Source organism: Acomys minous (genome assembly GCF_964271855.1).
Source record: "Acomys minous genome assembly, chromosome: 5".
NCBI classification, from domain to species: Eukaryota; Metazoa; Chordata; class Mammalia; order Rodentia; family Muridae; genus Acomys; species Acomys minous.
Window position 1 is genome coordinate 17,309,309 of NC_140494.1, and position 58,264 is coordinate 17,367,572.

Sequence of the window (58,264 nt, forward strand, 5' to 3'; positions counted from 1 at the left end):
CAGACCAAGGAGCACACAGAGGACATTGAGGTCCCCTCAACTGTCATCACACCTAGGCCAGCTGATAGCAGCATAGGGCTTCTGGAGAGCTGGGCATGAGGAAAGACAGACTGAGAATTGTAGCAGGTACAGCAAGCAGGACAGAGATAGAGAATAAACATCCAACACATCTTTTTGCCCTCTGACCTCCTGTCAACTCTAAGCTTGTTGGCTGACCCCAGCTGCCACACGGAATGACAGGAGCATTCCAGGAGTAAGAAGGCAACTGGAGATGAAGGAGCATGTTAGGGCCATGCTTGGATGGTAGCATGCAATGGCATTCAGTGACATTTGATTTGGCACCTGCAAAAAATACTAAATTTTCCCTCTGGCAAGTATATTAACATGCACATACTGTGAAAAGCCAAGCATGTTGAAGGTATTTTCCAGTGAATCACTTAATATGGTCATTGCCAGAATCTACTTAAAACACTGATTTTGCATTATCAGTAGGTGGTGCTGCTGAGATTTAAATGCAAAGACTGTCAAGTGGGCGTTAAGCTGAGCATTACCTAGGCCGTGGACAGGCTGTCAAGAAGCACTTTATTCATAGGTCAGTTCATTTCTAATGCATTGTTTTACAGGGTGGCATCTGAAAAGCATTGGCTTTTAGAATTTTGATTTACTTAATATGTAGATTATTCTGGATTCACCCAACAATCTGAAGAATGGTGACTTAGATGTGTCTCTGCAGAAACAGAAGGGGCATGTTATTGAGCATGGGTAGTTTTCTGACACACTGTAATGCGTGAAGAAGTCTTGTCTTCTTGACTTACTGACAGAGTGCTAATCAATGTATATGAAGATTCTTATTTAAAAAAAAAAACCCTTCAGCTTGTGTTTCCTAGAAGAGAATTACATGCACACAACTTTAGAGCTTCGCCTTCTGCCTTCTGGCAACATCACAGGTGACCCTCTGAAGTACCATTTCCTCAGCAAGTCTCAAGACAGAGAAAATACCGCCCCCCTCCCCCGCCCTTGAATCAAAGTATGTCTATAAAAATTACAGTTTTACAAAATGTTGATCTGGTAGAGATTTCATGATGCTGGACTTCAGATTTTAATAGTATATTACAGAGAGTCTAGTTTGTGTGAAGAGTCTGGTTTGGTTGACCTTGGATGGGGCTGGAAAGCTGGGTTAGCAAGTGTCCCAGTAATCCATAGAGGAGACTAGTCTTGGACGCCCTACCCCTCCTCGGCCTCCTCTCTTTGAGCTGTCTCCTTATCCACCCTGCATGAGCCTTATAAGGAAAGCCATGGATCCCTGGGAAATCCCTTAGCTCCTGCCTATGTAGCTTATCTTATGAATCAATTTAGAACTCCAGCCTAGATCTCAGGGCGTCCCCTGTTCCACCAACAGAGCCTTGCCTTTCATTGTCTCCATTCGAGACAGAGGCAGTGGAAACTCAATACAGATGATATTCCTGAACAATGAGAAAATAAGAACCAAAATAACCTATATGGCTTCCTTTATGTGTGTATATTCTTCAAGGTAGCTAGTAGTCTATTAAGTAAATACTCAAATCAGGAGTTCATGACAGTACAGTCACTAGAAGTTTCCAGGAATGAGAGATGATAAAATAGGCTGGTAGTCTGTCTAGGCATAGCTCTTTCATCCCCAAGACATGGCCTCCTGTTTTTAAGGCATAATTTAGAACCAGCAGGTATTGTTCTTATAACCTGGTTATGATTTATAAGGACTCACCTCAAAAGTTGCTAAAATGTGCATTAGCAGCACCAGGCCTGGATCCTACAAGAAACTGGATTTGTTCAGTCACTCAAAACTAGTTTTAATTTTATCTTTTTAAAATGTGTGTGTGTGTGTGTGTGTGTGTGTGTGTGTGTGTGTGTGTACATGTGCATGCATGTGTAGATGTTCTTGCCTAAGCAATGTATAAATGGAGGCCAAAGGTTGATATCCGATATCTCCTTTCATTGCTATAGGAACCTAGAACTTGAAGCCGTTTTAGCTGGACTGACTAGATAGCGAGCTCCTAACATTTTCATGTAATGATCTCCCTCTTTTTAGCTTTCGCATGATTGCTAGGGATCAAAACTCAGCTCCTAATGGTTGTACAGCAAGTATTTTACCCACTGAACCATTTCTCCAGCTAGCTCCTCAAGATTTTTAATTATGGAGACTGGTAGATTAGTTACTCTTTTTGAGCTAGTATATTGGCTCTCTCAACATTGGCTCTTTTGATTTGAAAATCTGAAATATTATCATTACAAGAGAGAATAAGTTTAGATTCTTTAGATCCTAGAAAAACACTTGCGTAATTAGCTTCTGCTGTCAACTTGACAAACCTAGAGTCAGCGGGAAAGAGGGAATCTCAACTGAAGAACAGTGTACTTATGAGCAGTACTTCTGGGCATCTGCAATTTGGTTGCCTTCCACGGAGAGAATGCTTATATAATTAGCCCTCCACTCCCAGGAATATCTTTGGTCACTGACTGAAAAGTGTTTCCTGGTTGACAGCATTTCTTTTTTCTGTTTAAGAAGATCAACTTGCATGAACCTGCAGTAATGGGGCTCTATTATCACCAAAGGCCAGATGGATGTCCCTTGTCTGGGCTGCCATCTGGGACCATTTTGATGTCTGAGGGCTGTACAGAGCTGGCCTCACCCCTTGCCTGGGCATCATGAGAAAGCTGGCCTCAAAGGCATGAGAACAGAAGAGCTGGTTCTGCCCCTCAACCAGCTGCAGCACTTAAGGGAGCACTGCACACCTTGCCCAGGAAGCACAGTAGTGCTGGCCCTGGTTTGGGGGTTTATGGGTGAGCTGGCCTGAGGTTCTGAGCACAGGAGAGCTGGCCTCGTCACTTGTCTACTTTGCGGTAGCATGGGCAAGAGAGAGATGCCCTCCTCCCTTCCTTTGCCACCTGCAGCAGGTGGGAGAGCTGGTCCTGGGGTCATGAGAGTAGGAGAGGTGGTCCTGCACCTCACAAGCTGCTGTACTTGGGAGAGTAGGCCCTGCACCTTGCCTGATAAGCATAACAGAGCTAGTCCTGCTGGGCTTGGGCATGGTTGAGCAGGCTCCAAGGGCATGAAAGTGGGAGAGCTAGCTCTACCCCTTGCCAGCTGTGGCACTAGGTGAGCTAGCCAGGGCAGTGCTGGAGAGCTTGTCCTGGTGGTGTGGATGCAGGAGATCTACCACCCAGGCCCAGTTACAAGGCTTTGAGTTGGCCACCCAAACATCTACCCCATTTATGAACTGCTGAAATGTCTGAATGGGTCAGTCTTACAGATCCAAAGCTGCAGGACCTCCACTACACAGGGCAATATCAGGATAGCCAAGATGAGTCCTGGTGAGGATCCAGTATTGATACAGTAGTAGAAGCCAGAGGCCTTGAACCAGATCAATGACTCATTGCAATGAACATTTGCATGGACCAAACCCTGGTCCTCTGCAAGAGCAGCATGTGCTTTTAGCCACAGACCTATTGCTCTGGCCCCTGGCAATATTTCTTATTGTTGTAACAACTTGATGCTTGCAGAGTAATTGTGACCTGTTGGATAAAATGGAACAAAAGGCCTTTGGACATTTGTTTCTCTTCAGGGACCTTCTTCTCTTTGTCTGAGTTTGCCTCCTGTCTCTTCTGTAAAATAAACTGTCGGCACAAATATGGCCACCTTCTGCCTGCTGTGACTCCTCTAAGTAAATTATCGAAATTGAGGATATATGACATCTGGTTCTTCTGTTTGTGGGGACCCTGAACCAACACCAAATTGAAATAATCACACAAGGTTAGAAATTAGTCATAAAAATGAAATCCAAAGGAACAGAGACTAACTCCAGTGGTTCTCAACCTGTAGGTCACGACCCCTTTGTCAGCCCTTAGCTGCAAAAATGTGCACATGATGGTTCAAAAAAGTAGCAAAATCAAAGTTATGAAGTATTAACAAAAATAATTTTATGTTTAGGGTCACCACAACATGAGGAACTGTATGTAATAGCATTAGGAAGGTTGAGAACCACTGGTTTAGATAGCAGCTTTGGCCATTTTACATTGACAAATTCAACAACATTTTCTTCTGTGATTTTGAAAGAAATACACCTAGATAAGGGTTAAGTGAGATTTATGGGGGTCATTTGAAAGAGGCTTCCATGTTAGGGTCTAGCAGACCAGACCAAACTAGAGTGCAATAATCTGTGGTAGTGTCTTACCATCTAATTAAACCACGGTAATGAGCCAGTCTAAAACAACAACAACAAAAGCTTCACAAAAACCAATGAAGGGGCTCATAGCCATCCTGAGCCAGGTTGATGATGCCATCTCTGCCTTGGCCCTCTAAGGAAAGGGATTCAAATGATGCATCTGTCTGTAATGCCCATCTGCTCTGCTCAGCTCACCGGGGCTCTTACTTTATTCTGTTCAGTGGGATGCTGTCCTGATTCATGAATCACAAATAAAAGCCAGTTAGATCACTGGCTCTGTTGTATATTTGTTTGTGTGAGTGAAGAAAACACATCTGTTTTCCTTTGGGAAAATGAGTTTTTAAAAAAATTCTTAACATACCAAATAATAAGTACCATTATGGCATTTTCAGACATGTGCACAATGTGCTTTGTCCATATTTACCCCCACTTCTCTCTTCATGTAATTGCCCATTACTTTCAACACACACACACACACACACACACACACACACACACTAAATGATTGATCTGCATATAAAAGAAAACATGGTAATAGTTGTTTATGGGTCTGGCTTAGATCAGTTAGTAAGATGATCTCTAGTTCCACATGTGTTCCTGCAGATGGCATAGTATCAGTCTGTAAACCTGTTCGGTTTTGAGACAGGAGCTGACTCTGTAGCCCAGTGAGGCTCATTATAGAGCACACACGGGCCTCCAACTAGTGGCAGGCCTCTTGCCTCAGCCTCCCAACTACACGGGTTACAGATGTGCGCCATCTCACCCAGCTCTCATTCTTTATGGCAGAAGAAACCCCTATTGTGTATATGTACCCCATTTTCTCTATGCGATCACTTACTGATGGGGACCTAGGCTGATTCCATATGGCTATTGTGGGTAGTGTGACAGTAAGCAGGGGTGTGCAAGTGTCTTAGTAGCACATTGGCCAGGACTGCTGCTTTATCTGGGTCATGGTGGTAGCTCTATTTTTAGTGCTCTGAGCAGGCTGCATAGCGAGTTCCACTGTGGCTTCGCTAATTTCCGTCCCCTCTGGCAGTGTGCTAGGGTTCCTTTTTCATTTGCGAGACTTTTCTTCTTCTCCTGCTTCTGCTTCTTGAGTGATTGGATTAAAAGCATGCCCCACTACACCTGGATTGTTTGTGAATCTTTCACCTGAACCTCCAGGCTGCTCAGTGTCTTCTCTTCTTTGCTCCCATAGTACCTCAGGCCTATGTGAGAGGACTCCTTTTGGAATTTCCGTGTGTGTGTGTGTGTGTGTGTGTGTGTGTGTGTGTGTGTGTGTGTGTGTGTGTGCCTATGTCTCCCACCAGAGGTAACGCCCGCAGGCAGCATAGAGAAATTGCAATTCTGTTCTCTTGGGAAATCAGTCCCTCATTCAGCAAAGACTTGCTGTGATTTTAATGCACATAGCAGCAATATAGGTTTGGTTATAAACAGAGCTAAAAACTGGTAAAGATGAACAAATAAACCAAAAAAAAAAACCCACATTTTCCTCCAAGAAACATACTCTAATTAGGAAACAGACAACTGACATAATAAGTAAGTAGAATTAACAGAGTGTTGTTATTTTCAAAAATGAGGCAGAGAAAGTGGTAGGAAATTTCAGAGGGATGCTGGCATTTAAGTAAGTGGGTGTCTTTGAGGTGGAAGGTGGCTGACTTTCTTGGGTGTTTGGGGGACAACTTTTCAAGCTGTTCAAAAGAAATTGCTGGGACTGAAGCCTTTATCCCCAAAGTGTTGAAGGATGCTAAAGAGAGCAGAGAGAGGGGGAGTGATAGAATAGTGAGCTGCAGAGGATAGGGCTGGAGGTGAGGAAGATGGCGGACTTGTCTGAATACAGTGAAGAGGCGTGGTCTCTGGAGACTGGCTCTGGCTTATCTGATCCGATGTCCACTGATACCAATGAACCAGTTTACATAGATAGGTGAAACTATATTATCTCTACAAGACTCACACTTTTAGACTAACTTGTGCTTATTATATATTTCTAAGCTTTATTTTATATATTTTCAGTGTTGAAGTGTAAACTCAGGGACATTATGTGCCTAGCATGTGTTTTAAGCCCCGAGTTAGACTCCTGTTTCTTTCATTTTAAAAAAAGGGTGAGGATCAACTGCAAAATGCGACTGAAACAAAACCAAACGTGCACACCACCCAGTGGTGTTGAGGAGCACTGCTTTCTAGGCACACTGCTTTGAAATGGTTTCAAATACACTGGTCATGTTGTTTTAGTCTGTGAGCCAGCAATCCTACTGAGTACTTTCAAGACTTTTGATTTCAGAAATTAGATAAAGCCGGGTGTGGTGGCGCATGCCTGTAATCCCAGCACTTGAGATCACTGTGAGTTCGAGGCCAGCCTAGTCTACAAAGGAGTTCAGGATAGCCAAAGCTACACAGAGAAACCCTGCCTTGAAAAACCAAACCGAACAAACAAAAAAAGCCCAAGCAAACAAACAAGCAAAACCCCCAAAAGTTAGATCAATTAAGTCCTCGTCAGTGGGGATTTGAGGCTTAAACATCCTTATGAATTTGGGAGTAAATTCACGCTAATTGATTAGGGGTGCATGCACATTTAGATAAGTTTTAATTGAGTAAATTAATTACTCTGAAGTCCTAAAAGGCTGTTGTCATCTTGTGAAAAATCAAAATTTAAGAATCATTATACAGAGTGATTTCTTTTTTCCTTTGCTGTCATCTTTCATGACTTCTCTGTGGTGGTGGTGGCGGTGGTGTGTGTGTGTCAGATGGCAACATTGTTTTAGTTTTCTCATTTCAGATCAGTGCAGCATGAAAGAGCATTTAAAAAACCAGGGCCATAATCCCAGCACTTGGAAGGCAGAGGCAGGTGGATCACTGTGAGTTCAAGGCCAGCCTGGTCTACAAAGTGGGTTCAGGACAGCCAAGGCTACACAGAGAAACCCTTTATCAAAAAACCAAAAAAACAAACAAACAAACAAAAACAAAAAACAAAAAAGTCAGGGCCTTCTTTGCATTTGTTGACTTCAGGGAGAGCCACTATGAGAGGCCTTCCAACGTGAACTTGGTACCGCTCTGGTTCTTACACAGTGTCTTACATTATTTACTACCTGGACCGATGAAGTTATTCCTGCTCACATACTAAATTTAGTATAGTGTAAACTATGAGAGTGTAAACGTCAGTGGCGAGGCAGAGAGCATGTGGAGTCATAAGCTGATTAAGGTGACTTTCATTGATTTATTTGCTCACACCTGCTTATGAGGCTCAGCAAGCTTTAGAAACTGTAAATTAGGCCCAGAAACGTGTTTCCACCTCCTCCCTGGCCTCTCTGCAGATCCAGCTTGATCCCAAGAGCAGTGACCCTGTTACCAGCTCCCGACTTTATACACTTCAACACCACGTGATCACAGGAAACAAACCTCAGACAGGCCAGAACATTCTTGGCAGTTTGTACATTTTGTTTCACGGACCTTCTGCCGAAAACAATGAATGAACCTTGAGATAGCAAATGCTCTCGCTAACAATTTTAGAGACTTTCGGTTTTTGACTTCCTGCCTGCGGGAAGGAAATGACAGTTGGCAGTGTGGACAACAGGTGTTCCTCTGGACGGAGTGATATCTTCTGCTTACTAAAATAAAAACCACTGCATCAACACTCCTACATGGAAGTGGATTCAAACCACAGGGGCCAGTCCTTCCACCACAGATCCAGCTTCAGAAACCAAATGTGTTTTCTGTCAGGAAGTTCTGACACTCGGCCTGGCTGGCGAGTGCAGGCTAAGGCACAGGCCTCTCAGATTAGTGTTGGACTCTCTTAAGAAAAGCATGTGGGGTGTGTGTGAAAATGGCCCTGAGGGGACCTCGGAGGGACGGCATCAGGACTAAAGCACACAGCTCTCCACTGGAGGGGAGATGACTTTTGAAGCCTTCTTGCGTCTCCTCATGTCTTTGTCTCCAAAATCTGGCCCTGGCATTTCTTTCTTCCTCACAGCTTCATACTAGCTCAATGGTATTCTTTTCTTGTGACAACCCAGCTGGTTGCTCTACCACCTGTTCGGATATCTTCCCCGCCTGCCAGTCTGTTAGTTCTAATTTGAGCAGAAGATACAATGGAAGGTAAGGACTGAAGTCTCCGAAGGTTTGCCTTGGACCGGATGAACGAACGCCAGGCAGTTCTCTCCTAGTCACCTTTGTGCTCAGATCTGTCAGGGATTATGATTTTGAGGGGACACGTGTTGGAAAAATGTGAGACGCCCTGCAGTCCTGGCATCTATAAAGTTTTTGTCAGTGTCTGGAGAGGACCAGAATCATTCCCTAATGCCAGTCATGACATTAGTTGTGTAGCCCCCCTAGGCTTTGTCTTCCCTCTCTGACTTTGGGACTCCAAAGAACCACGTGATGAAGGAAGGAGACATAGCAGGTCTAAGTATGACCAAGCAAGTACAGGGAGTGCCGAGTGGGTAGATGACACGGGGACAGAGGGCTCTCACTTGATTTCTCCTCAAGTGCAGTGTGGGGAACAGCATTCTCTTGGGATAAAAGAGCAGTCAGCCACAACCGAAGGCTGCGCCTTCTGTGTTTCCCTTTATGGCTTCATTCCTCCCTTCCATGACTATGTGCTAAGGGCCCTGTACTGCACTGGGTGCTGTGCTGACAAACCATGACACAAAGATGAGGGCAGATGTTTCCTGCTTTCAAGAAGTGCATTGGGCTTTCTGGAACTCCAGCACGCAAACTGTGTGCTGCATATAACTGTGAACTGAGGAGGCTTCCAAATGCATTTGGTTAAAAGGAGGAAATGCCTCCTTCTCCTTGGAGAAAGTGACTAGAGAAAGGTTGGACAGGAGACCGTACTGAAGGTGAGTGCTGAAGGATGGAGGCCAGGTTTCTCAACTCTTCTGCCAAAGCAGGAGATGGCAACCCAGCTCAGTCCAGGAAGCAGGTTGCCATGCCTTTCTCCTGCTCGATGCTGGCTGTGTGGCTGTTTGTTGCTGGTTAGTTTTTCCATTCAGTGGTTAAGTGGAAGTGAAATTTGTTCATCTGGCTTCTGCCCAAGGAAAAATGAGGGAAGTACATTGGCAATAATTGTTATTGCATACTTTTCATTCAGTAGCAATAATTATTTAAAGTTCTTTTTATGTTTATGAGTGTTTGGCTGAGTGTATGCATGTGTATCCCATGTATACTTCTTCCCGTGGAGACAGAAGAAGGTGTCAAATCCCTTGGAATTAGAGTTACTATGAGTGGATGCTAAGGATTAAACCTGAGTTCTCTAAAAGAGCTGCAAGTGTTCCTGATTGTTGGGCCATCTCTCCAGCCTAATTGCAATTTTTTTTTCTATTTTTAAATTTTTATTTCTTCTTTTTAAAATTTTAATTTTATTAATTTATTCAGATTACAACTCAATTGTTATCCCATCACTTGTATCCTCCTGCTCCTCCCTCCTTCCTGCTTTCATCCTATTCCCCTCCCTTAGGTCTAAGACCGAGGGGGACCTCCCTCCCATCCCCCCCTACACTATATGGTCATAAGCTATCAAGTCTCATCTTGGTAGCCTGCTTATTCTTTCTTTGAGTGCCATCAGGCCTCCCCACCAAGGGAAAGTGGTCAAATATGGGGCACCAGAGTTCATGTCAGAGTCAATGATTTTAAAATATACTTTCTTAGCCCAAAATTTTCTCCTAATCCCTTAGGCTCATTAAATATTTAGATGACAGCAGTGCTGGCGAGATATTTTCTTACATCTCCCATGCATACCATGATCCCCCACTAGCCAGGCGCGAACACTGCCAGTTTGATCTTTCTGAATTTTAAATGTATGCAAATATCTAAAGCTACAATATTTTAGAGCAAAAATAAGGTTGTGTCCCTGAGAGTGTCAGTCCCCGTCTCTGCGCCCCACTTCTTCCATCTCCTCCGGCTCTTCCTGTAGACCACAAGCACTCTTACAAGAATTCTCAAAGGAGACACTTCTCCATTCCCTCATGCGGAGAAAATGCTGCAGCAATAAGTAGACACTACTTTGAGTCAGGAGAAAGAGCAGTAGAGGGCCTGGCTCAGCTCAGAGAATCACCCGCTGCTTCCTATGTTTTCTCCAATGTTGTATTTTCTTCTGAATCACCAGCTTTTGCTCATGTCAGTCCTGAATGTTATTTATCCCTTGCACCTAAACCTTACTTCTTTTTTCTTAGTGATCACAGTAAGCTTTGTGTTTGTTTGTGCATGCTTGTACGTGTGAAAAAAACATGCAAAGAACAGTGACTCCCTTTTGTAAGGACTCATAGCAACAGCTGAGGCATCACCAGGGTGGGCATTTCTTGGTCTGCTTACTTCTGCCCTAGTCATTTTACTCTCTGGATTAACATCATCCTTTTCCTGAATTTTCTCCTCCCTTTGCATCTGGCTGCTGCTCATTTAGTCACTCATCACTGTCTATCGTTGTTGTGATAAAAACACATTGGCCAAAGCAACTTATAGGAGAAAGGGCTTATTTTGGCTTGTGCTGTGTGGATATGGTCCATCCTAGAGGGGGAGTTGTGACAGCGAAGCTTGAGACAGCTATCACATTCTACTCACAACCAGGAAGCAGAAAGAGATGATTGCCTGTGGCCAGCTGGCTTCTTCCTCTGTGGTCAGCGTGGGACCCTGGATGGCATTGTGCATAACAGGCAGGCCTTCCTACCTCATTTAGACTAATTGAGATTATCCATTTATCTTAGTTGGGTTTCTATTGCTGTGAAGAGACACTATGACCAAAGCAAACTTTTATAAGTGAGTTGGGTCTGGCTTATGGGTTGGAGGTTTAGTCCATTATCATCATGGCCAGAAGCATGGCGGCATGCAGGCAGACATGGTTCTAGAGAAGGAGCTGAGAGTTCTACATCTGGATTGGCAGGCAGCAGGTAGAGAGAGCCACCAGGCCTGGCTTGGGCATTGGAAAACCCAAAGCCCACCCTTCCCTTAGTGATACACTTCCTCCAACAAGGCCACGCCTCCTAACGCCACTCCCTAAGCATTCAAATATGAGTCTATGGGGACTACCACATCATTATAGGCATGGCCAGAGGCTAACCTCATCTGGACAATCTCACATAGCTACTCCCAGAGGTTTACCTCCTCAGTTATTTTAGATCCTGTCAAACTGATAATCAAATTAACCATCACAGTTATTAAAGATTGACAACACCTTAGGGGTAGTTGGAGTAGATACAAGTCAGTGAAGCTTGTTCTGTTTCTGACTAAAAACCATGGCCCTTCCAGCTTACTCAATTCTTCCCGTGCTGGTTTTCTTTTCGTCAACTTGAGACAAACTGGGTCATCTGGGGAGAGGGATCTTCAGCTGAGGAAAATGCTCTCATCAGATCAGCCTCAAGGAGATGAGTGATCATGTCGCTTCCAAGGATTGACCTGACCAGGCCAGCAAGGGAATGAAAAAAATGACAGACATGCGGACTCAAGGACATAGAAGATCTTGAATCAGGTGGACTGAGGTCTCTGAAAGAGAAAGCACAGCATCCAGGGAGCTTAGCATGGATAGTGTATACAGTTGAACAGGAAGGCAGAGTTACTGCATACGGCTGAATAAAGGTGGGAGCAGTTCCTGTAAGGGCGCAGTCTCCAGGCTGTAAGCATCTGGGGAGGGTTGTGGGGAAAGAACTATGTGGACACTCCCTGCACATACTATCAGCATCCACATGTGGACCAGATGCACTTAGCCGTCCCTCTGAGCCCCACCCTGGGGGGAGGCTTTGCCATTTCCTCATGGCCATGTCAATAACACATTCACTCAGGTCTTTACATACTTAGAGCTTCCTCTACTCACAGGTAGGCAAGTCCACAGGGGCTTTTTTTTTTTTTTTGAGTAATGATTGATATGGGAAGGCCTGGCCCACTGTGGGTGGCGTCACCCCTGGGCAAGTGGTCTTGAGAAGTAGAAGGGTAGCTCAGCATGAGCCTGGAGCCCAAGCCAATAAGTGGCGTTTCTCTATGGCTTCTGTTTCAGTCCCATCCTCGGGTTCCTTGCCTTGAGTTTCGGCCCCATCTTCCTTTCATGGCAGACTATAAGCTGTAAGGTGAGAGACCCTCCCCACAAGTTAGTTTCGTTAATGTGTTATCGCAGCAACAGAAAGAAGCTAGGGGACTCTTCATGTTTCTTAGTTCACACTCCCAGAGGCAAGGGTCAGATGGGCTTAGAGTCTTAGTAGACTGCTGGATGTCCCACAACCCAGTGCCCTCTGTTCACATGGGTGTGGATAAAGAAGGATGGAGGAATTGGGCACAGTGGCGGTTCCCAGCCTGGATCTGTCCAGCACATTCTATAAAACTTTCCAGCTTTTGTGCTGGGTGGTGGAGGTACACGCCTAATCCCAGCATTTGGGAGGCAAAGGTAGGTGGATCTCTGTGGGATTGAGGCCAGCCCCTGGTCTACAAAGTGAATCTACGATAGTCATGGCTACACAGAGAAGCCCTGTCTCGAAAAACAAAAAAACAAAAACAACAACAACAACAAAATTCCAGCTTTTACTATGCATTTGTATCATTTCCCACAGGGACTACCTTGGTTGCATACATTAAATAGTCAGTGGATATCAATAAATCAACATTTATTGCCATAATATTGGGATCTCTGTGGACCAAGAGCAAGAATCACAGCTGGAGAGATGGCTCAGTGGTTAAGAATACTGCTCTTGCAGAGAACCCAAGTTCAGTTCCCAGCAACCACGTCAGACGGCCTAAAATTTCTGTACTCCTGTGTGTGTGCGCGCGCATGTGCGCACACACGCACACACATACATACACACACACACACACAGAGACACAGACACAGAGAGACTGAGAGAGAGACAGAGAGAGACACAGAGACAGAAAGACAGACACATAAACACACACACAGAGACAGAGACAGACAGACACACAAACACCCCCCCCACACCCAAACACCCCCCCCCCACACACACACACAGAGAGAGAGAGAGAGAGAGAGAGAGAGAGAGAGAGAGAGAGAGAGAGAGAGATTAGAAAAATAAATTTAAAAAGAAAACATCAAGCCCAGGCCTTTAACTCCAGCATTCAGAAGCAGACGCAAGCATATGTCTGTGAGGTCAAGACCAATCTGGTTTACAGAGCTAGTTCCTGGACAGCCAAGGCTACACAAAGAAACCTGGTCTCAAAAAGAAAGAAAGAAACAAAGAAACAAAGAAAGAAAGAAAAGAAGGAAGGGGAAAAAAGCATTGTTTTTTTTTTAATGCTTTCCACGTCACTGCTCTACATATAAGGGGACATTTACTTTGAGGGGATTCAGTGGAGTATCCTAATGCCACCTTCTCTTAGCCCCTGCTATGCCCTACTGCCTCTTGCTGACCATTGCCTCTTCCTCACCTCTGTAGTTTTCTACCTGCAGTGCCACCAACATCCTTCACTCACTGTAGTCATTCTTTATCTTTCCTTCACTTTCTCATGGCCCAAAGACAAAGTCCCGCACACGCTAGCCTTACTGTAACTTATACCTTTGGCCTTTGGTCTCTGTTGTTGTTTACAGGTCTATTCTCTCTATTAGACTATGAACATTTTGGAAGCAGGCATCCCTGTTGTTCAGCATCACACCATAATACCTAGTAAAAGGATCACCTTGCGACCCCAAATATGTTTTATGAAGGAAATACCCTTCATAAATGGACACATGCATTTCCCATATTTCATGTGGTTCACAGAGAAGATAAAGATCCCTGAGTGTGCAAATCCTGGTAACAGGCTTCCTGTACCGGCTTCCTGATCAGTGAATGAAGAACAGTGCAAATGTGAGCTGCACAGCACTCAACGTCCAACAGCGAATGAGGACCTGTGTCAGGAGGGATCCTGGCTAAGAAGGTGATAAAATGAACCCAAACTCCCCTTCTCAGGACTTTGGAGAATTAAAAACAGTAGTTTTGAAGATCAAGACTTGTACTTTGAGCGCCTCTCTTCCTGAGTTTACTTCTGTGTAAAAGCCGGGCACTGGAAGCACGGATGTATTCTAGAAAACAAAATCTATTCTTTTTAGCTCTAGAATTACATTCTTCTAGTGGTTCTGTCTAATAAGGGTTATCTATTATATAAATGACTTTTATGTCAAAATTATCCATAAACATGACATTAAAAACAAAAAACAAAAACAACACAGCAACAATACAACAGACCCTGTTTTTCCCCCCAGTGTTTCCATGCTTGTGAGCTCATCTGACTTCTAGTAGGGCATGTGTAAATGCACTTAGTGCTCACTTCCACAGTGGTTCTGTTTCTTTAAGAGAACTATGGCTGTTAACTCAGATCATTGAACCATATGAGGGTCAATAAAAGAATAAAACCACTGGTTCGCGATCTGAGGACAAGGAACTTGACCCTGGTGTGTGTTCATTCACATGCTATGCACAGTCAACAGGGGAGTGCCAGGCCCTCGGCTGCTGCTCCCTGCTTCTCAGGATGGCTTCCGGCAAAATAATTAAGCTGGTGGTGTTTGAGCTCCTTGAGTTTGCTGCCTTCTCCATTCCTACCCTGGTGATAATGGAACAGTTTGCGAACGCCTATCACGAGACAAAGTTTGCAGGTGACAGGACACATTACTGGCTCATTGTTTCCTGTTCCATTGCCTACGTGGCTCTAGTGAGCCTCTTGATCTGGGTTCCGATAAAAATTGTCTTATACAAGAAACGGCATCTTTACAAAAAAATCATAGGATGGTAAGTAAAAGAGCTCATTAGCAGGGAGTTCCTGCTGTGCTTTTATCTTTGAATGTGATGTGTATATGTGTGCCAAGCAAGGGAACTTAGCACAAGCATTTGCAAGATTAATAGTGGCATTGCACATAAGTTCTGTAAATGTATTGACGTTGTGGTATCTTTTATATCTTCCATGTCAATGTATTGCTGCTATGGTTTCATCTACATTTTTTATGATCATTTTTTCTGAATGACGAAGTACATATGTTAACATGGTATGTTGGTTTGAATATTGCCAGTAATTTCTCAGTACATGAAACTGTTGCTGTACATACACCACAATCAGAGGATTAGCACACAGAATTTTCCTTTGGTGCCAAACTGAAAGTCACATCTTTTAAGTGTTTACACTGCAGTTTGTTGGTCTAAGGCACGATTTGACCATTCATCAACTGAGATGTTTTAGGCAGATTGATTACTAGGATTTTTAAAAAAGAATGCTTTAGGTGGTGGTAAGTCCTACTAATCGTTGCAGGGAGAAAATACATCCATGATCAACCAGAAGTACCTTAGATAAAGATTTGATGTGGCTGCGTTCAGTGATATATGCCTGCAACCCCAGCAATCAGGAGGCTGAAGTAGAGGTTCAGGGTCAGCCTGGGCTACATAGCGAGATCCTAGCGCTCAAAAGAGGAAAAAAAAAAAAAAGAAAAGAAAGAAAGAAAGAAGAAAAAAAGAAACAAACACAGCAGCAACATCAAAATCCCCTTACTTTGGCCTTAACTGTCAGTTTTGACTGGTGACTCAGAGAACAACACCTCTTACTATTGCAGTGGATCTTCAGATCTGGTTCTTACTTGTCTGGGATTTCTTTATTTTTCCCTGATAAGTTAGATTCTCCTTGATGCTGATCTTTTACTTCATCGGAGAGCATCATAGAGTGAATTTGAAAAGGGAAGAGCTGAGTATTGTAATAGAATTTGGGAGCAGCAATGTAAACTCCATGCATAGAGAAATGTAGTACTCTTTGGAAGGATGCTGACACAGAGAGCTACAGTATGGGCGGAGTTTACCAAGGGCTCCATAGTACTGACTCTGGAGGTGGCTCCCCGAATCTTGCCAGGCCATTTTCTGTTCCCTAATGGCAAGGCTTCTAAGAAGTAAATCATTCTGTGGTTGATGCGAATCATAGACTTTCCAACCTTGGCTTGAACCTCAGTGTCAACACTGGGGTGACTTGGAGGTAGAGCAAACATATACTCTGAATTCCTTTGACTATCTAAGACTGTTAGATGAGCAAAGGATTTTGAAGAGATGATGGCTGTTTCAAATGACAATGAAAGTAAAGCTGTGGGCCAATAGCCCACTGTAGCCCACTGTAGTGACCCACCCAAGGGAAAATAGCTCATGGTAGTTCCCCTGCACAAGGCTCTTGGATTTGCTGGTTTGTTTGTTTGTTTTTTTAAACATTGGCTTATTTCTCTAGCACTTTATGTTCCAAATGTTATTCAGATGGCAAACTTTCCCATGTAATTTATTATCAATATGATAAGTATTAAGCTATAGTGGCCTTTTCACATGTGTTATACATGGATTTTTATTTTTTAGTTCTTTACCACCTCATACAAGTACTTTATCTCAAAAAGTAGATATTTTCGTGAGTGTGCTATTAGTATTCAAAAGGAAACTGATACTCAGAAAAACTTAGCAACTTTCCCAAAATCAGTCTAGCAAGTGATAGAAGTGGACTTTGGACTTCAGCCTGTCTCAATCCACACCTGATACTCTGCAACCTCTGTTCTAGACTCTCTTTGATGAGCAAGACCTTGGTTCTGTAGGGCAGTTAAGGTTGAGGAGAAGGCCACTGTTCCTAATCTTGAGGACAGGGGCCCTTTCTCCTCTTCTGGTATCTGCTGGAACTTCATCAGTCCCAAGTAGTCCCTGCATCGAAGGGTTCTGGTTTGCTGCTACAACTTCATCTCTTAGTGTTTTCTTCTGGAGAAGCCTCTTCCACACCCTAGTTTCTGTTTGTGGGCGAGGCTGGCCACAGGTGCTGTCAAGGGTTTTCCATAGATGTCAGTTTATCTGTAATTTCACTGACCTCTGCCACTGTTTCCTCATAGCCACAGGCATGAACACTATCTTGTAGGTGCCTTCTACCGTCATAAAAGAGAAGACACACTCATGGAAACAACTTGCAGGCATTTTATGCATTCAGCAAAGCTAAATTTAGACTTTATGGCAACTCAGTGAAGTTAGGTGTTGCTTCCCTTGTGTTATATCTCAAGAAATAGAAACTGAAAATGCTAACTTTGTCAAGAGATATGGCTAGCTTGGGGTGGGTCTGTAGTTTCAGAGCTGCCCATTTCTGTGCAATTTCTTCTGTCTTCTAAAATGTTTCTTCTTCTTCTTTTGACTTTAAAGACCAAGCATAGTTTACTTTAATGGCATATTTCTCCCAAAGATGTACATTTCAATAATGCTCATATATGATTGCCAATGGTATTTTGTAGGATCTCTTTTGTCATTTGAACATATGCAAGGCAGCTTAGTGATACATTACAACCTCAAAGTTATGTTTTGCATTTACACGAGTACAATTAGGTATAGGTTATTAAACCTTAATTACAAAATAAAGATATCTAAAAAATAACAATATACATAGTAGGGATCACAAACACTATTATTTTAATTTACTATTTATTGTTGAGTAGCTAGGTAGATAGTTGTTCATATGAAGTTTCACAGACCCTTAAGTTCATAGGTTTGATATTGATGAGACTATCTGAGAGCATCCTGGAAAGCCCTCATGAACCCTATGAAATTAGTCTCCAGAGAGAATGATACCAGAGAGCTAAGAATCTGTCCAAAGAACAGAAGTAGGAGAGAGCAGATGTGGCTTGACACTGGCTTATGTGAGTTATTTATATCCCTGAGCTTTAGTTTTATCAAGAACCAAGCAGGGATAATCTAGTTTCCATTCAGGTGCTTTTGTTTAAAAAAAAAAAGCATAAGGTTGTGCATCTAAAGTTGCTAGCACAGTGCGCTGAGGCACTGAGTGGATATCAGTGTGCGTGAGTGCCAGCAGAACTGATTATCTCATTTAAGACATGAGCTTGTGTAATCCTTGGAGTGATCTTGAGAAACGGAGAAAGTCATGATAAAAGTGATGAAAGGTAGATGCTGACAGCGGTACTCCTAGAATGTGAAGAGTTTTGAAGGATCATTTTTGTCCTTTGAACACGAGAACCCATTCAACCTCAGATGTTAGGGGTTTCGGGTTTCCTTTGCTCTGTGACTTACAGGACAGTGCTGTGACTTGACCAGGTGGCTATAATTCTCCTTTTATAAGGAGGAAGAATGTCATGGAGCTGGAGGCAAACACTAAGTCAACAGCAGAGACCGAACTTTCACTTGTCCTGGACACTTCCTCGTTCTTTTAGAATTGTTGTTCCTCCGGATTGCCTGTTATCATTCATATGGCTTAGGGAGAGGCTAGGTGTAATAAAGCAAAGCTATGTAAGTGAATAACTAAGTGTATTGTCTACACCACTCCATAAGAGAGATCCTCTCTGGAAGGTCAGAAGGCTCATTGGGAACAGAACAATGCTGTGGCATTCCCAGATCACCTCAGAGCCCAGAGCTGTGTTGCAGGAATCCTCCCTAGACTTTCTCATCGTACAGCTATTTCAAACTTTGATGTGTCAGAAATCTGTGGTAGCGTGAAGTTTGAAAGACCATATTTTGAGTAACATTTTAGTTTGTCGAGATTTTGCTGTTGTCTTTGTATTAGGCAATGGTAGTGGCAGTGCTAAGTATCATCATTGCAAAACACAAACAACTATTTGTTGATCACTTCCTATGTGCCATGCATACTTCTGAACATGTTAACTCTGTGTAGCCATAGCTGTCCTGGACTTGCTCTGTAGACCAGGCTGGCTTTGAACTCATAGAGATCTGCCTGCCTCTGCCTCTCAAGTGCTGGGATTAAAGTAGTGAGCCACCACTCAGTACCTAGTGGCTGCATCCTTCTTGAATAAACAGTTCTGAACATTAGCTTTGTCCCTTAAAAATCAGCTCAGTGTCTAAACTATCTCCTACAAGATAGACTGCCTTCCTCTTTTTTTTTTCTTCCTTTCTTTAAAACAGGGAGCTTAGTATCTTCTGTGGTTTAATTACCAGAATGGTCTTCCTTATTTATCTGACAAAACCTGCCACTGTGAAGCTTCCTTCCAACACTCTTGAGACTGACTTTGCGTCCCTTTGCATATTAGTGAACTTGGCAATGGCCAGGATTTCTGCCCATGATTCCCCGGCAACCCCTCGCTATTATTCCTTAAGCACACCGACCATTGCAGAAAACATAAGCTGCTGTTTCTGTGATGTGTCTCCAGGGTGACTTCTCTGAGCACATTTTATCTGTCCCAAAGCCTTTCAGACGCATGAAGGTGGTCATGTCACCGTGCTGGGCTCAGACATGGCCCTAGCCATTCTGTTTTGGTTTTGTTTTTATTTTCTTCAGTTTTCAGATTCTCACCAGTCCTCCTTGCCCCGTAATTCCTGGGATTTATACAGTTTTGGAAGTCTCCTTGGGATGTTGGCTGGCTTTCTAATGTCTGGATATTATACTTTAATGCCCATTTGATGTAAATACTGACTCCAACCATCAATTCAACACCACTGACTTCATTTCCAGTCATGTCACCAACTTTATAACTAAGGATCCAGTTGACTGAGACTTCCAGAAGACTTACTTCAAAATGGGTTTCCTCATTCTGAACTTAGGCAACACACACAAGCCTATAAACGCATTAATTTCAGAGGTCTTTATCTTTCAGTCTTTAGAACATTTTGCTAGATGTGTGCTTGACACAGATGAGGTGAACAGGCAAGTGAATGAGTAGTTGCGGTATTTTTAAACCTGAGTTCAGTAGTTTACTCTTTTCTCCTCTTTTCCTTTTATTTAGAATTCTCTCACACAATACATCCTAACCTCAGCCTCCCCACCCACCACTTTTCCCTTCCCCCCCTCCCCTACCACCCTCTCCTCTCATTCGGATCCACTGCTCCTCCGTTTCCCTCCAGAAAGGAGCTGATCTCCCAGGGATACCAACTGAACATGGCATAAGAAGATGCAATGAGACTAGGCTCAAACCCTGATATCAAAGCTGGATGAGGCAACCTAGTAGGCGGAAAAGGGTCCCAAGAGCAGGCAAAAGACTCAGAGACACCCAAACTCCCACTGTTAGGACTCCCACAAAATCTCCAAGCTAAACAACCATAACAAATATGTAGAAGAACTAGCACAGACTCATGCAGGCTGTCATTCATTCATGTTTGTGATTCAGTCTCTGTGAATCCTCAGGAGTCCTGCTTAAGTGACTCAGTGGGCCGTTTTCTGGTATCCTCAGCCTCTCTGGCTCCTAAAATCTTTCCTACTTTTCTTCTTCAGGATCCCCTGAGCTCTGCCTAATATTTGGCTGTGGGTCTCTGTATCTGATCCCATAAGCTCTGGGAGCAAGGCTCTCTGAAGACAACTGGGCTAGTCACTAATCTATGAGTGTAGCAGAATATTATTAGGAATCATTTCATTGACTTTCTTTTTTCTTTTCTTTCTTTTGCTCTCCTTCCTTCCTCCTTCTCTTTTCTTTCTTTCTTTGTTTTTTTTGTTGTTGTTTCTTTGTTTGTTTGTTTGTTTGTTTCTTTCTTTCTCTTTTTGCTAGTCACATTTGGCTCTACCCTAGGTCTCTGGGTATCCAGCTTCCAATTCCTGGCCATGCAGACAGTGTTGGACATGGGCTTCTCTCATGGCTTGGGACTCAAGTTTGACCAGTCCCTGGTTGGCCACTCCCACAAGTTCTGCAACACATTTACCTGACTACATCTTGCAGCCAGGATAGGTTGTAGCTTGAAGGTTTCGTGGCTGTATTGGTTTCTCAGTCCCACCACTGGAAGCCTTGTCTGGATGTAGAAGATAGCCAGTTAAGGCTCCATATCCTCCATTACTAGGAGTCCTCACTAGGGTCACCCTCATAGGTTCTAGGAAGTTTCCACTGCACTAGGTGGATGCAATGACCCCTCCCCCAATCCCAACAATCTCTCCCTATACTCTCTCCCTCAGTCCCTCCTTCTCTCACCTGATCCTGCCTGTTTCCGTTTCTACCTGTCCTCAATCCACCTGCAGAACCCATTTTGTTCCTCCTTCCCTGGGAGATCTATTCATCTCCCCTAGAGCACTCTTTGTGGCTTCACCTGTTTGGGTCTGTCAATTCTAGTACGATTATCCTTTATATAACAGGTCATATTGTAGGCTCAATTTTCTTAACCAATATATTTTATTAACAACTTAGTGACTGAGTGTACGTCACTTATAACCTGACTAACCAAAACAATAGGAAATGAGGATTAATGGACACAATAACAAAACCTTAAGGATATCAGTTCCGAGGAAGGATTCTCCGGGCATGAACCGCAGGATTTCTTCTGCTGGAACCTGGGGTAACCATGACCCAGAACCTCAGCAGGAGCCGGAGCCCCGCAGTCTTCCCTCAAGCGTTTCTCTGTAGGAGTGTCTTGAAGTGCAGAGATGAGCAGCCAAATCTATCCCAAGTCTCCAAAAAGCCCCTGCCTCCAGTTCTGGCTCATTTATATATCTCCTCCCAAAGTCTGTTCACGGGATCTTTTCAGCTGGCAACAATTAAGCTCCTGCATGAGGTGGTTGCTCTTCTAGTGGATTAACCTCACCTGTTCTCTCATAAGACTGTTCCTATCCCGCACTTGAGATCCTAAAAAACAGGTTTATCTCTCCTTCACATACCTACTTATAAAAGAGTCCATATCATATTTGTCTTTCCTGGTCTGGGTTACCCTGCTCAGGATGATTTTTTTTTCTAGTTCTATCCATTTGCCTGAACATTCTATATTAGTTTTTTAAAATCAATGAGTAATACTTCATTGTGTAAATGCACTGCATTTTCTTTATCCATTTTTCAGTTGAAAGACATTTAGGCTGTTTCCAGTTTCTGGCTATTATGAATAAAACAGCTATGAACATAGTTGAGCAAGTGTTCTTATGGTATGGTGGAGCATCATTTGGGTATATGCCCAGGGTCTTGAGATAGATTTGTTCCCAATTTTCTGAGAAACTGCCATATTGATTTCCATAGTGGCTGTACAAGTTTGCACTCCCACCAGCAGTGAAGGAGTGTTCCCCTTCCTCCACACCCTTCCTGGCATGAGCTGTCATTTGAGGGTTTTTTATTTCATCTTAGCCATTTTTATGGATATAAGATGGATATACTATGGATAAAGTAGTTTTGATTTGCATTTCCCTGATAGCTAAGAATGTTGAACATTTCTTTAAGTGATTCTCAGCTGTTTAAAATTCCTCTATTGAGAATTTTGTTTAGATCTATACCTTATCTCACTTTAATTAGATTATTCGGTTTGTTGATGCCTAGTTTCTTGACTACTTTATGTATTTTGGGTATTATCCCTTTATTAGATGTGGAGTGGCTAAAAATATTTTTCCATTCTATAGGTTGCCATTTTGTTTCCTATTGACAGTGTCCTCTGCCTCACAGGAACTTTTCAGTTTCATGAGGCCCCATTTATTGATTGTTGATCTTAGTGCCAGCACTATGTCATCTGTTCAGGAAGTTGGTTCCTGCGCCCATGCATTCAGAGCTATTCCCCACTTCCTTCTTTATCAGGTTCAGTGTATCTGGTTTTATTTTTGTGGTCTTTGATCCATTTGGACTTGAGTTTTGTGAAGGGTGATAGATATAGATCTATTTGCATTTTTTCTACATGCTGACATCCAGTTAAAGCAGCACCATTTTTGGAATATGCTTTCTTTTTTCCATTGTGTGTTTCTGGCTTCTTTTTTAAAAATATTTAAAAATTATTATTATTATTATTATTATTATTATTATTATTATTATTATTATTGTTACTTATTCACATTACATCAGAATTGTAATCACTTCGCTCTTATCTTCCTGTTCCTGTGCTCCCTCCCTCTCTCTTCCTCCCTTTTGCCCTCCCCTAGACTTTTGACTGGTGGGGTCCTCCTCCCCCACCCCCCCACCTGACCACAGCCTATCAGGTTTCATCTAGATAGCCTGCATCCCCCTTTCTTTGTGTTTCCACAGGGCCTCTCCGCTAAGGGGCAGTGATCAAATTGCTGGCCCCAGAGGTATTGTCAGAGGCAGCTCCCCACTCTCCCCCCCTCACTTCCCCATGTGCTGTCCATTGGCTACACCTGAACAGGAGGTCTAGGTCCTCTGCTTGCATTGTCCTCAGTTGGTGCTATTTCTGGCTTCTTTATTTAAAAAAAAAAAAAGCAAGTATCCATAGGTCTGTGGGTTTACTTCTGAGTCTTTATTTAAATTCCATTGATCAAACTGTCTGTTTCTATTCCAATATCATGTGGCTTTTATTACTATTGCTCTGTAGGACAGCTTGAAATCAGGGATGGTGATACCTCCAGAAGTTCTTTTGTTGTTCAGGTTTGTTTTTAGCTATCTTGTGTTTCTTTGTTCTTCCCATATGGAATTGAGTATTGTTTTTTCAATGTCTGTAAAGAATTGTGGTGAGATTTTGATATGGATTGCATTGAATCTGTAGATTGCTTTTGGTAAGATGGCCATTTTTACTACATGAATCATACCATGCACGATCATGGAAGATCTTTCCATCTTCTGATATCTTATTCAGTTTCTTTCTTCAAAGACTTGAAGTTTTTGTCATACAAGTCTTTCACTTGCTTGATTAGGGTTACCCCATATAAACGATATTTTATATCGTTTGTGGCTATTGTGAAGGGTGTTGTTACCCTGATTTGTTTCTCAGTCCATTAGTCATTTTTATATAGGAGAACTGATTTAAAAAAAAATTAATCTTGTATCCAGCCACTTCACTGAAGGTGTTTATTAGCTGGAACAATTCCTTGGTAGGATTATTGTGGTTGCTTATGATACTGTCATATCATATGCAAATAATTATACTTTGACTTCTTAACAATTTGTTTCTCTTTGATCTCCTTTAGTTGTCTTATTGCTCTAACTAGAAATTCAAGTACTATATCAAATAGATAGGGGGAGAGTGGGCAGCATTGTCTTGTTCATGATTTTAATGAAATTTCTTTGCGTTTTTCTCCATTTATTTGATGTTGTTAATAGGCTTGCTGTAAATTGCCTTTATTGTGTTTAGGTGTTTCCCTTGTATCCCTAATCTCCCTAAGACCTTTATCATGAAGGGGTGTTTGTTGGTGTATTTTTAAATGTATTTATATTTTGGGTTCCTTAAATCTCTTTCTTCCTTCCTCATCTCAATCCCTTCTAACACCCCAACATCAGGTAGAAGAAAAAGAAGTAAGTGGGGAGAGGGGGTGTAGTTTTTCCTTACCTACTTCCTGATGTTTGGGGTTGTTGGGTTCCTTGGGGCAAGGCCAATCCTCATTTCAGGGTATCTTCTTCTCATCTAACTGCATCAAGAGCAACCAGGAGTAGCAGGGGGGGTGGCGGGGAACACCAGCAGGCTTCTTCTTCCTCGCAGCCCCCAGTCTCTCTCTGGGTCTAGCTTTTCCCCTCTTGTCAAAGACCAAGCCCTGGCATGAAGCACTTCACATCTGACAAACATCATGTGCCCTTTCATGAGGCAGTTATTAGCTGTTGACAAACTGGAACAGCCCCCATATTCCACACCTGGAATTAAAACAAAAACATGTTTACATATAAACCAAAACTTACACAAGTATTGGATTTTGTCAAATGTTTTTTTTTGGCACCTGGTGAGAAGATCATATAGGTTTTTTCTTTCAGTTTCTTTAGATGGCAGATTACAATATAAACTGTTTTGGTGTTTTTTGTGTGTGTGTGTGTGTGTGTGTGTGTGTGTGTGTGTGTGTGTGTGTGTGTGTGTTGAACCATCCCTGCATCTCTGGGATGAAGCTTACTTGATCAGGGTAGATGATGTTTTTTTGATGTGTTTTTGGATTCAGTTTGTGAGCATTTTATGAATATCTTTGCATTTATATTTATAAAAGAAATTGGTCTGTAATTCTCTTTGTTGAGTATTTGTATGGTTCAGGTATCAGTGTGACAGTGAAATCTGATGCTTTCTCCATCTATGGTGATTGTTGGTTATAATAGTCTGGGATGGTATTTGTGGTCTTCTAGAGTCTGAAGGACATCTGCTTAGGCCCTTATAACTTTTAGAGTCTCTGTTGAGAAGTCGGGTGTAATTCTAAGAGGGCTACCTTTATATCTTACTTGCTGTTTTCCCCTTGAAGGTTTTAATATTTTTTTTGTTCTGTATGTTTAATGCTTTTATTATTATATGGCAAAGAGAGTTTCTTTTCCGGTTTAATTTATTTGGTGTTCTGTATGCTTCTTTTACCTCTAGAGGCATCTCCTTCCTTAGGTTAGAAAATTTTTCTTGTATGGTTTTGTTGAAAATATTTTCTGTGCCTTTGAGCTGGAACTCTTATTTTTCTATTCTTATTATTCTTAGATTTGGTCTTTTCATAGTGTCCCAGATTTCCTGGATGTTTTGTGTCAGGAATTATTTAGTTTTAACATTTTCTTTGTATCTGTTTCTTCTATCATATTTGTATGCCTGAGATTCTCTCTTCCATCTCCTGTGTTCTGTCAGTGATGCTTTCATCTGTAGGTCCTGTTCACTTACCGGGATCTTTCCATTTCTAGAATTCCCTCAGCCTGTGTTTTCTTTATTGTTTCTATTTTTGTTTTTAGGTCTTCAATGGTTTTAACTGTTTCCTTTGATTATTTGTTTGCTTGTTTGTTTTTCTTTCTTTCTTGGCTTTTTAAAGGGTTTTATTAATTAATTTCTTCCAATTTTTGGTTTGTTTTTTCCTTGATTTCTTTAAGTGATTTATTTACTTCTTCTTGAAGGACCTCTATTATCTTCATAAAGTTAGTTTTAAGGTCTTTTTCTTATGTTTCAGCTGTATTGGAATATTTACAGTTTGTTTATTGTGTTCTTATGATGGTGTCTAGGTTTCTGGATTTGGGGTGATTATAGGTCTAGGTGCTGATTTTTGGGCTCTTTGTTGGATGGGTGTTTTGCTCCTTGGTTTCTGTTTCTTGTTGGTCTTCTGGACTGTATGGCCTGTTGTTGATCAGGGAGCTCTCTGACCAGTTTTGAGGCTGGTAGACAGCAGTGGAGGTCAGGGAGTTTGGGGATAGTGTTGGGGGGTACTGGAAGGGTGGAGGAGGTCTGCAGGGAGACATTCTACCTGAAGTTCTGGTGTCCACTGTGGCCTCTAGTGCATCAGGCAGTCTCTGTCAGAGTTGGAGGCCAGGATATGGAGGTTCAGAGGTGTGCATCTTATTTGATCTTCTGGCAGGTGTGGCCTGTGGTTGTGCAGAGGGTGTTTGCCTGAGGTAGCTGATAGAGTAGGGGAGGTCTTTGGGCAGATGACCTACTTGGTCTCCTGGAAAGCAAGGCCTGTGGTTAGGTAAGGTATATTTACTTGAGAGAACTGAGAGTGTTAGGAGAAGTCTGAGGGTGCCAGTAGTTTAGTCTTATTCCTACCAGTTTAACCACCCCTCTGCTCAGCTGAAACCTTTAAAATTTTGATAGCCTCACTCTGCAAGTTGATAGCCTGACTTGATTTTGTGTTGTCTGCAAGTAAGCTGAAGTAACTTCCTTACTTCCTGTCAAGTCACACAAAATGTCTTAGCCTAAATGATCTTACCAGGACTCTTCACGTTCACAATAATCTACCAGTCCATTTTAATGATTTAAGCAAACTATTGCATAAATAGCTATAAATGTAGCTACTTGGACTTCTTTGCAATTCCCGTTTCTCATTAACACAGTCCTCTTCTAAATAAACATTTATGTATTAGCCATCCACTGTCCAGAAGGCTTGTCCCCAAACTGACACCTGGGGTTCTAATTACCATTTCCCAAGTCTTTTAGCCTGGCATTTAAGACTGTCTACCCTCTAACCTTCATATACCTCTCCAAACTATCTCATTACAAAAATTCTTTATTTAGTTGATGCTATTTCCAAACAATTCTAGGGAAATCTATCACCACAGTAGGCACTGTGTCCTGCTTCAAAGATTTGTGGTCTACTGTAGGAATTACATGGTTTTATATGGAAACTAGTGATGTCATACTGACAGTAAGATTGTTATTGTATGTCTGAATGTGTGGTATATATGTTCATGTATGTGCACATATGTATGGGTACATGTGTGAAACCTAGAGGTTGATACCAGGTATCTTACTTTATTGTTGTCCAACTTTTTTTCTTAATAGAATCTTTCATTAAATTAGGATTTGCTATTTTGGCTAGATGATCCCTAGGGTCCTTCTCCCTCTGCCTTCCTGGTACTGAGACTGTAGGAACACACTCCAGTGCCTGATTTTTGTGTGGTTCCTCACATTTGGCCAGCAAGTACTAGCTTCTATCCCACCCCTTTAAAAATAATTCTTAATGCCTCACCATGCCTCACTCCATCAGCCCAGCATGGTGCCTTGAATGCAACAGGTTTTCAGGCTTGTGTGTGTGGCCACAGGTTTTAGAATAGAGAAAAAGCTCACAGTGTAAACTTAGTTTGAGCTGAGCTTGAAAAAGATGAGGGTGGAAGACATCCCTATGGGTGAGAGTGGATGGGGGGAAAGCATATATGTTTTAATGTGTGGAAGAAGACCAATGTGTTTTTGAAAGGAGCTAGCAGAAAGAAAAAAGCCGTGTAGCCTCACAGCCATTGGGAACTTGAGATTTGCACTCAGAACATCCTGTATTAGACCTCAGGTTTTGCATCCTATTTGAGGGCCTGGAGTGAATTAACTAAACCTTCAGCAACAGCCTCAGCATCAGTGAGAGGCTTGGGGGGGGTTTGACTGAGGGAAACACCATGTTTCACTGCAGTGCACGCCATTCAATAGCAACTTAGAAGAGAGTACGGTAGGAGTGCTCTTGTCTGGGGAGTGAGGACCGGATTCAAGGGAGCCTTCTGGCAGGAAACATTGATCTAATGACTTAGGGAAAATGGAATCTTACAAGTTTCTTAGCAAAGAGTAATTTCCCAAGTGATTATCTGACCCTTTGGCCCACCAAGCTTCCTCTATGAGTAATCTCAGGGCCAAACTTGCTGCACAAACAGGATGTTTTAACGTGCTGTGATTGAGCTTTGGTCTTCTCGTGCTGGGCTCAGATTTTGGGAAAGCCTTTCGATTGCCCATTCAACAACCATGGCATTAAAGTCATGGGACTTGCACTTTTTCAATGTTCACCTGCCACCATGCCCACGTTTCCCCCCCCCCCCCCAGTGTGCTGTATATATACAGTGATATCCTGTTTAAACACAAGCGGATATTCAGAGATACTACTAATATCTCTAGCTGAAAGTCTCTTACTCTAGAATTATTATGCAATATTCTAGACTTGCTAGAACAAAGTATATAAGCTTGCTGACATAACAGAAATTGTCACCTCAACATTTTAGACACGTAGGAGTCTGACATCGAACAGTTAGCCATGTTGCTTCCTTCTGAGGAGACGTAAGGGAGAAAGTGTTCCATGTTCATTTGGAAGGACACGGTGGTGGCCAGCCATCTCTCTAGCCCTGTTCTTGATTTCCACGGTCACGTGACGTTCTTCCTATTTTTCCTCTCCGAGTAGTCCTTTTGTGCTTCCAAGCAGGTTCCTGTCATGCTGACTTAAAATTTAATCCCGATATCCTATTTTAACTGAATTACTTTACCTTTTACTTTTGTAAGAACACTGTTTTCAAATAGTTTCTATTCTGAGAAATAGGGACTCAGCCATAATGGGAGCAAATTCAGTCCCATAGCACCCCATCCTGAGAAACCTCAAACTTCACACTTTTTTCCCTGCATAAAGTACATTCATGCTAGCATCTCAAAAAAGTTGTATTCATCCCACTATCAGTTCTCCTCTACACATCACCCCAAAGGGCCCCAAATATCCATCTTAAGAGCAAAAATTGAGGAAGGACTTTCCTGAGTCAAAATTCCCCACACTCAGTGACCCTGTGAAACAACCAGACAAAAGTAGGTCACAGGGCCAAAAGACATGGTTTAAGAAAGCTTGCAGCTCTTGCAGAAAACTCAAGTTCAATTTCCAGCACCCAGCCGAAGAGGATCTGATAGCCTTTTCTGGCTTTCTCAGGCATCTGGAAACACCACACACACACACACACACACACACACACACACACACACGCACGCACGCACGCACATGCACGCATGCGCAAAGTCATAAATAAACAATATGAATCTTTTAAAAACTATGTTGCTTCCAAACAGAATAACCAGTAAATGGGAAAGGGGAAAGCAATGGGTTCAAAGAAAGATCAAACTTAGGAAGGAAAATTCCATTCAATTTTGTGGCTAGATGCTCTGTTCTCTGGACCACCTTCCAGGCCCACCAGGATACTGGCTTCTGGTTGGTGGCCTCTGCTCTGAATTCACAGAGGAAACCTTAGCTTGTTCAGCCTCTGAAGCAGTCAGAGTCTCTCTTTCCTCTTTTGGGATAACACGTCTGTAGACAAATAGCTCTATCAGCTCATTTCCTCCCCCAGAGTCCCAGAAGCTGAAGAGCCTTCCTTCATCTTATCCCTTGTTTAGCATCTTCCGCCCAAGGCTTTCTGCTGATGTAGTCAATTGAATTTACGAGTAACAATCTTGATGTTCTCCTCGAACATGTTTTTGTCATCCCCTCCCCCTAATATGGACGGGGTAAGAATTTAATAAAGTTCTAGTTTCTTTTTTTTTTTTTGCCACACATTTTAAGAAAGTTTATTGTTCTTCAGTTAATGTTTACTACAAATAACAAGGAGAAAACAGGTCAAGCAGTAAGGAGTCCCAACACTAATTAAAGAAAATGTAAGTAGCCCCTTGGTGGTGGCACATGCCTTTAATCCAAGCACTAAGGAGGCAGATGCAGAACTTACTCTGTGGGTTTGAGGCCAGGCTGGTCCACAGAGTGAATTATAGGACAGTCAGGCCTACACAGAGGAATCCATAGCACTATGATCAGGAATTATAATTTATCACATAATTACTCATGTCACACACACAAGAGATATTTCATAATCTGGTATAAAATAGTAACTACATTGTTGTTACTAGCGATTACAATTTCTATCAAGTTTTTTTTTGTTTGTTCTGTTTTCCAAGACAGGGTCTCTCTGTGTAGCTTTGGCTGTCCTAGACTCGCTTTGTAGACCAGCTGACCTCGGTCTCACAGCGATCCACTTGCCTCTGCCTCCATAGTGCTGAGATTAAAGGCATGCACCGCCACACCCAACTCTATCAAGTTTTAAACACACCACAACTGGGGAAACACATCAGTAGACAGGCACAAATTACTGTGTTTAAAAATCCCAAAGAACAGGCTAGAGAGATGGCTTAGAGGTTAAGAGCTCTGACTATTCTTCAGAAGTCCTGAGTTCAATTCCCAGCACCCACACGGTGGCTTATAACCATCTGCAATGAGATCTGGTGCCCTTTTCTGGCCTGCATGCAGGCAGAACATTGTATACAAAATAAATAAATAAATATTTTAAAAAATCCAAAAGAACTTGAATAATAATTGTAATTCTGTATGAAGGTTGGAGACATAAAGAATGACCATATTTTAGAAGAGTTATAGGTAACTTTGGTTTAATTTGATGTGAAAGTTTGCACTTTATTTTAGTCATTTAGGTTTTATCCTGAGAGGATTTCTCAGGATTCACTAGATTCCCAGCTGTTTTTTAATACATAAAAAGATTTAGAAAGCGTATTCTAGAGTCTGGAAACAAAGAATAAGCCACTCAAGGTCAGTTTTGTGAGATGAAGAAAGGGGAAGAGGACAAGCAGTAAAAAGAGAAGAAGCTCAGGATTTCAAGTCATTGTAAGGACCAAGGGCACAAATCCTGCAGACTAGGAATGCAGGAAATGACCAAAGTGGGAGACATAGGTGACAAAGTGTCAGAGAGCCTCTAGCAAGAGGAACAGATAGTGTGATCCTGAGGAGAACTCAGTGCTGAGGGATCATGAGATACCCAGACAGCTGGAATGGGCAAAGTTAAGTAAGGCTGAACAACAGATCATTTTAAATGAAGAAAAACAGGAAAAAGGATTTCTTGAGGAAGGTGTGGCCTATGGTAAGAAGGATCTGTTGTATTCCAACTGCAATGCACATCCATTAGATATATCTGTGATTGTAGTGAAATATACTTAACAAAATGTATGACCTTAACCATATTGGGTAGTGCTCAGAGTAGTATCAAATGCACTTGAGTTGCTGGCCTACCATCACTGACAACCATCTGTCGATAAGCCCTTCTCATCTTTCAAGACCGAATCTTCATGCCCATTGAACACAAATCCCTCATCCTCTGCCCCCTGCCTCCTATCTTTGGACGTATAGTGATAAAACATGTTTTACACTTGAAAATGTGACTCTGAGGGTGATGGCAAGATGGATCAGGGTGCCGGCATGAGACACTAAGTTTGAATCCCCAACACTCATGTAAAAGACTTGGCATGGGTGGATGTGTGTACTGTAATTCCGGCACTGTGGGACCAGAGGCAGGAGGATACAGAGAAATCAGTGGGCACAATGTCTACCTGACATTGCGAGCTTCATGATCATCGAGAGACCATGTCTCAAAGTATAAGGCAGAGGTCAATAAAGGAAGATCCGAGACAGGGTTTCTCCATGTAGCCTTGGCTGTCCTGGACTCACTTTGGAGCCTAGGCTGGCCTTGAATTCACAGAGATCCGCCTGCCTCTGCCTCCCTGAGTTGATGGGATTACAGGAGTGCACCACCAAGTCCGGCTCCCAACTTTCTTCTTTATGTTTTACTTTATTAAAATAACAAAAATAATTAGTTCTGGGATACTTATTTTAAAATCCATCTTACCTAGTGTTAGCCGATTGTAATGAATGTGGTTTACAGAGGGGCTGCTGTCTCCCTGTTAATTATGCCTCTATCTAAGATGGAGCTGGGATAGGAGAGGCATGCAGAAGTGGGAAGAAATTGTTAATGCTTTGAAACTATTCAATACTTCTCATGCTGAGGAGCACTTTATATGAATGTAATTCATGTAAGGTGTTCAGGGAAAGGGGAGATAAATGTTTTACTGTAACAAAAAAAAAAAGTGTTGATAGGCTGGTGACATGGCTCAGTGGGTAGGGCTTATCCCATAAGCATAAGGACTTGAGTTCAGTTTTCCAGAACCATCACAAAGGTCCAAACTCAGTCAGTGCTTTTATGGGGAGTTAGAAGGCAGGAATAGGAGACTCTCCAGACACTCAGGGGATAGCCTACCACACCCCGTAATAAAGTGACAGGAAGACCTACCCCAAACAAGGTGGAGGTGATGACCAATACCCAAGTTATTCTCCAATCTCCACACATGTGCTGCCCTGAATATGTGTTTCTGCACTTACACATACCTCCACCCAAAAGCTCTGAATATCTTTTTGTCTTATTAATTCAGGAAGCTAAGCACCCCCTTTGAATTTCCCCTGTTATAAAATACAGCATGCTATTTATTGTTCATCTGTCACTAGTTTAATAAGTACTTGCCCTATTTGGGAGGCTCTCATCCCTTTGTTGGAGAAACTAATTCTGTTTCTTTCCCCCCTGCACATGTTACTTTTTTGCCATACTCAAACATTTGGGAAATAGAAATAGGGAAGCAGTGAGATTCTTAGAAAAAAAAAACTGTAGTTGAATGAAAGAGGAACTACCGAATTAGCAAAGTGTAGCTGGCACTGTTGCTGTGCTGTGATATTGCTGTTGCTTATTTTTTTCTCTCCATTGCTAGGCGACCTGCTCTGATGATGTGTGTGATGCTCACTACGCTTCCCAGCTTTGCCTTCTCCATAGCAGTGACTGAGGTACGCAATTTTGGTTTCTTCCGCTGCAGGCGTTGGAGAGCGCCGCAGAATGCTGTGGTTTTGAGTTTCAAGAGAGTAGTATGCCCAGGACACTTCTAAAGTTTATTTTACTCCAATCTTCTTCCAGATTCACACACACACACACACACACACACACACACACACACACACGTATGGTCCTTATTGTAAGATAATTATTTCTTTTATGATTTGAGAGGTAGTCTGACATTCAGTTATTAAAACACATTGCTTCTGTACTTGTGTATGTGGTACAAGAGTATACCTCAAAGTCATAATGAGTAAAGAGTCTCAGTCAAGCTACATTCTTACACAATTATCTTTGCTATGTTATACATTTTGCATAAAATGTGGTAAATAATTTGTACATGTTAATCATGTTGATAGCCTTTAACGAGATCATAGGACAGGACAATTATAGGCAAAATTCAGAGGCTGGAAGAACTTCACTTTCCACAGAAGTCAGGGTAGGCCTTATCAATGACATTATTAACTTCCGAGGTATTAGGAAAGGGGACGTCATTGGCTTGAGGGGCAGGCCTGGAAGAGGCATTCCCAGCACTGCTCACCTCAGTTTATAAAATGATGGCATATCCAGGGTATGATAGCTTCTTCGATTGTTATTTCCTAAGATGTCTCACCCATTGTATAATTATATTTTCTGTTTTTATGGGATTTCCACTGACGTATCACACGTAAACAGAAACATGCTTGAAGCATCAACGGAATGTCACAACATAGACCCCAACACAAGCTCTACTCAAATCAAGGTGTGCAGCCTTAATGGCTGTACCCCCAGTGGGCCTGCAATGGCTCCCTTTCCTTCCACTCTTGATGGAGCCATTTGCCTAGTTTTGAATTTTCTATTAGGGGAAGTCAAATTATAACTATATTTATTGATTACATAATGTACGTCTTCTATTGTATTCACATGTATAATGTGAGGGTCCGTCATGTTTTTATGTCTACCTGTAGTTCACTTTTTCTTTCTTTTTTTTTTTTTTATTTTTGCATTTTATTTATATATTTTCATTTTCAATTTAATTTTATTTTTTGGGAATTTCATACATAAATGGCTATATTTACATAATTTACAATTTCTCACCTCTCCTCCCATGTCCCCTTATTCCCTCTCAAACTCATGACTTCTTTTTTTCCTTTAAATAATGTTTTTTTTCATTTATTTATTAATTTAATCTCTTTACAGCCTGATCCCAGCCCCCCTCCCTCTTCTCCTCCTAGTCCCACTCACACATCCCCTACCCTGCTCACCCCTCTCCTTTTTCTCAGAGAAGGGGAAACCTCAAAAGGTGTCAGCCCACCCACCTCAAGTTGCAGCAGGAATAAGCACACCATCTTCCACTGGGGTCTAATAACGCAGCCCAGCTAGGGGGAAGGGATCCAGTGGCAGGCAACAGAGTCAGAGACAGCTCCTACTCCCATTGTTAGGGGACCCACATGTTGACCACGCTACACATCTGCTACATATATGTAGGGGGCCTAGGTCTGGTCCATGCATGCTCTTTGGTTGGTGATTCAGTATCTGTGAACCCCATGGACCCGGGTTAGTTTACTCTGTAGGTCTTCTCGTGATGTGCTTGACCTCTCTGGCTTCCTTTGTCCTTCCTCCGACTCTACAACTGAACTTCCCAAGCTCAGCCTATTGTTTGGCTGTGGGTCTCTGCATCTGTTTCTATCAGTGGCTGGATGAAGCCTCTCATAAGACAGTTATACTTGGCTCCTGTCTGCAAGCATAGCAGAGTATCATTAATAGTGACAGGGGTTGTCTTTCTGCCATGGGGTGAGTCTCAAATTGGGCCAGTCATTGGTTTGTTATTCCCTCAATCTATGCTCCATCTTTACCCTTGCACTTCTTGTAGGCAAGGTAAATTTTGGGTCTAAGGTTTCATGGGTGGGTTGGTGTCTCCCTCCCGCAGCTGGAAGTCCCATGAGGAGGTGGCCAGTTCAGGCTTCTTAGCCCCTGATGCTAGGGGCCTCCATAGACTCCTAGGAGCCTCCTCTGTCTCAGAGACGACCCTCAACCAATTTCCATGCTTTTTCCTGGTCCTTTATCCTCTACCTTCTGCACACCTGACCCCTACACCTGTTACTCTCTCTACTCCCCTTTCCCACCTAATTCCCTTCCTCCAACTCCCTCAGATTTTCTATTTTATTTCCTGTTCCCAGTGAGATTCAGATCTTCCCTTGGGCCCTCCTTGGCCTCTTTGGTCTATGGATTGTAGCATGGTTATCCCATACTGTATGGCTAATATCCACTTGTAAGTGAATACATACCATGCGTGTTTTTCTGGGCCTGGGTTACTTCACTCAGCATGATCTTTTCTAGTAACACCCATTTGCCTGCAAGTTTCATGATGTCTTTGTTTTTAATAGCTGGGTAGCGTTGTATCATGTAAACATACAGTTCAATTCATTTTGTTGCTTCACACTCAGGCATTTCATCTTAGAGGCCATTATAATTTATTTATTTATTTTGTGGTATTGTAATTGAGTCTTTGTGGGGGCTAAGCATATGCTGTACCTCTGAGGTACACTTGCCCAGCCCAATGCTGCAGCTTACATTTTAGTTGTACAGCTCCAGTCTGCTGCTGCTGCTACGCTGAGGCTGGTACGAACTGGGGTCCTTGAACACAGAAGGCAAGCACTCTACCACTGAGCTGGGTTCTCAGTGCTACCACTTCCATTCTTGATAACGATTTCAGTTGTTTCCATTTCAAGCAAAAGTTGCTCTGAACTTGGTGAAGTTTTTTTTTATAGATGCACATACATCAGTTGATTGGATGCAGAGGAGCAGAATGGATGGTTATATCATTATACGATATCCAATCATCTGATGTAACGGATCATGTCAAGCAAGTTGCAAGAGAGACTGTGCTGACGTCTGCCTGGAAAACTCCAGTAGCAGAGAATGAATGCTCCCTCGTTTTCATGTTCTTTACTAGAACTTGCATTTTGGTTTGTTTATCTTTAGTTTTTTTGTTCTCTTTTGTTTGTTTTAGCTAATCAGAGGTATACATTTTTGAAACTCGTTGCACTTTAAATTTTCATTTTTCCAAATGAAAAATGTGAGGCTGAACATTTTTCATCTTTGCTCATTCATTTTTGCTTATCTTTTAAAATTGATTTGATTTATGGCATGAGCAGGTTGTATTTGTGTATTTCAGAACACACACATTACTCTCTGTCTCTGTCTCTGTCTCTGTCTCTGTGTCTCTGTGTCTCTGTCTCTGTCTCTGTCTCTGTCTCTCTGTCTCTCTGTCTCTCTGTCTCTCTGTCTCTCTCTCTCTCTCTCTCTCTCTCTCTCTCTCTCTCTCACACACACACACACACACACACACACACACCAACACTGAAAGAAAAATGGGCCATTGAGAGAGAGCAAGGTGCAGGTTAACATGGAAGACTTTGGAGGAAGGAAAGGGACAAAAAAAGTATACAGTTACATTGTACTCTCAAAAAATAAAAGAATCATCTGAAAACATTAATTTGAAAGTGCTGTTTACATGTTTAAATTACAACCTTTCTTAAATGTGTGTACTATAATAAATATGCTCACCCCAGAACTTACCATCATAATTTTACTGGGGTCTTTGGATGAGAAGAGTTTCTTTTTGTTTTGTTTTCTTTTAAAATAGTCTGAACAACTCTTTTATTTGTTCAAAATGCTTCTAGGGAGTGAATTGAGGAGACTTTTGAATCTAAACTGCAAAGTCCTAAAGATCTCATCACATCTTTTGGAAAATGTATTTTTTTTCTTCTTCCTTTAGATTCAGCGTCCAGCTGTAACAGTGTCTTACTATGTTGTATAGCGGTGGATCAACTTCTGTTTTTTCTAATAAGCAGTGCGCCATTTTGTAAAAACTCAATCCTTTGTCTTTTTCCACAGAGTCCTCTTTCAGTCAGGTGGCCGTGTGTGTGGCCTGTCTCCAAGCTCTCTGTCTGTCACTTTGCTTGTCTATCCTGTGTTAACCCACACTTCCCAGCTTATTCTTGTACTTTACAAGTAATCTACAGAACAAATCACTCTATTTTCTTTTTCTTCTAGATTTTTTGCCCCTTTTATTTTCATATACATTTTAGAATAAACTTTATAATTGACATGCTGACTGAAATTGCAGCTAAATGGTGTTATCTTTTTTTGTTTGTTTTTATTTTGTTTTGTTTTGTTTGGTGTCATCTTTTTTAAAAATCTTAATTTTATGTTTTTGTTGTCATTAGTAATTAAAAAGAATACATCCATTTGGGAGCACTTCCTCCACACATAGTCATACAGTCTATGAAAAATTATATTTAATTTTTCTGTTTTTAATATAGCTTATTGCTTTCTCTTGGCTTCTTAGGAGCTCTAAGATATCCAGGACATGCTGGTTAGAACTGGTCATGAATGCAGCTTTTTCTTACATCTGAGCGAAAACTTCCAACATTTTACCATGAATATGATACAGCTGTAGCTTGTTTTGTTTGTTCTTTACAGGTGCCATAAGCACATGAAGAAGAAAACTGAGTCCAGCTTACCTGGGGCTGTCAGAGCTCTGCTTAGCAGGGGAGTTGAAAGAAATGGCCTGTTACACTTTTACTGGGAGCAAACACATACACTTACCTACACATACTTACACACACATCCATAGACACACACACAGACATACACAGATAAACACACACACAACACTTATGTACACACACACAGAAACACACGGATACATAACACACGTGTACACACAGATGCACACACATATACACACACATAAGTAATTTACACACACAGACATACAGAGATACACACACAGAGAGACACAGAACACACTTTTACACACACATATGCAGACACAGACACAGAACACACTTATACACAGATATGCACACATACTTATGTACACACATAGGCATACACAGATATACACAAGTATATACACCTAGGCGCGCACGCGCGCGCACACACACACACACACACACCAGGAATGAAAATCAAATCTAGGGCCTCATATATGATAGGCAAACCCTCTACCACCTGAGCTACATACACAGCCTTTTATTATTATAGTTTTGCACTCATTTACAGAGCTCTAGTTTTAATAAAAAACTATCCCACCTGTGTGAATCCTCATTGCCTATTTAGAAATGGTTAAAACATGAGAAGCTAAAATCAGAGCCTTAAAGTGTTCAGTAAATACATGTCCGATAAGTTTAGCACCATCTGCAGACAGCTGATGGAGTTTAGAATGGTTACAGTGAACTAATTAAACGTACTTAAACGGCTTTCTGAAAACAGGTTCAAAAGAATGTCAATGGCTCAGCCAATTTGTTGCCCGAATCCTTACCTGACCTGCCCGTGTCTCTGGTTCTGTTGTCCCTGATCGTGGTTGACATTATTGAAAAACTCAGGATATACCCTCTAAGAGGGAGTCAAAAGAGTAAGTATCCTTTCAAATATGAATACTCAAATTTTTTTATTTATCATTTATCTTTTCTGTTATTCCATTGCTTGATAAAATGTTTAATGACAGAGTTTCTTAGGGGTAGTGACACTGAGGGAAGATGGTAGGGGAAGAAGTCTCCTTCTGTCAGAGGTCTAGGGCAGAAGAGGGAGGGGAGGTGGGAACGGGAAGATATAAGTGAGGGGTAACTGCCGGGATGAAATTTGAATAAAGTATAACAAAATAAAATTTTAAAAAGAAAAGAAAGATACCTAGACACAAATATTTTAAGACATACATTAAGACCTGTCATTATTTATTAGTATTTTGTAGTGCCTATAGATCTGTAAAGATAGCAAATATTTAATACCAATAAAGCTTACTGTTTACTCTATCAAGAAAACATAATTGAGCCGGGTGTGTTGGTGTATGCCTGTAATCCAGTACTGAGGAGGCAGAGGTAGGCGGAGCTCTGTGAGTTTGAGGCCAGCCTGGTCTACAAAGTGATTCCAGGACAGCCAGGGCTACACAGAGAAATCCTGTCTTGAAAAACAAAAACAAAACAAAGCAAAACAAAAATCCCAAATCCCTAAACGCCAAAACAGCAAACAACAAGAAAACTCCCAAACATTATTGATATATTATTTTGAGATGCTTTTAAATCCTTATATTTAGAGGAGGAAAACAGTTTTGAGCCTGGTTTGGTGGCACACACCTGTATTCTCAGCTGAGGCAGGAGGATCAAGAGTTAGAAGCCAGCCTGAATTACAGAGCTAGACCCTGTCTCAAAAAACAAACAATTAAAGTAACAAAAAAAATCATTTTGTTTGAATACCTTTGCTACAAGTATGAGTGTAATAACTGTTAACCCTACTTATGTCTGTCTTAGCGAATTGCTTAGTTTAAACTTTGGATTGTGAAAAAGACGAGGTTCACATTAGTAGACCAGAGGCAAACCACATTCTTACCAGGTCAAAAGTTGAAATCAAGTATATGCTGGTCTTTAAAAATGGATTTCATTAGTTGAGTACATTTTTGCTTTGGAGATAAATTCTTTCCAGTTCCATTTAGTTTCATGTGCTAATGTATGATTGAAATGCTGCATTATAAGAATAATACACACACACACGCACACACACACACACACACACACACACAGAGAGAGAGAGAGAGAGAGAGAGAGAGAGAGAGAGAGAGAGAGAGAGAGAGAGAGAGAGATAGCACTGTTGGCCCTTGTGCTTAGTGTGCACTTGAAATGGGCAGTGATTGGGAGACCACCCCTTCCCCAACAGGTGACTCAAGAGTGACAAGGATAGCAACGTGAGACAATCAATCATTTATGGGCCACACACCACCATTGTGCAGTCACGTTTGCTCTGGAAACTGCAAGGAAAACCGTCCTATAGGCCTCCCGGAAATTGGAGTCTCTCATTTTACACTTTTGTGCTCTTGCTTATAGCTCCAGACCGTTGAATATCACTGCTCCTGCCTTGCTTTCAGCTGCCATCTTGTTCTTGGCCCCGTTTCGAAACCCAACCCCTGATGAATCGCCTGGGCTCCTGATTGTTGGTTCAGACTGTTGGTTGTCCCAGAATTCCCACTTCAAGCACAGCTGTCTTGCCCACTGTGCTCAGCTCCACACAGTTAGCCCATGTTTAGTGTCTGCCATATGCCTTGGTGTGCTTTCTGTACTTCAGGTGGCTTGTCTCTTTTTCTGCCAGCTGGAAGGCTCATTTCCCTCCACAGACTCTTGTTTTCCAGAGAATTTGCAAACAGAATATTGGAAGCTTTGTTTGGAAACACAGCTCTTTAGCTCCAGAGTGTACAGGTGCTAACAGATTGCCCAGGCTTCAGGGATTTCAAGTAATGTCTGTTACCCTCTACTGGACAACACACTGTCCCCTCCTCACAGTAGACCAGAAGCTGAATCTAGTAGTGTTAGATTCAGCTTGAGCTAACTTTTCTAGAGGGATCATAAGTTATCCTTACTTCAGGATTTATAATATATATTTCATTGCCTGAATCTCAATGATGTCCTCCATTGGATTCCTCCCCCTGCCTGTATCAGGATCTCTCAACCCCATTGAAAGAGGAAGATGCAAACATAAACATAATATCTCTGGCTGGGTGGGAGATTTCAGTCCTATCAGCAGAACCCAGTTAAGCAGTGTTTGTAGCCTAGGTTGGACCCCATGTTACAAAGCATGAAAAGTATATATTGCTATAGTGCTGTAAGGGTCTGTGTGTAAAGTACTATGTTCAACTACAGGTGGAGGGACACTCATGTCACCATAGGTGCTAGAGGTCAGCAGAGACCAAAGGAGAAGTCTGGGTTTTGCAGGGGTTCGTAGGTGGATGCGAAGAGGAAACGTCCCCCATTGAGCAAGCTCGGACTTGAAGGAAGTCAAGTGTGCACACAACCCATGGGCGTGTTCCAGAAGTAAAAGTAACGTGGCTAGATGTCACACCATCAGTCAACAAACATCTTCCCGGGACAGACATTGCCTTCTTAAAAGCCGTCTATGACTAGTTTGTCCATGTGTCACGTTGGAAACCTACAAAACAGCTTCAAGAGCTACTGTGAAAGCTCTGGGGGAGAGGTCTCGGAGGAGGAAGTGAAGGAGGTGTAATTAGATCAGAGCTCCCAGCCCTTTATTCAGGCAGGCAAGAGGGCTTTTGTTTGGTAGATGTATTATATAAAGTTATGTCTGGAGATAACAAGAGGTTTTTCTGCCAAAGGCTTGAAGACTACTGAGCCAGGAGCTCATTTAGAATTGTACATGGTGTCTTCTCTAAACCAGGGGCATATCTGAAGTAGCTCAGTCTCTCTGTAGACCTGGCTCCCATGGAAAGCATGGCTCTGTATCACCTGAAGGCAAAGGAGAACCCACACTCAGCCTTGTGTAGCTCCTGCTGCTCAAAGCCAACTCAGGCTGTACACCTAGCTGGCCTGTCCTGATGGAACACACAGGGTCAAGGGCACACTGGTCTTGCAAGCCACACTCTTTCATCACATATTTTGAACCCTTTCAGTATCGGGCATCTAGATTTGTGTGAGTTACTCTTAAAAAAAAAAAAAAACACTTTCTCTTATAGGCATTTCTGTTAGAGAGGGACAGCGGTATGGATAGAGCAAGTCAGGCAGTGTGTGTTTGAATTGGGGAGGAGAGATCCATTAAGGGCAGAGCGCATGTATGGTACAGTGCAGATGGTCTGTCCGAAGGTGACTCTGTCCTGTGGGTGGCAGTCAGAAGCCACTCAGTGGGGCAAATGGTCGAACAGAAGCTGGGCATGGAAAGAGTTAACCACCTCTGGACTGTAGCCTAAAGATGTCGGGCTGATGACTGCAGAGTGTCCTCAGAGGACCCGCAGCATCTGTTCATGCCCGGACTCCTTGGCAACGGAGTCGCCAGAAGATAGTGACTACTACAGGCTGGCCGCTCACCCAGGGAACTGTAGAAGGGGATGGTAAGCTGGTGTGGTGTGTGGCAATACTGGCTGGACTGCAGTAGAGCCTTCTGCGTCGTCGGAGAGGGCTTGCTGGAGATGAGGTCAGCAGGCTATTTGAGTGGAATACCTCAGCGCTCTGCAGAGCAGAGGAGGTGCCAGGTATGATGTTGGCAGGGTAATGTTTTCAAATAAATCTGCTCACAAGGGCCCTAGTCCAACTCCTGTGCCGTCGCTTTAACTCACAGTCCTGGGCCAAGCACTGAAGGGATCTCAGTAGCACCAGTGAATATTTATTTTCTCTCCTTCCTTCCTTCCTTCTTCCTTTTTCTTTCTTCCTTCTTTACTTTTTTTTGTTTCCTTCCTTCTCTCTTTTAAAAAAATATGCATTTACAAATTTTTCATACAATACATTCAGACCTCAGTAGCAATGACTATTTCTTTAGGTCAAATGCTCCCATGTCAAAATTTTAAATCAAAGTCCACCTAAGATTATAAGGCTCTTACTATATGTAGCCAAATTGCTATCTCTCTGCGTGCTCTAGTTTAGTCCCTAAGTAGTGGTGTCAGCACGTGTACCTCCTTCTCAACCTCGTTTTTTGTTGTGTTGTGTTTTTATTTTGTTTACCAATTTCAGAGGCAACATAGTATCACGTGATTTTCTGACTTTACATTTGTAAAATTGTGGTTGTATTTGGAATGATCTCATTTCATGGGTACTTTTTAGTTCTTAATAATGACATAGCACTGTCTTTGGTCTTTCTGGGCTGGATGGTTGTGATTCCATGAGTGTCAGGGATGCTGAGCGCTGCCCGCAGCATCAGTGCCATCATTTATTTGCCTCTCAATCATGCCATATGGTTTTTTAATAGAAAGAGTTTTTACTTTTTTTGTAGTTCGAGCTTCCAATTTCTCCTTATTGGTTTGGTCTTTGATATTATGCTTAAAAGTTTTCTTTTTCTGTAAACAAAAAATACTTTTTTTTCTCTCAAATGAAGGCTGATGAAGAGACGTTGATGCTGGGCCTAGTGATCACCCCTGCAATCCTAGCACCCTACAGGCTTAGGCAGGAGAAGTCTGAGTTCCATGCCAGTCTGGGATACCTAGTAAGACCCTGTTACAAAACCAAACCAAACCAAACCAAGCAAGCAAAAGGTTGAATTCTATATAGGATACAAATTCACAAATTTAGCCCTTAATTTCAGCACTAGAGAGGAAGAGGCAGGTGGACCTCTGTGGTTTCGAGGCCTGTCTGGTTTGCAAAATGACTCCAGGACAGCCAGGGCTCTTGTTACATAGAGAAACCCTGTCTTGAAAATCCAAAAATAAAAGTGTATAAATGTACTAATAAATTATTAAATTAATTATTAATACTAATTAATTAATAATTAATAAATTAAGTAAGACAATATATTAATTTGTTGGACTCAGTAGAAGTTTTTGACTTATGCCTCTCTTGTATTTCTACTTTTCTAATGGCTATAGCGTATAAATCCTTACAGGAATTTGGGAGATGGCCTAGTAGGTAAGAATGCTTGCTGCTCAAGCATGCAGATATGAGTTCAAATCCTCAGTCCCCACATATAAAGCTGGTAACTAAAATGCTGTGGTGTGAGAGGCAGGAGGATGGGGCCTTACTGGCTGCCTGTCTAGCTCCAGGTTCAGAGAGAAACTCTGCCTAAAGGGATGCAAGTAGTGTATGTTTGATACTTAATATCTTCCTCTAGCCTCTGCACACATGTGCTCAGGAGCATACTCACACACACACACACACACACACACATGTATACACACACAGACATATAACATATACACATGTACACACTACACACACATACACACACACACACACCACATTAAATGAAAACAAACCCCTTAATAGTGAACATTACATATATTAGAGCCAAGTACAGCCCTAGATGACTAAACTAGAGCTGTTGCTGGGCTTGGACACATATAGAAAACCTCACTGGATGAGCCTCAGTTTGTGTCTTGAGCAATGGTACTCATTCTCGGCTATATATTAAATCAAATGAGATTTTTTTGAAACCCACGTTGCATCCAAGATATTCAATGTGTATTTTTAGCATTATGGCCCTAGCACCTAGAGGTTTTTTTTTTTTTTTAGAGATTATGAATTATTCTACTATTTAATGTTCTCACATAGGACTAGTGACTTTTACAGCTTCCCAGTTGATTTTCAGTATGAAAAGAAGAAGAAAGAGTGGAGATAAGTAAATCAAGGGCGACTGTGAGTTCATATGTACACCAGCTCTGTTGTGTCGCGAGAAAGCTGTTTCCTTGGAGTCACCCACTCACTATCTCTGGCTCTTACAATCTTTCTGCCTCCTCTTCGGCATATGAGCTCACAGAGACTGTGACAACATGCAGAAGAGCTGCACGGGTTCAAGCCAGACAGAATCCCAGAACTGGGAAGGGGAAGTGGACCTACAGTGCCACTACTAACCAAGAAGCTATTTGCAATGGATACCCTCTGCCAAAAACAAAATGTTTTCGCCACTGGAGTGTCATAGGGTGTATTGAGTGTCATTGAGGGCAGGGTCAATGCCTGGGAGGAGCTGGCCAACGTAAAAACTAACTCCGTGTTTTTTGGTGCACTTTTTGTTTTGTTACTGTTTTGTCTTATTGTGTTTTTTGGTTGCTGTTTATTTATTTTTGATTTTCAGTTTTTTCTTCTTTAATTTTTATTTTGAGACAGCATTTTTCTGTGTAGTCTTGGCTGTCCTAACCTTGCTTTGTAGACAATGGTGGCCTCGACTCACAGTGATCCCTGAGTGTTGAGATTAAAAGTGTGTGCCACCACACAGGGCTCAGTTTTTGATTTGCGGGGGAGTGTTGAGAGAGAGAGAGAGAGAGAGAGAGAGAGAGAGAGAGAGAGAGAGAGAGAGCGAGAGCGCACATGAGAGGAGCTAGGGGAGGAGAAAGAATATAATCAAAATATGATGTATGAAAAAATAAATTGATTCCAGTACTCTGGGAAGCAGAAGCAGGCAGATCTCTATGAGTTCGAGGCCAGCCTGGTATCCAAAGTGAGTCCAAGAGAGCCAAGGCTACACAAGGAAACCCAGTCTCAGAAAACCATAAAGATAGAGAAATAAATAAATAAATAAATAAACAAACAAACAAATAAATAACCATGAGAGTACATAGGTACTCACTGATCCAAATATAGAGAGACATACTGCGCCCCCTGTAACCTTTGGGAGCCTCCCTTGTGTATCTACTGTGATGAGACAACCCAGAGACAGGAAGTGTTAGGAACTGTAGCAAACACTGACTTCAACTTTTAGAGACCAGGGCCATATTTCCAAAGCACTTAGTTACCTCCCAGATTTGCTTAGAATGCAGCTTTTCCCACCTTAACTAAATTGAATGTAAAATATGCCACGGAGGTTGAAAGAAAATAAGGAGGGGATGACTAGGGGAGAAAGGAGTGGGAATACCAGAGGTGAACAGGGGTGTGAGTATAATCACAATAGACTGTGTGTGTGTGTGTGTGTGTGTGTGTAAAGCTCGCCTTCAAAAAAAAAAAAAAAAGGAAAAAGAGGGGCACAGGATATTTTTCTGAATAAAATGGCATTTTGAGTTCCTCTTTGTTTCTTTTTAAGGAACAGCTTATTAAACAATATGAGCACACGCAGTGCGAGCTGGGTTTCCATGATCTGTGGTTTTGCAATGTGCTTGGGGCTCAGTCTGAGAACACTGTGTCCAGGGCTGTTCCAAGATGGAGCCTGTTTCCTTCCGTGCCTTCCTCCCTTTGCCTCAGAGAAGGAAGTTTCAGAAAACTGTATAGTTCTAGGATTGTTCCCCCCGCCCATTCTGAAGAAGTAAGTGAGCATTTACTTACTTACTGTGGATTTGTACCTCCTATGAAGTACCAGCTGTCAGGGGTAGATGACGCAGTCAGGCCCGAAAAGCCTCACGCCAGCAGACACGGGGTCCCATTGCTTTTGTTTGTGTGTGTATATGTGTGTTCGGGTGCACATGCATGTGGCTGCACATGTATCTGGAGGCCAGAGGCCAATCTTCTCTGCTGTTCCTCAGAAACTGTCTTTTTTTGGGGGGGGGACAGGGTTTCTTACTGACTTGGGGTTCACTAACTAGGCTAGTCTGGCTTGGCAGGAAGTTCCAGGATTTGCCTGCCTTTGCCTCCGCAGGCTGGAGATTACAAGGATGCAAAGACCCTTCTCCAGATTTTTATGTTGGTTGTGGAGGGTCAAATCTAGACCCTAATGCCTGCGAAGCAACTGTTGTACCATCTGGCGCCATCTCCACAGCCTCAGTCTTAGATGCTTTCATAAGTGTGTCACAAAAATTGTCACTTTACTCCTCCATGGGCGAAGAGCCATGGACAACGTTAGTATGCAAAGGCTACTGAAAGTTCCAAGATATTTTGGAAATAGATGTTAAGATTTCTAGAGAGTCTGGTAAGAGTAAAGAGATATAAAGAACTCAGTGTGTATTTCTTTATAATAAACAGCAAGCCTGGTTTCTTGCCTTAGACAAGAGGGGTCTGTTTGAGCAGTCGGCACCTATTCTCCATCACTCTCTGTATACATTGTGCATACTGATGGTGGACTAATATCTATAGGAACATAGCTTTTCTTATGCTCTACTTCCACCAAGCCCCCCATTTCACAGGGTGTGCATGGGTTGGTTACTTGGGTCTTGGTAAAGGCTGCTTTCTATGAGCTTGCATAGTCTTCTCCGAATACAGCATCAGCAGCTTTATTCCCCGATCCCATGACCCTCAATGCTACTTATACCTGAGAGGCCTCTGAGATCCTCTGAATGACTGCTGCTGGGGTGGAACCTTTCTGTCTGCCCGGGTCATGTGGAGCTAAGCAAATGCTGGGCTATGCTGTCATTCCTCTCTGGGCCCAAGGCTGTGCCACATCTTCTCATGCCATACAGCGACATAGATTATCAGACCACAGTGCCAGCTTTTTCTGATGTCTTCATGGGACTTACTGTGAAGGGACTCAGTCTTACAGCCTATGCAAGGACAGGACCAGGAGCCAGTCTGAGCTGTAGAGCCTATGCAGGACTCCAGCATGCTTGTATCTGCTGAGTCAGAGGCATTGGCTTTGGACCATGCTTTCATGTTTTAGCATGTTACTTACTGTACATTGTTTCTTTCCCAGAATGTTCATTTCTTTCTCATGCGAGCAGACTGCAGGATAGATATCTCCCTTCCTTTATATAGCAAATCTATTTCACAGTAATAGTAATAGCAATAGAAATATAATAGTAATAGTAATAGTAATAGCAATAGAAATATAATAGTAATAGTAATAGTAATAGTAATAGTAGCTGGGTCTACTAGCTTCTGGGGAGCAAGAGTAAGAACAGACTGAGGCCTTGTTCATAGAGCTCATGGTCTAAAGAACTTGAGAAGATGCCAAAAGGCAGTGCCACTGAGTATTTGTAAAGAAAACTGAGGTGGGTGCTCTGAAGGCAGCGAATAAGCTCATTTCCATGAGTGTCACCATTTGCCACTGAGCTTGGGCTCAATATCAGCATCCCTAAATCTAGTCTGTATCTGGACACTTGAATCCCCAGGTTATTTGCAACAATACAGGAAATACTAAAATCCTTACTAAATATAAACCTTCAAAGTTTAGAATTATTTGTGGCTTGGTAGGTGCTTAAAAAATACTTGACGTGCACAGAGGAAGGGGATGCAGGCAGTCCTGATGAGATTCGATAGGCTGGGGTCAGTTGGTAGTGGGTGAGGGCACCCCCCACTCTGAGGGCTAGGGGTAGGGTATAGGGAGAGGAGGGGTGGAGGGCGGGACAAGGAGGAGACTAGGGATGGATGTCAAGTGAATACATTTTAAAAAATAAATTTAAATTTAAAAAGACTTGGGCACTTTATTTTACATTTTACGTATGAAACATTTAGAAATGTATATGCTACAAATGTATGATATTGTGATTTTTTAAAATATTTACATAATACTAAATATAAACAGTAAAATTTCTCCAGACTTTTTTTTAACTGTGGAGGAGGGCCAGAGCAGCCTGCATGAGAAGCTGCTGGGGCAGGAACGTTCTGATATGGAAGCTCTCAACATTCAAAGATGGAGTCCCTGCAAACACGGTAGCATCAGGTTTCAGCAGTTCTTGTTCTGCATTAGACCTATCTGTGGAGCAATGGCAGCCAAAAAAGCAGCCCCCCAAACCTCCGTCCTTCCTGGCTGTGTCCTCAACCTAAGAATCTCTTTAATAGCTTCCACTGCTCAAAGCCCAGAGGCGACACTTGCTTTTATTAGCAGATTCATGCAGCAGTGCTTAGCAGAGAACTGAAACTGGGCACTGCGGTTTCTGGATTTTCTGAATAACACTGCGCAGCTCTTTCCCAGCTAGGAATGTGTGCTCACTCACAAGCCCTTCCCGAAATGACGACGGGCTGATTAATTGTCTTGAGTTGTTCCTGCTTGCCCTCACTGCCATCGTCTCTTGTGCCTCATGCCTCCTCTTCCTTCTTTTCCTTCGCCTCCTCCTCATTTTGCGGGAAATTTCACGTGGTTTTGGGAACAGTTAAACAGCCACTGTTTAACCAGCTGCTCTCCAGGGTGGAACTCTGAGTGAAGATGCTGACTTCTAGATGTGTGTGCGTGTGTGTGTGTGTGTGTGTGTGTGTGTGTGTGTGTGTGTGTGTGCATGTGTGTGTATGTGTGTGTATGTGTGTGTACATGTTCATATGTGTGTGTGCAAATGTGTGATAGTGCATAGACACGTGTGTGTACATGTGAAGGTCAGAAATTGATGTGAGGATCTACCTCAGTCGTCTGCCTTGTTTGAGACAGCGTCTCTCATTAACCCCAGAGCTTTCCAGTTTGCCTAGGCTTGCTGGCCTGTGCCCCTCAAGATTTTCCAGTCCCTGCCTCCCCAGCGCTGTGATTACAGATGGTGGCAGACATGCCCATCTTTTATATCTGTGCTTGTGATCTACACTCAGGTTCCCTTGCCTGTATGACAAATACTTTAGCCAAGAGCCGTCTCCCAGCCCCTGACTCAGCACTTGCCGGTTTCTGCGATGTAAATGCTTCTGCAAAGACCACTCCGCACTGCTAAGATGAATCTCTGACTATTGATGACAGAATTAGGAAGAGGTGCCCACTGTGAGCTCTTGCTGGAGGGTATAAGCTGCCTCTACTCCAGGCAGTAAATCGGGGCTAGCCTCCTTCCTTGTGGTGAGGATGGGCGAGCACGAGGAATCATTTCATGATCTTGGTAAGACAGCTCCGAAGCTCTATTTCTCAAGCGGGTAGACTTTCCCTGTGGGCACCAAGCCACCCGCAACCAAACTGCAACAAGCTTCCCTCACTCTTCCTCGCTCTTTGCTTTACCTTTTTGCTTTTCTGTCCTTCCTGTTCTCCAGTTATAGTTTTATGAGGTAGGCGCCACACCTCATCATAGTTCAGATTGTTATTTGTGGGCGTCAAGAATCACGGCGCCCACCATTTCCCTTGGCGCACGGTCCAATGCGTTGCCTTCTTTTCCTCTTGTCCTCTACAGGTTTTATGCTGAGGCATGCTTTGTGATTACCTGGTTTTTTTTTTTTAAAGAAATATTAAAACAACAATTTTCTGTACTTCCCCACAATGTTCTGTCTGAATCGTTAGTGGTAGTTTTTCTCTAGAACATGTCAAATTTGCAGGAAATAGTTTAGAGACTGTTGGTAAAGACTAATCTTACTTTCCCCGCCCCAGAGTAATCCTTTGTGTCTGGGAACTGAGACTGACTGAGTCACTTGTGTCTTTTTGGCCTCACAGCCCCTCTAAGACCCAGTGCCTGCTGGTCTCCTTTAAGTGTGTCTTTCTCTTGGTTACATCTTTTTAAAAAGTTTTTACTATTGAACTTAAAACAAAGTCTAAACATTCACCTTAGCTCCAAAGGTTTTATTTAATCTGTCCCTACAAACAGACAGTGTTGTATAGTGTTTAGGGCTGTGGAATTCTATTTTTGGTTTTTCCTCCTTGTGAATTCTGTGACCTCGGAAATAGTTCTTAATCTCTCTGTACCTCAGTTTACCCATCGCTGAAAGGAGAAAACGATGCTTTTCATATGGCTAGGGTTTTGTAAATGACTTTCTACATAGAAAGAGCTTATTTGTGCCCGAGGCATAGAACAGTGAATGTTAACCCCACAGCTGATTCTTCCTTTGCTCCTTCAGCTTCTCAGAAAGCAATTCTTTCAATTCCTGATAACTTGAGGATATTGACGTGTGTGCCTGCCACTTCCTGTCAAGTTCCTTTTTCTCCCGTCACTTCTCAGATGAGCTCCCCTTGACTCCTGTGGTAATCTGGAGACCCCATGGTTGTGGCTCATCTCAGAATCTACAGTTGCCCCGTCTCCCCACACCACTCCCGGCTTCTGCATGTACAGATTCACCGACCTCACATCAACAATGTTTGAAAGGACTGGGGTGATAGCTTCGTGGGTAATGTGCTTGCCATGCAGGCATGAGGACACACGTTTGAACCCCAAAGTTCACATAAAAAGCCAAGTCCTTGCAACTCCAGAGTTGAGGAAGTGGAGACAAGAGCACCCGAAGGCTTTGCTGACCATCTACCCTAGCTGAATCTGTTAGCTCTAGGTTCATCCTGAAAAGACAGAGTAGAAAGCAACACCCAGGGGACACTCAGGGTCAACTGGCCTCCACACACATAGACATACCAGTGTACACACACAGGAACACATATGGGAAAGCATATGCCTGAGAAAAATTACATCTGCACTATGTACTGAGCTCTTTTTATCATTTCCTAAAAAAATTAATAACAACCAAAGATCACTCTTGCTGTATTGTATTTATAAGTAGCATAGAGGAGATTTTAACTCAACAGGAAGATATGCATAGCTTGTTTGTAAATGTTGCATCATTTTTATCATGAACTAGAGGCTTCTTGGATTTGGCATCCCATGAGCACTCTAGGAAACAATCCCATAGGATGACTGTACTTTCCTTTTCAAGTCCCACTATTGTGTATTATTTAATCCTTACTGCTGTGACTCTGGGTACCATCACAGTCAGATCTGTTTCCATGCTATTTGCTTCATAATTTTCTAAAGTCTAGCATAGACCTGATGTAATGATTCTGTTTATTTGGTTGCCTTCTAACTTTTTGAGACAAAATATTGCTAGCATAGCCTTTGCTATGTATCCTGTGCTTGAATTAATGGTGATCCTCCTGCCTCCGCATCCCAAGTGCTGGAATTGAAAGTATGTGTACTGCACTCGCTGGTTTGTGATGCTTTAATGCCAGATCAGAAGAGGCAGTTGGGAGTCTAATTTGTGGCTTTTCGTATCAGCTTCATTCCTGGCCTTTCAAATTCCCCTCCCAACTATCCCTCCTTATCACCTTTCTTCATTCTATATGATTTATGAGCTTTTCTTTGCAAGAGGAATACATATCACCTAAAAATGCCTAGGTGATATCACCTAAAAAAAACCTTACCGATTTGCTATGGCGTATCATGTTCTCTCCATATATGCCATCACAGACATCCGGGGGGCGGGGGATAAGTGAGAAGTAGACATAAATCATTACAAGTAAATGGTGAAGTGAAGTAGGCAAAGATTACCTACGGATACTCTTACCTGTTATCAAAATAATGTCTTCTAATTATTCATTTAGTAAAGACAGAAAGGTGTTTCAGCCACCAACACAAATGTGCTACAGTTTTCAATTCGTTTAGGGCACCTGAGCCTTTCAGAAAGTGGGCAGATCATGCTCTCTAAGCTTGCACCTTTTGTTCGTTTTCCTCATGTACATAAGTTTTTGCCCAAATAGAACAAATAACTAATAGCAAGAAGGAGAGCACCAGCTGCAGAGGAGATATAGGCAGTATTGACTGGAGAATTAATATTTCCAAGCAGTATGAACTTGGGGAGGCTGTTAGTCCTGCGGCCAGCCATTGAGCTCGCAGCATTTCTGTTCTTGGTAGACCACTGCTGGTCTACTCCAATGGTCCTCACATTTCCTGGCTTCTTTAGTTCTCTTTTGCCCCACTGGGAGGTGGAGACCCCTGCTTTGTAGTTCTAGCTCATCACACTGGGAACAAGGATGACACCCCCGAATCTAAACTCATCCCCAGTGAACTGGCATGGTACATGATGCTCCTAGCCCCGACTTTACCAAATACACACAGACTCTTAGTGTCTTTTGAAAACCAAACACTAGCTAAGAACTAAGCGTTCTGACCAACAGGTTTTCTTGGATATTACAGCTCACAGTGACCATTTAGAAAAGTGTTAGTGTGCCCTTCTTACTGTGCGACTTCCTGGCCTTGAAACAAGGCTGAGTTTGCAATCATTTGTCAGGCTGGCATTGTGTGTGGTATTTTTAAGGTTGGCAAGGGGATCTTAGTTTTCTCCTTTTTCTTTTTTATTGGTGTGCTTCCCTTGTTTTCCCAGCACAATATACCTGCTTGGCCTTTTCTGTCTTTCCTTCTCTCTTGCTCGTCCCCTTCATCCTAAAAAAAAAAAAAAAAAAAAAAAAGGCTCCCTTCTTCTTGCAGGAAATTTTTATCCCATTATGCTCTTGTTTCCCACTTCCATTTCTTTTTACATCTTTCAAGATTTGTTTTTCATACACACAACTTTGTCTATTGAGTGAAGCCATGCATACTTTAAGAAATCTATTTTCTCTTGAATTCTGCCATGTGTGCATATGTGTTCATGTGTGTGTGCATTGTGTTAAAAAAAACTTTATTGTGGGGGAATGCAGCACACTTGTGTCTACTCACCCCAGAGAGGGAACACACAACAAACCAAAAGTACTGATACCACCAAAGTCCAACTTGGTGAGCCAATGACTTTAACTGGGGTTCCTTATAGGTGTATAAGTGAGAGGTTACTTAAGGGAGCAGAAATAATGCAAAGACAGCTATATCGTATCACCAAGCCCAAGTCAGCACGGGTAACATTCACAGAGTTGGGAACCTAGAGCGCACTGCACAGCCTTGCGGGAGCTCAGCGGGTTGGAGAGTGTCTTTTCTAGGTGCCTCTTCTAGTCTGAACCTCTTCCAGGCAGCCCTGCTGGCTTCTGCTTCTTCCAGGCAGCTGGTCTGGCCTCAGAGTCTTTGTGGCTCAGCTTCCTTAGTCTGAGAAGGGCTCTTGCATGTCTTTACTTACTATGGCAGTGGGGAGCCTAGTGAATCTGGTCACTTTCAGGGACTTCCTGAAGTTATTTTGAGTTCTTTACTGTCCTGCTTAAAGAGCTTCCTTTCAATCTCAGAGGAGACTGTTACACAACAGCACGTACATAGAGGCCAGATGTCACTCCTCAGAAGCCATCCACTGTTTTTGAAACAAGATTCCTTACTGTTCTGGACCATGATGATTATCCCTTGGACCTGCCTGCCTCGACCTCTCCATGTCCAAAATTCTTTTACCATGAGTTCTGGGGTCAAATCAAGATCTGCTTGCTTCCATGGTAACCGTTTTACAACTGAACTATTTCCCAGCACTCTACTGAATTCTTTAAAAGTTAAGTGAAATATAGAAGTGAGCATCTGAGTTTAAAAAGAGAGGACCTTTATGGATTTTAAAGCAATAGTAAGCTGTGGAATGTCATATTCTCTTAGCATTGTTTGTGGAATGATACCCATTCAGACCATTTGCTTTATCATACTATACTTTGTTAGTGTATCAATGTTTATTCCTTAGAAGCATATTGCCTTTCTTTCTTTGTTTTTTTGAGTCAGAGTTTCTCTCTGTGTAGCCTTGGCTGTCCTGGACTCACTTTGTAGACCAGGCTGGCCTCGAACTCAGAAATTCACCTGCCTCTGCCTCCCCAAGTGCTGGAATTACAGGTGTGCATCACTGCACCTGATTTCCTGTGTATTTCCTAATGAGAGACAGAAAGGGAATGGGTCTGGATGGAAGAGGAGGTGGGAGTAATAGGAGAAATAGAAGGGGAAACTGTGGTAAGGGTATATTATGTGAGAGAAAAAAATCTGTTTTTAAGGGGAAAAATCACATTATATGAAAAGAAAGAAAGTGGATAACGGTTGAGGAAAGCCCGTAAAGTTGACCTCTGGCTTTCACATGCGTGTGTGCATGCGCGCGCACACACAAACACACACACACACACACACACACACACACACACACACACACACACACACACACCACATCCAGTGCATCTCCCACACACAAACAAAAGAGAAAAAAACCTTAGAAAATGTTTGTAGCTTATAAAAAATATAGTCAACTTAACCTTAAAATTTTTAAACAATGACATGAAAACTCACTGAGGTTTATTATGTACTTAATAAACTATATGAACACTCACCGAGGTTTATTATACTCCTAATAAACAGTCTTATCTCAGTAACAGCTTCTTAGTCATGAATCGAAAGTTACTTATCACACAACATTTTCACTTCCGTTCAACTAGTTTTTATTGACATTGTGTCTTTGACTTTCAGATCGTCCCACCAAACACTCCTTTTACCTTTGGTCTACCCAGGTCACAGGACCTTTCAGAATTTTTTTCTCAGTAAACTTTGCCCAGCTGAGAAGATCTTAGCAACAAAAAAATGGTGTTTCAGTGGAGAAGTGTTTGACAAATAATGTGCTATATGGGCTTGGGAGACAGCTCAGTCAGTAAAGCGCTTGCAAGCATGAGGACCTGAGTTCAGTGCACAGAACCCACATAAAACACTGGACATGGGGCAGGCGAGGCCACCCAGCAGTTAAGGGCACTGGCTGCTCTTCCAGAGGACTGGGATTTGATTCCTAGCACCCACTGTGGCTAACAACTACCTGTAACTCCAGTTCCAAGGGATCCAATGCCCTCTTTTGGCTTCTATGAGCATGATATATACATGTGGTAGAGACATACATGTAGGCAAAACACTCATATGCATAAAATAAATAAATAAATAAAACTCAAAAATAAATAATAAAAATATTGGACATTGTGGTAGGTACTTGTAAGCCTGACACTTACAAGGGGGAGACAGGTAGATTTCTGAGTATTTCTGGCTAGCCAGTTCATCCTTATCAGTAAATCCCAGCTCCCAGTGAGAGATCCAGTATTGAAAAGCAAGGTGGGCTTCACTTGAGGAACAACATCTAATGCTGAGAGCTATCATCCACATGCATATCCGTGCACATGCACATCCATCTACACATGTGCAAATGTATACACACTCCCATGCACACACATTCCCGTGTACATATACATGCACTCTGATGTACACACACTCTCATGTGCATATACACACTCTCATGTAAATACACACACTCCGATGTATACACACGTACACACACTCATGTACACTCACACACACTCATGTATATATTCATACACACTCCCATGTACACACATTCCCGTGTACATATACACGCACTCTGATGTGCACACACTCTCATGTGCACATACACACTCTCATGTAAATACACACACTCCGATGTATACACACGTACACACACTCATGTACACTCACACACACTCATGTATATACTCATACACACTCCCATGTACACACACATACTCATGTACACATACACATTCCCATGTAAACACATACACTCTGATGAACACACACTCTCATGTACACACACACACACTCATATACACATGCATACAGTCCCATATAAACTAAACATTTTTAGACTAAAGAAACAGTTAAAATGCAAATCAATGTTTTGCAGGTTATGAAGACAATGACGTCCAGATAACCTCGTTGCAGCAGGTAAAAACGGTGACAGAGCAGGTGGTACAGGGAGCCGCGGTGAATCCTGCATCTGCCCAGGCAGCGAAGCCCGCTGCGGTGTCCCAACCCTGTCACCACGCAGCTGCAGTGTTTGCCGGGCCCGTGGAGCCCTCTTTTCACTCCGGGATCCTGAGGACCATGTCTCGCAGAGATGTCCGGGCGGAGCTGCTCCTGCGAAGCTTCCTCACGTGGTCCGACACTATAGAAATGCTGCGTGTGGCTGGCCACCCTGCCGTGTACAAGTCGGGCTGGCTGTACCCCGTCTACATATTCAGCTTTATCTCTCTGCTGCGAATGGTCTTCACGCCTAAGAACCCTCTTCTCAATTCCCTGGGCGTCCTACTGCAGGATCTACCCTTTATTTTTCTTAGACTCAGTTTAATTATTGCCCTGGGGACTATCACGCCAGTCCTGGGCCTTTGTAAAAATATCCTAGTGGCTGTTTCGTATATTTACTTTAATTATGTAACCAAACTCAGACCTTTCTCTGCCTTTGAAACGTCTCCATTTTAAACAGCAAATACTACGATAGTAAGCCCTCCTGATTATGCATATAAGCTCATTTGTAAAGTTTTTCTAGGCATAAGCTTTTATGTTATGTAGAATTAACCATTTCCAGACTGTACCATAGTTTTGTTTTTAACTTATGTAAATGGTGCTACATTTGAGCAAAGTTATATTCTCCAGGTTGCCTCTTCCAGACTTCTGGAAACCTTAGTCATTAATTCCAGCCATGCACATTCCACTTTTTGCTAGACATCCCTGCTTAAGAAAGCCTTTTTAAAATTATGGAAGCTGTGAGCTAGCTCAAGAATGAGATTTTTTAAAATCATGGGTGCAGTGAAGGTTTTTGTGGCTTATATAGTCAAAATTAGTTTTAGAAATCAGAAGTTATTGAATATATTTTAGAGTTTCCTTGACAGTCTGAAAACTGTAGTTTTAGAATCTCCATTCTCTCTCTCTCTTGCTCTCTGGTTCTGTCTGTCTCTGTCTCTCTCTCTCTCTCTGGTGTGTGTGTGTGTGTGTGTGTGTGTGTGTGTGTGTGTGTGTGTGTGTGTGTGTTTGACTTTTGTTTTCAGCAGTGAGGATTGAACCAGTGTCTTTGGCACATCATCCTAGTAGTAGCACATATCTACCAATGAGGTACAAGAAAATACATTGCTTGCCCCACTGCAGTGCTGCAATGACCTTTATTCAGTTCACTGTGTAAAAAAACAAGGGACTTGGGCAGATACCAGCTCTGCTAAGGCTTCGTAGGCTGGTGCAGAGGGCAGTACTCAGTGCTGGGTATAACAGAGCCAAGGTACACTGTGTGTTCTAGATAAAGTTTTATAATGGAAACCATAAACTGCAGATGGTGTATCAGTGTAACAGTTATGGAGTCTGACACCATCATTAAAAACAAGTACAAGCCATATTTTAAAATGAGAGTTTGAACTTAGCGTGATGCCAAAGGCGCACTAGGTCATGAATATCCCCATGACTTGAAAATCACACATACAGTGAGCTCTGCAGGTACCATCTCAGCACAGACATCTGTGTCTGCAGCAGAGGTCCTCTGTTTGTGTGAGGCTTGTAAGAACTTTGTCTATGCAGAGCAATGAATCAAGTCAACATCTCCTCCTTGATCGGTGGAAACAAATAGCTTATGAATAGATGAATAACTAGGCATGTTTCTGGCCTCTGCACTGGTATCCCAGGCTCCTTTCCTATTAGATCTTATAGTCCTTGCACCGTAGAGAAGGGCTATTCATAATTGGTCAGCCTTGCTAGCCAGCTCTGTGATTTGGGGCTGGATCCTTGGATGTTGTGGCCTCCACTGGTACATGTAAAAGACGAACCCAGTATAAATACTCCTTTAATAGTGTTGGGGGTATTGTAGGGCTTGGAGTGCTCTCAATATGGCATCTGGCAAATAATGGCACCTTAATAATTGCTAAGCATTTAATGGTACCATCCCACACCCCTGGCCACCCTCTGGGAATAATAGTTTATATCTGATATTTGTGAAATGTAACATGTAGGATCTTAAGGATACCTATGACTACAAGATTTTATCAATTGCCCAGTGGCCAGTAGCGAGCAATCTGTTAAATATTTAGATGAAAGTGTATGTGCAAAGTCATTCTTCCATTTGAAGGGAACTTCTATGGGTTTTCTTTTCAAATAACTCAGACTATAGCACTTTCTTTCTTTCTTTCTTTCTTTCTTTCTTTCTTTCTTTCTTTCTTTAATTTTGGAGGCAAGGTCTTATTGTATAGCCAGGCTGGTTTGAAATCACCTTGTAGCTCACACTTTTCTTGACCTCCCTATCCTCCCCCCTCTACCTCCCCAATGCTGAGACTACAGGCGTATGGCACCTCCACCTCTCCAATGCTGAGACTACAGGCGTATGGCACCTCCACCTCTCCAATGCTGGGACTACAGGCATATGGCACCTCCACCTCCCCAATGCTGAGACTACAGGCGTATGGCACCTCCACCTCCCCAATGCTGAGACTACAGGCGTATGGCACCTCCACCTCCCCAATGCTGAGACTACAGGCGTATGGCACCTCCACCTCCCCAATGCTGAGACTACAGGCGTATGGCACCTCCACCTCTCCAATGCTGAGACTACAGGCGTATGGCACCTCCCCCTCTCCAATGCTGAGACTACAGGCGTATGGCACCTCCACCTCCCCAATGCTGAGACTACAGGCGTATGGCACCTCCACCTCCCCAATGCTGAGACTACAGGCGTATGGCACCTCCACCTCCCCAATGCTGGGACTACAGGCGTATGGCACCTCCACCTCCCCAATGCTGGGACTACAGGCGTATGGCACCTCCACCTCC

The 58,264-nt window shown here is 42.5% G+C and overlaps 1 protein-coding gene across 1 annotated transcript; it reads left to right on the top strand.

Annotated features, from left to right (window-relative positions):
• The first annotated feature begins 14,597 nt into the window (after positions 1-14,597).
• Positions 14,598-57,819, top strand: TMEM236 (transmembrane protein 236). The gene is made up of 4 exons (XM_084782760.1): positions 14,598-14,890; positions 32,696-32,768; positions 38,077-38,218; positions 55,365-57,819. The coding sequence occupies exons 1-4, from the start codon at positions 14,634-14,636 to the stop codon at positions 55,937-55,939; spliced, it is 1,047 nt and encodes a 348-aa protein (XP_084638886.1). The 5' UTR covers positions 14,598-14,633; the 3' UTR covers positions 55,940-57,819.
• The last annotated feature ends 445 nt before the right edge of the window (positions 57,820-58,264 follow it).

Coding starts and splice junctions, on each gene's coding strand:
- TMEM236 (XM_084782760.1), top strand. CDS start 14,634: ATGGCTTCCGGCAAAATAATTAAGCTGGTGGTGTTTGAGCTCCTTGAG. Junction 32,769..38,076: donor TCTCCATAGCAGTGACTGAG/GTACGCAATTTT, acceptor TTCTGAAAACAG/GTTCAAAAGAATGTCAATGG. Junction 38,219..55,364: donor TCTAAGAGGGAGTCAAAAGA/GTAAGTATCCTT, acceptor AATGTTTTGCAG/GTTATGAAGACAATGACGTC.